General features: G+C 47.7%; 2 protein-coding genes and 2 long non-coding RNA genes across 4 annotated transcripts; 3 read left to right on the forward strand and 1 right to left on the reverse strand.

Moving 5' to 3' along the window:
• The first annotated feature begins 11,266 nt into the window (after nucleotides 1–11,266).
• On the forward strand, nucleotides 11,267–36,362 carry ASRGL1 (asparaginase and isoaspartyl peptidase 1). The gene is made up of 7 exons (XM_011232538.3): nucleotides 11,267–11,485; nucleotides 12,628–12,828; nucleotides 24,557–24,699; nucleotides 25,276–25,424; nucleotides 33,708–33,826; nucleotides 34,581–34,691; nucleotides 35,137–36,362. The coding sequence occupies exons 2-7, from the start codon at nucleotides 12,639–12,641 to the stop codon at nucleotides 35,340–35,342; spliced, it is 918 nt and encodes a 305-aa protein (XP_011230840.1). The 5' UTR covers nucleotides 11,267–11,485; nucleotides 12,628–12,638; the 3' UTR covers nucleotides 35,343–36,362.
• Nucleotides 36,363–39,662: 3,300 nt separating this feature from the next.
• Nucleotides 39,663–44,020, reverse strand: LOC117796636. Its single transcript, XR_004621188.1, has 3 exons — nucleotides 43,556–44,020; nucleotides 39,835–39,995; nucleotides 39,663–39,718 (listed from the first exon to the last, which is right to left on the reverse strand). It is a non-coding gene; the product is annotated as an uncharacterized LOC117796636 (long non-coding RNA).
• A 312-nt stretch (nucleotides 44,021–44,332) lies between these two features.
• Nucleotides 44,333–47,857, forward strand: LOC117796614 (isoaspartyl peptidase/L-asparaginase-like). Its single transcript, XM_034644825.1, has 4 exons — nucleotides 44,333–44,392; nucleotides 45,159–45,321; nucleotides 46,076–46,186; nucleotides 46,632–47,857. Exons 1-4 carry the CDS (start codon nucleotides 44,333–44,335, stop codon nucleotides 46,835–46,837), a joined length of 540 nt encoding a protein of 179 aa, XP_034500716.1. The 3' UTR covers nucleotides 46,838–47,857.
• Nucleotides 47,858–59,130: 11,273 nt separating this feature from the next.
• On the forward strand, nucleotides 59,131–60,658 carry LOC117796635. The gene is made up of 3 exons (XR_004621187.1): nucleotides 59,131–59,276; nucleotides 59,467–59,659; nucleotides 59,927–60,658. It is a non-coding gene; the product is annotated as an uncharacterized LOC117796635 (long non-coding RNA).
• Nucleotides 60,659–65,944: the final 5,286 nt, after the last annotated feature.

The following is a 65,944-nucleotide window of genomic DNA, read 5'->3' on the forward strand; positions in this document are numbered from 1 at the left end:
CTGAGAATGATCATTTTTGCTACGTAGAAAACATAAAGATAAAAAAATATGCACCTCTCTATTGTGGTCACCATATACATTATGTAGGATATTATTTTATTTCATTTTATTTTACTTTATTTATTTTACTTTATTTTATTTTTTGCTAAGTAAGAAACCTCTACAGGGACCTATGTCCCCACAGGTAATAGCGAAATTCCATAGTGTCTGAGGCACCAGGGGGAGTCCCCATTAAGACACAGCAAAAAGTCTCTCATTTCATCACTGAAGTCCTTCATTTGCCTTTGGAATGGAGATTAGCAGGGGCACCTGGGTGGCTCAGTCGTTAAGCGTCTGCCTTCCTCTCAGGGCGTGATCCGGCATTATGGGATCCAGCCCCACATCAGGCTCCTCCGCTGGGAGCCTGCTTCTTCCTCTCCCACTCCCCCTGCTTGTGTTCCCTCTCTCGCTGGCTGTCTCTATCTCTGTCAAATATAAATAAAATCTTAAAAAAAAAAAAAAGGAATGGAGATCAGCAGCAATGATCAACTGGGGGAAAGCACACACATAAGAACATCACCTTCTTCCCTATTTCTAGCCTCTCCCTAAATTGGTATTGATCTTAGCAACTTATGTTCCTGAGGAATGACGGGAAGAAATGAGTCCCTAATAATCCAAACAGCAAATACTGCATTCATGAGTAATTAACTCATTTCTCTGGCTCTCTCATCAATTTCTTTTTCTTGTTGTTAACTTGAGCCTACTTTGTTTCTCTTGTTCCTATTACCCTCCTATTGTCCCTGCTTAAACTGATGCCATTTTTCTATTTCTATAGTATGAGGCTGTCCTGTGTCTCTCTTGACACCAAGAGGCACACTGTGTGTGTGTTCCTTATCTTATCAAATACTAAATGCCCCAGAGTCTCTGTACATGCTGTTCCCTATCCTAGAACACTCTTTCCCAGATCTTCCCCTTGATATCATTGTCCACTCATCCAGGCTTTAAAGTCCATCGTCCTGTAGCCGACCTGGACCTCTGTACAGGACACTTTCCCTCATGTTTGTTTTGTGGTTCTGTACAGCAATCACTTTCTGATGTCGCTCATTCAGTTATGGGCTTATTTGTTGCCTCCCTTGTGACAAGCAAGCTCCACAGAGTCGAAATTCTGGTCGAACAGCTGAATCTGCGTCACACAGCATAGGCCCCAGNCTGGTCGAACAGCTGAATCTGCGTCACACACCATAGGCCCCAGTCATGGGGGAAGCTCATGGTTCCTGTTGAACAGTGGATGGATGGATGGATGGATGGATGGATGGATGGATGGATGGATGAATGGAACCACCCATTTATTCCTAATTACCTTGTTTGAAGCCTTGGATAAGCTCTTTCCAGAGTGTCTGTCATCCTTGCAAAACCAGGCATGGTATTATTCCTGCACATTTCAGAAATGAGGAAAAGGAAGCTTGAAATGACCAGCAGTTTCACTTGCCCAAGGACACTCCGTGTTTAGGTGCTGCATCCAAGATTTGAATCCACATCTGCTCGAGCCCAGACCTCGTCACTGTTCCTCCAAGCAGCACCTGCCTCTGCTGAGCAACCACTTGCTCTTCAGCTTTGCATCATCCTTTAAATTGGTGGGAAAAAACCCTAAACAGCTAAAAAAATTTTTTTAATTAAAAAAATAAAATATTCAGGGGCTCCTGGGTGGCACAGTGGTTAAGCGTCTGCCTTCGGCTCAGGGCGTGATCCCAGCATTGTGGGATCGAGCCCCACATCAGGCTCCTCCGCTGGGAGCGCTTCTTCCTCTCCCTTTCCCCCTGCTTGTGTTCCCTCTCTCACTGGCTGTCTCTATCTCTGTCAAATAAATAAATAAAATCTTTAAAAAATTAAATTAAATAAAAAAAATTAAAAAATAAAAATAAATTCATAGATTTATAATAGACTGAATTATGAAGTTGAGTTAATTAAATGACATATTCTTTTTTAACTATTTATTATTTATTTATTTATTTACTTACTTATTTATTTATTTATTTATCTGAGACAGAGAGAGAGCACAAGCAGGGGCAACAGCAGAGGCAGAGGGAGAAACAGTCTCCCCACTGAGCAGGGAACCTGACATGTGACTTAATCCCAGACCGTGAGATCATGACCTGAGCTGAAGGCAGATGCTTCCACCGACTGACCCACCCAGATGCCCCTAAATGGTATATTATTTACATAAACAACCTCAGTGAAAATTGTACATTGTATTCCCCAAGGTCAAGGGCCTTACTCAAATGTTATGGATGAAGGAAGCCTGCCCTCCAGAGGGCGTGTGTGGTAGTTGTCTTTACACCGATGCAGCTGTAAGATACGATATTTAATGGGGTTTTTTTTTATTTTAATGATTTTTTATTATATTATGTTAGTCACCATACAGTACATCCCCGGATTCCGATGTAAAGTTCGATGCTTCATTAGTTGCGTATAACACCCAGTGCACCATGCAATACGTGCCCTCCTTTAATGGGGTTTTTATGGAAACTGGTCAAAAGTACCTAAGACTCACAAAAGTGGTAATGAGTCCCTCCCCTCCTTCTCCCAAACACCTCAGGGTCTGTGACGCCAAAAGGACCCTTGCTCAGGACCCACATCTTAAAAGATCCCCCTACCACACACACACACACACACCCTTATTTATTTATTCATTTATTTATTTATTGTAATTTCCTTAACCCTTTTATTTTAAAATAATTATGGATTCACAGGGAGTTGCAACAAATGTGTGCAGAGATGTTCAGTGCCTCCAACAGTCACGATCTCTCAATGGTACCATGTTAAATACCTATGGTACAATATCAAAGCCCAGAAATCGTCACTGATACAAAGCACTTACTCATATTTCTGCAGTTTCACGTCCGTTCATTTGCATGTCTGTACAGTTTTATGCAACTTTATTACATGGGTAGCTTCATGGAATCACCACCATTATCAAGATGCAGAATCATTCCCTCACCAGAAGTCAGCCTCGGGCCACCCCTTTTGTAGTCACACCAGCTCTGTCACCCCCATTCCTAATCCCTGGCAAGCATTATAATTTTGTGATTTCAAGAATATTCTAGAATCTTATGTCACCATTTTATAATGTCTAATCTTTTGAAATTGGCTTTTTTCGCTCAGTAGAAGTCCTCTCTTTTGTGTATCAATAGTTAGCTCCTTTATATGACTGAGTCATAGTCCTGAAGGTACTGCAGTTTATTTAACTTTTTACCCATTGAAGGACATGTGGGTTGTTTCTGATGTTTGGCGAATTTGAATGAAACTGTTATGAACAACTGTGAATAGATTTTCACAGTTATTTAGTAAGAGTACATGGACCGTATTCAGTTCTTGGTGTGACAGGTGCATCCTCACTGATGAGGGAGACCCCACTATCTCTCTCTACCTCTCAAAAATGGGGACCTCAGTCCACCTTCTCTCACTTTTGGACCCTAAGAGGAGAGGAAAAGGAAGAGATTCAGCTGCTTGATGATGGACACACAGGTGTGCAGGAAGTTGCATCTGTCTAAATGAGCCCTGGCCCATTTGATGAAAGTGTCTCCATACTGAACAGAGCAAATGTCATGCAAGAATTGGAAATAGAGGTTTTGATGGACTGGAGCAGTAAAAGGGACGATGAGGATGCCCCGTATTGATCCTTTGAAAAGACAGTACTGATTCTAGAATGGGGGGGGAGTTGTATAGTAAAGTAAATGGAGTAGCACCTCAGCAAAAGGCTGAGTGAAGATATATGGACGCTCTACTACCCATGTTACTGCATCATTTCTATAATTTTGAAGTCATTTTCAAGTACAAAGTTAAAAAGCAAAAATGGGTTGTGCTGAACACAGCCTCTTTGTCCGGGTCCCTGATGAGGAGGATGTTGAGCCTCTTTTCACGTGTCTGTTGGCCCTCTGGATGTCTCTTGCCCATTTTTTAATTGGATTGTTTGTTTTTTGTAGTGTCCAAGAGAATATTCTCAACAACATGTTTTCCTCCTTTTTTTGTCTTTAGTAGAGTTTGTTTTTTAGAGTCGTTTTACGTTCACAACAAAACTGAGCGGAAAATGCAGAGAGTTCCCACGTATCCCCTACTCACACACAGGCGCAGCCTCCCCCACTATCAGCACTATCCGCTATCAACATCCCTCACTGGGTTACACAGGGCGAACCTCCATTATAAGGACACATCCTTATCACCCAAAGTCCATAGTTTACATTAGGTTCGTTCTTGGTGTGTTACAGACTATGCCTTTCGTGAAATCTGTGTGATAAGCACCCCCTCTTAGAGTACAGAAGAGTTTCATGCCCTTCAGGTCATCCGAGCTCTCTTTCTTCCTTCCCCTCCCCAACCCCTGACAACCATGGCTCTTTTTAATGTCCCCATAGTTTTGACTTTTCCAGAATGTCTGCTACTGAATGCAGAGATCCAGCAGAGCCCTAAGTCCCTTGGAGACACCAGAGCCACTTGATGGGAGCAGCCTGAGCTCCTGAATGACTGGATGTGGTCAGGATGTGTCATGGACAAGCCACTGGGAGCACCCTGCTCCAGGTCAAAGTGACAATTATTTAGAATGTTCAGGAAGGGGGCGCCTGGGTATCTCAGTCGGTTGAACATCTGACTCTTGGTTTCAGCTCAGATCATGATCTCAGAGTTGTGAGATGGAGCCCCGTGCTCAGTGCGGAGTCTCCTTGTCCCTCTCCCTCCTCTTCTTCCCCTATCCCTGCTCTCTATCTTCTCCTATCCCAAGCTTGCACGTGCTTGCTCTCTCTCTCACTCTCCCAAATAAATAAATAAAATCTTTAAAAAAAAAAAAGCCAAGATGCCCTTCAACAGATGACTGGATTAAGAAGATGTGGTCTATATAGACAATGGAATATTACTCAGCTATCAGAAAGAACGATTACCCAACATTTGCAGCAACATGGACGGCACTGGCGGAGATAATGCTAAGTGAAATAAGTCAAGCAGAGAAAGACAATTATGATATGGTTTCACTCACTTACGGAACATAAGAAATAGCAGGGAGATCGGTAGAGAAGGAAAGGAAGAATGAAGGGGGGGTAAACAGAAGGGGGAATGAACCATGAGAGACTATGGACTCTGGGAAACAAACTGAGGGCTTCAGAGGGGAGGGGCGTGGGGGATTGGGATAGGCCGGTGATGGGTATTAAGGAGGGCACGTATTGCATGGAGCACTGGGTGTTATAGGCAAACAATGAATCATGGAACATTACATCAAAAACTAAGGATGTACTGTATGGTGACTAACATAACATAATAAAAAATTATTATAAAAATGAATAAATAAATAAACAAATAAATAAAATCTATCTGCAAAGCCAAAAAAAAAAAGATTCTCTCTCTGCCCCTTCCCCCCTGCTCTCTCTCTCTCTCTCCCTCTCTCTTAAAAAAAAATAATAGTAATAATGAGTCTAGAACATCCAGCAAGGAGGGGGCATGTTATCCATGATATTGTCTAGGAAAACTAGCTCATGATGACCAGTAAAAGCAATTGACTTTTATTCCATTTTGTTGTCATTTTTAAATCCTCCACAAACAGGGGTGCCTGGGTGGCTCAGTCGTTAAGCATCTGCCTTCGGCTCAGGGCATGATCCTAGCGTTCTGGGATCGAGCCCCGCATCGGGCTCCCTGCTCTGTGGGGAGCCTGCTTCTTCCTCTCCCGCTCCCCCTGCTTGTGTTCCCTCTCTCGCTGGTTGTCTCTATCTCTGTGTCAAATAAATAAATAAAATCTTTTTAAAATAAATAAATAAATAATAAAATAAATCCTCTGCAAACAGGCACCCATGCATTCTCCAAACCCCGTGGGAACATTCCCCCCACCACCCTCCACCTCCAGCACATCATGGAGCATCTCCCCTGCCCTGGCCAAGTGTATTGCACTGAGATAGTCTAATAATACGCCAGTATTTTTTAATCCACTGAGATAATAAAAAATAAGTAGAAAAATGGAGAGATATATATGTATTTTGGAGGTAAAGGAAGAAGATCAGGGACTCAGAAATGACTTCTGCAACCAAATGGAATAGATTGCTACTTGGCCCTATCTCTGAGCAGAGTATTTTCCAAAAATACACAGTCCAACAACTGATAATGGTTTTCAAAGAATTACTTTTAATTGCATTTTTAACATATAGGAATATAAAGTGTGCAGCAATTTCTTTTTTGAGAGAGAGAGAGGCGGGGGAGGGGCAAAGAGAGAGGGAGAGAGAGAATCCTAAACAGGCTCCATGCCCAGCGCGGAGCCCAGTGTGGGGCTCAGTCTCACAACCCTGAGATCATACCATGAGCCAAAATCAAGAGTCGGATTCCTAGCCAACTGAGACACTCAGGGGCCCTATTTCATGCAGCAATTCTTAAAACTTGTTTTCCTCTCTCTTCAGTTTCTCTCCCCTTTTTGGTCTTTACTCAAATGTCTCTTTCTCAGTGAGAAGACTAGCATTTTTAGATTTTTCCAAGTCTCAATAGAAGACAGCTGGTTGTAGATATTTGCTTCAGTCTTAAATTTTGCAACATCACATGTCTGGAAGCCAGATTGCATAGGGGTGAGGAGTAAATGGAAAGTTAAAAAGTGAACAGTCGGTCACCCTCCAGGGTCTTGCGATAGTTGTTCCATTTGTTGGTCGACAGAACCTAAATGTGCTATTTTCTGGAAAGTGTTCTCTAGAATGACTGAGGACAATCCATGTTTACATAAAAACTAAGAGGACTGTCTGACCACACTCTGGAGAGTCCTCCCACCAGGAATGTGCATCTCCTAGACACCTCACACTCTCTCCCGCACCTCCTTCAGATCTGAGCTGAAACAATATGGCCTCAGTGAGTCCTTTCCGGTCCACCTGCTTTGTGTTGGTGTGAGCCTATCAATAGTGATAGTATCAGCTAACGATGCCTGGGGCACTCACTGGGCCCGTACCACTTGTAATGATCCCCGACAGAACAGACACGTTCTACCTGGAGCTGACGTGGTGGCTAGACCGGGCCTGTGGTTCTTGTTATAATTGCAAGAAACACCTCAGCAACACCATCAGGGAACTTCAGAAAGCAAGATTGGTTACTCGCAAGTCCAGGAGGGTACATTGCATGCTGGGGGCTGCACGGGGAGGTAGCTGATAGAGAGAGATTGAGTTCTGACCCCGGGGTTCTGCCTTTTTTGGAGTTGATTGTGGGGTGTCTAGGTTTCCTGGGTTCACTCTTTAGTGGTGAATTGGAAACGTAACAGTGGCAATTAGGGCACCAGGAGGGAAAAGCAGTGTCCCTCACATAGTCGTCTTCCTTTCTGTGGCCTTGGCCTTAGGCTGATGCTGAATTTATTGACATGCCCTGGCTTGCACTACCAAACTGGGTCCCCAAGAGATACGCACTGATAGGGGAATATTGGCAGGGATTCAAAGTCGTTGCAGATAAGCCACAGCATGTGACATACTGGGCTCGAGTACACGAAGAAGAGGTGGGAAAATGTTTCTAGAGTGCTTTCGTGTACAACAGTCCAGAAAAGGCTTCTGTAGTTATCTAAGGGAATTTTCATAAATAACATTCGCCAGATGTGGGGCTATGTCAGCCAGAGTGGTCAGAAAGTAAATAAGTAAATAGACAATACCTTCCAGGCCCTATGTCCATGGTCTAGTCTCTAAGGAAAGGCAGCACTGAGGAAAGAATGTGGTTCTCTCTGTGCAATGCCTGGTGCTTATTCTGTCTCTGGATTCAAAGCTTCAGGCTGGGTGAGATGAGCTTCCAACTGAAGGAAAGCATTGCAGCATGGCTGACTCCTGGAAGGGCAGCATGAGAAGCTTCTGTAACATCTTCCAGCTCTGTATTGACAAGGAGCTCCCCTGGATCCCAAGAGTGCAGAATCAGGTGAGAGCTAGGTGGCTGTATCAGTGCCCAAGGGCTGCTACGGCAAGTGCCACAAACCAGTCAGCTCAAACCAACAGAAAGGTATTCCCTCACGGTTCTGGAGGCTAGAAGTCCAAAATCAAGATGTTGGTAGGGCCAGGCTCTCTCTGAAGACTCTAGGGGAGTCTTGCCTCCCTTGCCTCCTCCTAGCTTCTGGATATTGCTGGTAATCCTTGGGTTTTTTGGCTTGTAGATATCACTCCCATCTCCACATGGTTTTCTCCCCTGTGTCCAAATTTCCTTCTTATAATCACATTGGTAGACCACCTGCTGTGGCCCAAGTCCCTCAGATAAACAAAGACACTGTTATCAGATAGGATATGCTGGTGGTTTAAAGATCATCTCCCAGGAGCAAGGGCAAAGGCCAGATCCTTCTTCGGGTAAGGTTAATCCTCTATGACACAGATTCATTCTGTACACAGACTCCCTACTTGGTGGAAAAGATGGCCACCAACAGCCCCAAATCGACAGTCTCTCTAATTAGCAACTGCAGTAGACAAAACTTCTTTCTTTCAGTGTCCAAACTTCAATTCTAGAGGAGTTATATAATTGGCCCTGCTTGGATCACACAGTCACTTTTCAAGCCAACTGCTGTTGCCAAACAAATGGAATACCATGATTGACCAGGTTGGGTTTTCGTGTCCATGTCTATGGCTATGGATCGAAGGTCTATAACCAGAAAAAAAGGAGATGGAAAGGTCAGGACTTGGTCAGTAAATGCCAGCTTCCCCAACGGTTGTCCCCGCTTCCAACTTAAGACCAACCAGAGAAGGCCAACTATGTCCCCCTAACCGATCATATATGATGCCCACTTCCGGTCAGCCCGCCCCCAGCTTCCCCACACCGATAACTTCCAGTCAGAGCACACCTGAAGTTCTCTCCCTTCCTGCCATTGAGTCTCTGCCAAACACAAGTAAAGGTAGCTGATTGCTTGGCTATAGCATGCTCGGAATTAAAAAGGGACCCTGGAGCAGGGGCTGGCCTTCTTCAGCTCTGGAAATCAGAGCATCAGGCCAAATCTTTTTTGCTTTTGCTTCTGTTGCCGGCCCTATCCCCAAGGGGTATGCAGTTCCTTTCAGCTTGTGACAAACCTCACTTCTCTCTCTCTCACTCTGAGGAACATAAAGTCAGAATGTGAGTGTTTGAGAGTAACTTGGTTGTGGGGTGACTGGATCTGCTGTAATTTTTAAGAAAACCTTTTATTCTTTTTTCTTTCTTTATTTCTTTCTTTTTTTAAGTAGGCTCCATGCCCAGCATGGACCTTAAACTCACAACCCTGAGATCAAGGGTTGCACGCTCCAACGACTGAGCCAGCCGGGCACCCCAAGAAAAGCTTCTATTCTTAATCTTCAATAGCAGCAACTTCCTTTTGACACAGCTCTGAAAAAAGCTTGTCTGCCTTGTGCATTCATTTCGCTTACACTGGTTTTCAAACTTTTTCACTAAGAAATTCCTAATGATGGAAAAGAGAGAGCTAGTCACTCCCCTTCCTTGGGGAAGTGGAGGCGAGGGAATAATAAATATATTAATAATGATCATAATAGCATAACAACAGCAACCCTGTATTATTCATTCACTATGCACCAAGTTAATGCTAAGGACTTGGCATACATTTTCTCATTTCATCTGCGCAACAAACTTGGTTGCCTGGACTGGTTGCTACAGAAGTTGTTCAGAGTTCTATTTTTGTATAAAGTCTGGCCATTGCCCTTCTGAATTCAGTCTCTCAGGAGGGAGTTGTTACCAGTGGAAGAGTCTGTTTTGTGTGGATGGAGTTCTCTCTTCTTGGATTTCCCAGGAAAGATTTACATGAGGATCCGCACTGGAATAAAGACCAGCAGAAGGAAAGTAGCAAGCATTGGGTCGTTTATTAAGCAAAGTACGCCCTCAAGAAGGGGGAGTGGGCAGGCCCAGAGTTGACAAGCAGTACCACGGTTAGGGGTGTCTTTTCTTTTTACGCCTGCAGAGGTAATGGGTCATAGCTAGGGTGATCTCCCACCGAGGTTGTTTCCAATCATCTAAGGGACTCCTACTGGTTGGCCCCACCAGGTTCTTGCGAGAGTTGTCTTGGCCATCTTCTTCCAGGGAGCGTGGGATGGGGGGGGTGGAAGGGGTGAAAACACAATGTAAGTACAGTACACTGAAGCCGTAAGGTTACCCTGGGGCAGAGGTTGAAGAGGAGAGTGTTAAAAGCCACAATCAGAAAGGGAGCCAAACCAGGAGACTCTCTTGACTCCGGGGAAACAAACTGAGAGTTGCGGGAAAGGGAAGTGGGTTGGGGGGATGGGGTAACTGGGTGATGGGCAGTAAGGAGGGCACATGATGTGATGAGCACTGGGTGTTACACACAACTAATGAATCATTGAACACTACAACGAAAACTAATGATGTTGGCTAATTGAATTTAAATTAAAAAAAAAAAAAAAGCCACAGTCAGGCTTCTAATGTGCCATCTATTTATCACCACCTTTGAATCCAGCTTCTAACTAAACTGCCTGCTCTATCGGAATCAGAATCAGAATTAAGATACCTTGTCAGTATCTTAAATAGGGAAGGCTGTGTGATGTTATTTGTTGGACAAAGTGGAAATTTATCTTTCACATTAACTCATCCAACCAATAAAAAGTGTAAAGCAAATTACTAATGGAAATAAAATTACAATTCAAAAGACTACTTTGCATGTTAGAATAATATATCCTTTGGTTCATGCCACTAATCTATTATCGTACAGTTGACTTACTGGATAGAAATATAAACTCCTTCTATTGGAAGGACGCTATGGCAACGGGAATGGCGGGGCGGATACAGGTGATTGGTCCAAGACATCCAGGGGGTAAGAGCCTTAAGGGAATTCTCTGGGGCGGGTTGAACAAAAATGCGTCAACAACAACAAAAAACTAAGGGCGCATGTGGTTTAAGGAATTTAGAGCTGGGCTCCTGGAAGCTCAGAGGAAGGAATACGCCTAGGGTTTCAGATCTTTAGAGCACCCCCGACACAGAACCATACCAATTATAGTTTATCTTTCTGTTCTTTACAAAAGGTTAAGGAGAGAGACGATTAAAAGGAAGAGATTTTAATTTAAGCGAATATCAAGACTGAGAAATATTTCGAGCAGAGGAAGGATATCAGTGCGTACAGCATTGCTTTTTCAATTTTCAATTACAAAACCTTGGCACATCACGCATTTCGCCAACACCAACACCCCGCCCCCAGCCTCATAAGGAGCAAAAGGGAAGTTCCCCCTTCCACTAGGAAGCTCGAGTGAGTGGAGGGCCAGCGTTGTCCCTGCGCCGGCAGCCAGCCTGCTGGGGTCGAGCCCGGAGCGGAGAAAGCCGGCAAAGGAGGGAGGTGCTGCGCGGCGGCCGTGGGTCGGGGCTTTACGGTAACTGAGCGGCGCGCCGGCCCCGCCCTCGTGCGCAAGCGCGGAGCCGTTGTCCCCCGAGCGGTTGCGAGCCCAGCGGTTTCCTGGGCAGATTCGCCCAGGCGCTGGACTGCGCAGGTTCGGAGGCCTGCCGGGCTGCTCCGCCCAGCCTAAAGCCCCGGCGTGTGCCTCCCGCGGCGTCTTCGGTAAGTCGACGGCCCCGCCGGAGCAGCGGCCGGAGACCGAGAAAGCCCCCTGCCCGGGGAGGGGGGGGACGGGGGGGGGCGCCGACGAACTGGCACTGGCCGAGAATGTCAAGGCTAAGGGATTCCAGTGGTATGTGGTGCATCTCGTTTTGGGGGACGGGGAGGGGGACCTGGACCTCTGCAACGCGGGGTGTCCGCCAGAAGTCCGTGTCTGTGGCCCAGTCTGTCCCTACACGGCCTGGACCGGACGATCCCAGGGAGCCTGGATGCTGAGTGTCGCTGGCAAGTGCATGCGCAGTTCACACCGGAGCACCTGTCCCTCGGTCTGCAGCTCTCCGGGCCTGTTGGATAGGGCCTGTCTTACCCCACCAGGAATTATCAGGAGGCCAGCGTTTCCTCCCACTGCAGTAGTGATGAGGTTGGAATTGTGGTTACCCTCAGACCCTCATACCCATTTTCCTTGGGGCCTGTCTGGCGTTCATGATTCCCAGCTGTCTCCCATCCCTAAACTCTGACAGTCCCAAAATGGCTTCTGAGATCCTGTGAGATCTGGCTTTGGAGAATGTAGTAACTTTGCTTTGAAGCTGGATGACCCCCAGCAGCCTGGTGTTCTTCCCAGAGGCTCCACCTGTGTCCCAGACCATCCCTACATGGTGCAGACTCCGGACCAATACCAGGGATCCTGGATGCCTAGTCAGTGTGGTACCTGCCTTCAGATATCCAGGACTTTCGGGCTTGGAAAAGGGACCATCCCAGGGGAAACCCAAGATCAGAAAGAGCCCAGGAGTGGGGCTCAAGCTCTGGCCCTGGAGGCAGTCCCCATCCCTCACCAGCACAGACTGGTTCTCTGGAAAACTGAGGCCGAATGGCAGCCCGTGTGGAGGGGGCGCGGGCTCTGGGTCCCACCCGAAGTCCCAAAGACGTCTGAGATGGGGATATAGAGAAACGGGGAAGGTGTGAGGCCAGGGGCACTCTGGGCATTTTGTGCAAAGTTCAAACCGAGCTGTCTCTGCCCTCTGCCCCCATCCCCCGCCCTCCCCCCCNTGGACCTAGTCTCCAGTGGAATCTCCCCCAGGAGATTACGCCCAGGGTAGTTTTCTTGGGCCTATTGGAAGTGACACTTTCATCTTCCTGATCCGTAGGATCCGTCGACATGAATCCCGTCATCGTGGTCCACGGTGGCGGAGCCGGCAGTATCTCCAAGGACCGGAAGGAGCGGGTGCGCCAGGGCATCATCAAAGCCGCCGAGGAGGGTTACAGAATCCTCAGGGACGGAGGGAGCGCAGTTGATGCTGTAGAAGGAGCTGTGACATTCCTGGAAAATCATCCTGAGTTCAACGCAGGTATATTTGCAGTGCAGTTAGTAACTGATGCCAAATCAGGTTAAGTGTATCCCCCTCCACAAATAGAATCCAAAGTGCCAATGAATCTAGTAAGCTTTCTGGTAGAATTTAATATGCTACAAAGATTTAATTTTTCTCTTTTTACCTGTTGACCAAGTTGCTTTAAGAATTTTTAAATCCATCACCTTTTTTTCTTTAACTTGCTTCTGGGAATTCACATACCAAGAGGCTTTTTTATTACATCTTTTTGTCAGGGTGTGGGGGTAGATTATATAATGTGAAGTGCACCCATTTTCAGTTTTGAAAAGTATATACACCTGTGTAACCACACCACAAGGTGTAAAACATTTCCATCGGGGCGTCTGGGTGGCTCAGCCAGTTAAGTGACTGCCTTCAGCCCAGGTCATGATCCCAGGGTCCTAGGATCGAGCCCCACATCAGGCTCCCTGCACCGAGGGGAGCCAGTGCTTCTCCCTCTCCCCCTGCCTGCTGCTCCCCCTGCTTGTGCTCGCTGTCTCTCTGTAAAATAAATAAAATCCTTTTTAAAAAAATAAAACATTTCCGGGGGCGCCTGGGTGGCACAGCGGTTGAGCGTCTGCCTTCGGCTCAGGGCGTGATCCCGGCGTTATGGGATCGAGCCCCACGTCAGGCTCCTCCACTGGGAGCCTGCTTCTTCCTCTCCCACTCCCACTGCTTGTGTTCCCTCTCTCGCTGGCTGTCTCTATCTCTGTCAAATAAATAAATAAAATCTTAAAAAAATAATAATAATAAAAATTTTTTTAAAAACCATTTCCGTCATACCCAGAAGTTCCCTCATGCTGCTTTGCAGTTAATCTGCCCTCATCCCCACTACCAGGTACCCACTGCTCTTCTTCTGATTAGTTTGCATTCTCCAGAATTCCATATAAATGGAATCATGCAGAGTATATTCTTTTGTGTTTGGCTTCTTCCTCTCAATTGATCCCTTTTTAGAGTAATCATCATAACTACGATGAGTATCTACTACGTGTCAAGCAACGGTCTGAGAAATTTGCATGATTAACTCATTTTATCTGCATTATGAGTTAGGTATAATTCTTGTGCTCATTGATTTTAAAATAGAGAACTTAAATCTAGGGATTAAAATACTTCTTGGGATGATACCACCCACCCAACATCTGTCAGAGAAAAGACTTTCAGGAAATCTGAACCAACTAGTCATGAAGTACTGAGTATTTGTTCCAGACCCTTGCTTCTGCAAAGCACTCTTTAACACTTATGCAAAATTTCATAAGTCAGCCTGACCACAGAATGACGCATAAGTGCATTGTTATGGCTATGTTGGTTGAGCCAGAATTTACTAGATGCTCCCCCTTGCCAGCAGAGGGAGTGGCCTGCTGTTTCAGTGGGAGACTCATTCAGTTACATGCCATTAGCAGTTGGGACCCTCGGGCTGACAAACACCCGCTTATTCACAAAGCACTTTGAGTTGGAACAGGTCTCTGGTCTCCGACCCCCTCTAAACCACGGACATCAGTCATCTGCATGAACCAGGGAGTATGGATTCAGAACTGGAGTGGCTGGTTGTCATCTTTGCCCTACCTTCTAAATGACTGGCTTCTACTGTCCCAGCTGTCTGCTCTGCAGCACATGAGGGAGAAGAGAGTAGAGTCATACAGGCGGTAGCTTTTTGAGTCTGGATTGTTCATTTAGCATAATGCGTCAGAGGGCCGTCCACGTTGTCACAAGTATTCATAGTCCATCCATTTCTCCTGTCCAGGAGCATTCCACTGTATGACTATGCTAAGTCTTGGTCATTTACCAACCAAAGGACATCGCCAATTTGGGGCCATTACAAATCACTGTAAACAATTGCATACAGGTTTTTGTGTGAACGTAAGTTTTGCTTTCCCTTGGATGAATAGCAAGGTGTAGGATTGCTGGTCATAGGACAAGTGTATATTTAACTTTACTTGAAACTGCCAAACTGTTTTCCCCAGCGACTCCCACTTTTCCTTCCCACCAGCAGCGTATGAAGTTTCTAGTTACTCCACATCCTCACCAGCACTTAGTGTTGTCGGTATTTTATATTTTAGCCATTCTAACGGGTGTGGTGGGATCTCATTCTAGTGTTAATTTGCCTTTCCCTAACAGCAAATGTTTGTTTTAATATCCTTTCAAATATTTTGTCGATTTCTGTATTGTGTTTTTTATTATTATTACCGAGTTTTAAGAATTCTTCATATATTCTAGATGTTGGTCTTTTATCAGATACGTGATTTGCAAATATTTTCTTTCTGTGGCTTGTCGCTTCTTTCTCTTAACAGCGTCTGTCAAAGAACAAAAGTTCTTAATTTTGGGGCACCTGGGTGGCGCAGTCATTCAGCATCTGCCTTCGACTCAGGGCGTGATCGGCGTTATGGGATCGAGCCCCACATCAGGCTCCTCCTCTGGGAACCTGCTTCTTCCTCTCCCACTCCCCCTGCTTGTATTCCCTCTCTTGCTGGCTGTCTCTATCTCTGTCAACTAAATAAATAAAATCTTTAAAAAAAAAAGTTCTTAATTTTGTAGGAGTCCAATTTTTTAATGGACTGTGCTTTTTGTATTGTGCCTTAAGAACTATCTGCCTAGGCTGGAACACCTGGGTGGCTCAGTCGGGTAAGCGTCTGCCTTCGGTTCAGGTCATGATCCCAGTGTCCTGAGATCGAGCCCCGCATCAGGCTTCCTGCTCAGTGGTTAGCCTGCTTCTCCCTCTGCTCATGCTCTCTCTTCTCTCCCCTCTCTCTCTTCTTCTCTCTCTCTCTCTCAAATGAATAAAATCTTTAAAAAAAGAAAAAAAAACCTGCCTAACACAGGGTCACACACATTTTCTCTTGTGTGTTTTCTAGAAATTTTATAGTTTCAGGTTTTGTATTTAGGTCTCTGATCCATTTTTAATAATTGTTTGTATATGGTATGAGGTATATATCCAGATTGTTTTTGCATAATTGTTCCAGCACCAGTTGTTGAAAAAGCAGTTCTTTCTTCATAGACTCACCCTTCCACCTTTGTCAAAAATCACTTGACTTTGTATGTATGGGTCTATTTCTGGACTCTGTTCCATTGGTCTATATGTGTATCCTTTCACCAATACCACACTGTCTTGATTACTGTAGTTTTATATTAAGTCTTAAAACCAGGTAGTAAGAGTTGCAACTCTCTGTGCACACGTGTGTGTTACTTCTGGCTATTCTAGTCCCCTTTGTCTTGCCCACCAGTTTGAGAATCACCTTGTCAATTGCTACCCAAAAAAATCCTGCTAGGATTTTGATTAGGACTGTATTAACTCTATAGATGAGTTTGGGCGAACTGAAATCTGAACAGTTCTGAGCCTTTCGATCCAGTACTTCTAAGGCACAGAATATACGTCCATTTGTTTAAATCTTTGATTTCTCTCATCAGTGTTTGGTAGTTTTTAGCATGCATATCTTATAAATATTTTGTTAGATTTATACTTAGTTATTTCATGCCTTTCGGTGCTATTGTAAATGCTACTTTTTACGATTAGAATTAACAACATTTGTTGCTAGTATAAAAGTACAAGTGATCTTTTTCCTACTTGCCGTCCGTAGATCTTCTTTGGTAAGGTGTCTGTTCAGGTCTTCGTCTCATTTTTTTGTTGTTGTTTTTCATTGCTTTTTTTTTCTTTGTCTCATTTTTAAATCAGATTGTTTTCTTATTATTGAGTTTTAAGAGTGCTTTGTGTATTTTGAATAACAGTCCTCTATCAGATGTGTCTCTCATGAGTACTTTTTCCCAGTCTGTGACTTGTCTTCTCATTCTCTTGACAGTGTCTTTCATATGGCAGAAATTTTTTGTTTTAATGACGTCCAGCATAACAACTTTTTCTTTCATGGATCATGCCTTTAGTGAGGTATCTAAACAGCCAATCCCAAGGTCATCTGCATTTTCTCCTATGTTATCTTCTAGGAGTTTTATAGTTTTGTATTTTACATTTAGGTCTGTGATCCATTTTGAGTTAATTTTATGAAGGGTGTATGGTCTGTGTCTAGATTTGGTTTTTTTGCCTATGGATGTCCAGTTCTTCTAGCACTGTTTTGTTGTAAAGACTTATCTTTGCTCTACTGGATTGCCTTCGTCTGAAGATTCTGAACCCAATTCCAGTTCTTGTGTAGGTTTTCCCACACCAAGCACTTTTCCTACACCAGCTGGGTGTCCTACAATTTGGCTCATTTCTGACACTATCCACCTGGAGGTGGCATCAGATTCCACAGGTGGGGGTGCCTGGGTGGCTCAGTCGCCTAAGCGTCTGCCTTCAGCTCAGGTCATGATCCCCTGGTCCTGGGATCAAGCCCCACATTGGGCTTCCTGCTTGTGGGGGGGGGTCTGCTTCTCCCTCTACCCCTCCCCCCTGCTTATGCTCGCTCGCTCTCTCAGATAAATAAAATCTTAAAAAAAAAAGATGCCACAGGTGAAAGGCTCGTTCCCACAAGACTACCGTCCACTTCAGATGCCAACTGTAAATCCAGGTTGTTACTTGTTCTTCTGACCTACTGGCTGTAAAATAATTAATTAATTAATTAACAAAATCTTTTTTTAAAAAAAGATGTTGAATTTATAGGGGTACCTGGGTGGTACAGTCAGTTGAGCATCCAAATCTTGGTTTTGGCTCAGGTCTGACCTCAGGGTCATGAGATCAAGCCCCGTTTCAGGCTCCAGCTCAGCACAGAGTCTGCTTGTGTTTCTGTCTCCCTCTCCTTCTGCCCCTCTCCCCTTGCTTGTGCTCTCTCATGTATTCAAGCCCTCTCTCTCAAATCAATAAAATAAAATCTTTAAGATTTTATTTTATTGATTTGAGACAGTGTGCGCAAGAGAGAGAGCACAAGCAGGGGGAGCAGTAGCAGAGGGAGAGGGAGAAGCAGACTCCACACCCAGCTGGGAGCCTGATGCGGGGCTCCATCCCAGGACCCTGGGATCATGACCTGAGCTGAAGACAGGCGCTTAACCGACTGAGTCACCCAGGCGCCCCTAAAATAAATCTTTTAAAAAAATGTTGAATTTATTGGCTTTAGAGTTATTTACAATATACTTTATTATTTTTTTAATGTCTGTAAGGTCTGTAGAGAGGTCCCATCTTTCATTCTTGATATTTGAATTTCTGTCTTTTTTTCTTGGTCTAGCTAGAATTTATCAAGTTTGGTCTTGAGGATTTTTTTGTTTGTTTGTTTGTTTTCAAAGAACAGTAGCTTTTGGTTTTAGGAGGGTTTTGTGGATTTTTTATTTTTATTTTTATTTTTTTACTGTTTTTCTCTTCTGAATTTCATTGATTTGTCTGTATTATTTCCTTTCTTCAACTTACTTTAGGAATAATTTACTATTATTTTTAGATCATTAATTTGAGACCAGTCTTTTCTAATACAGACATTTAATACTTTAAAATTTTCCTCTAAGCCCTGCTTGGATTGCATCCTAAAGTTTTCACATGTTGTCTTCTCATTTTCATTCTGTTCAAAACATGTTATAATTTCACTTGTGACTTCCTCGTTGAACCATGGGTTATTTAGAAGTACGATAATTTCCAAATATTTGTGGATTTGCCTAATAGCTCTCTGATTTTTATTTTAATTCTGTTACAATCAAAGGACATACTCTGTGCGATTTACATTCTTTTGAACTTTGTAAGGTTTGGGTTTTGGCCCAGAATATGGTCTCTCTTGGTAAATATCCTATTTGCATTTTAAAAGAATATGCACTCTGCTATTGTTGTATGGAAAGTTCTATAATCTCAGTAAAGTCGAGTTAGTTGATAATGTTGTTCAGATCTTCTATACCTTCATTTTCTGTCTATTTCCATTGAATCCTCAGAGAGGAGTGTTGTAGTCTTTATTTTTTTTTTAAAGATTTTATTTATTTATTCGACAGAGATAGAGACAGCCAGTGAGAGAGGGAACACAAGCAGGGGGAGTGGGAGAGGAAGAAGCAGGCTCACAGCGGAGGAGCCTGATGTGGGGCTCGATCCCATAACGCCGGGATCACGCCCTGAGCCAAAGGCAGACGCTTAACCGCTGTGCCACCCAGGCGCCCCTGTAGTCTTTAATTTTAATTGTGGATCTCTTTATTTCTCCTTTGACTTCTATCAGTTTTGCTTCATATATTTAGAAATTGTTGCTAGGTACGTAGACGGGTGTCTTCTATGTAAACTGACCCCTTTATCATTATGTAATGTCATTATTATTTAACGTTCCTTGTTCTGAAGTCTACTTTGCCCGACATTAATACAGCTGCTCCAGCTTTCATGTAATTCATTTTAGCATGGTATAACTTTTTCCGTTCTTTCTTTTTTTTTTGGATAATAATTATTGTGCTAAAACTTAAAAAATAAATTTTAATAATCTTAAGCTCACATTTAGAAAACATTCCTGTAAGCATTTTCATGTACACCTACCACCCGATAAAAATGTAGAGTATTTCCACACCACAAAGCTGTCAAACAGTAAACCCCACAATGGTAATTGTTCTGATTCCTGCTACAGGTTACTTTACTGTGGCTTTGAACTTAATATAATTGAAATTACAAATTACAAATCATTATACTAACTCTTTCCCTAAAAGTTCTGCCTATGAGTTTATCTGCACTGCATATCAGGAGTTCATTCTTCCTATTGCTCTGTAATACTCCTGTATACAAATACATCACACTATATTTACCTATTCCATCTTTGATAGGCAGTTGTTTCCATTGTGACTATTACAAATAAAACCATTATAAATATTTGTGAATTTTTTTTGGTGGACAGAGGTAATCATCTCTGATTCAGAGAGGGAACTGCTGATTTATTGTGTACGCATATACTTAGGTTTAATACTGTCAATCAATATTTCAAAGCAATTGTACTATTTTAGACTTCCATCAGAAACATTAGCAAATTCCAATTGCTGCACATTATCACCAACACTTGGCTTTGAAATTCTTCTTAATTTTATACTTTTTGGTGTGTGTTTCCTATTAGATTCTAGTTACATTTCTCTGAAGTTCTTTTTTTTTTTAATTTTTCTTTGTGTGTTGCTAATATATGTAATCTACAATTGATTTTTGCATATTGACTTTTAACAACCTTGCTAAATTAACTTATTTCTTTTTTTGTTTTGTTTTGATGTAGTGTTCCATGACCCATTGTTTGCATTTAACACCCAGTGCTCATTACAACACATGCCCTCCTTAATACCCATTACCAGTTCTCCTTTTATTTATTTATTTTTTTTGATTTTTTTTTTATTATATTATGTTAGTCACCATACAGTACATCCCCAGATTCCGATGCAAAGTTCGATGCTTCATTAGTTTGCGTATAACACCCAGTGCACCATGCAATACGTGCCCTCCTTACTACCCATCACCGGTCTATCCCAACCCCCCACCCCCCTCCCCTCTGAAGCCCTCAGTTTGTTTCTCAGAGTCCATAGTCTCTCATGCTTTATTCCCCCTTCTGATTACCCCCCCATCTTTATCCCTTTCTTCCCCTACCGATCTTCCTAGTTCTTATGTTCCATAGATGAGAGAAATCATATGATAATTGTCTTTTTCTGCTTGACTTATTTCACTTAGCGTTATCTCTTCCAGTGCTGTCCATGTTGCAGCAAATGTTGAGAACTTGTTCTTTCTGATAGCTGAGTAATATTCCATTGTATATATGGACCACAACTTCTTAATCCAGTCATCTGTTGAAGGGCCTCTCGGTTCCTTCCACGATTTAGCTATTGTGGACAATGCTGCTATGAACATTGGGGTGCATATGGCCCTTCTCTTCACTACGTCTCTATCTTTGGGGTAAATACCCAGTATTGCAATGGCTGGGTCATAGGGTAGCTCAATTTTTAACCTTTTAAGGGACCTCCACACTGTTTTCCAGAGTGGCTGCACCAACCTGCATTCCCACCAACAATGTAGGAGGGATCCCCTTTCTCCACATCCTCTCCAGCAATTGCTGTTTCCTCCCTTGTTAATTTTTGCCATTCTAACTGGCATAAGGTGGTATCTTAGTGTGGTTTTGATTTGAATTTCCCTGATGGCTAATGATTTTGAACATGTTTTCATGTGTTGTTAATGCTTTTTTCAAGTCTACACGTCATCTTGACCATTGTTACTCTGATTTTCATTTCTGATAATTTGGTTATATCCATATCCGTTAGTTCTGTGGCAGAGGCCACAGACTCATTGTCTTTTCTTTGCTGGGGGGGATTTCTCCTTCTCGTCATTCTGACGAGGAGAGGTTGCGGGGTTGTCCAGAGCCCAAATTATTGACCGGGACCCAGGCAGTGCGCCCTTGCTTTATAGGGATCTTAGGGATGTGGGCTTCTTGATTTTTCAGCCTGCCTTCTGGGGGAGGGGCCTGCCGCACCGATACTCAGGCAACCCTGTTTGGGTAGAGTCTCCGTGTCCCCTGCGAGGGGGGATGGGGATGGGCACACTGTGAGCTGGTATTTCCAGGCTTTTGTTCTCTGGCAGCTTTCCCTGGCGGTCTGCTGTGCCTCTTCTGAGTGTCTGAGCAGCAGTGGCTGAATCTCAGCCTCTGTGTCAGAACAGAGGGATCGCGGACCGTTCTCCACTAATGTTCTGGCCACTTTAACTCTGTTTCTGTTGGTGCTGCTCAACCCTGCAGCGTCCCGGGATGTGCGCCCCACACCCGGCATCCCAGCCCTCACTTCCAGGGCCGGCGCGTCTCTGTCCTTTGTGTTTCTTTTTTTTTTTTTATTTTAAAGATTTTTTATTTATTTATTTGACAGAGACAGCCAGCGAGAGAGGGAACACAGCAGGGGGAGGGAGAGGAAGAAGCAGGCTCCTAGTGGAGGAGCCTGATGTGGGGCTCGATCCCAGAGCACCAGGATCACGCCCTGAGCCGAAGGCAGACGCTTAATGACTGCGCCACCCAGGCGCCCGTGTCCTTTGTGTTTCTAACACCGCCAGCCACCAGCCGCCCCTGCGCTCCAGAGCTCCCGGTCTCAGTCTGGTTCCAGTGAGCACACCGGAGCTCCGGACCTCAGTCTAGTCACGAGCGTTCCCTGGCTCACAGTCTCAGTCTGCTCTCTCGCGGGTGCGGGTTGGAGAGTCCGCCCGCTCCCTGTGCAGGTGGCTACCGCTTCCCGGCGCCCGAACGTGGCGGCTCCCTCCCCCTTCGGTTTATCTGTGCGCGGTTTCACGGCTCCCCGCCTCGTACCTCAATACTCATCGCTGGAGATGTTCATTTGTAGAGATCCAGATGTATCTTCCTGCGTCTCAGGCTGATTCCATGGATGTTCAGGCTGGTCTGGTACCTATCCAACTGGACTCAGAGGACCGGCTGAAAAAGGGGTCCCCTACTCCTCCACCATCTTAACTCCCACCTCCTTTCTTTCATTTTTAACCTATTTGTATCTTCATATTTAAAGTGGATTTCTTTTAGGTAGCACATAGTTGTATCTTACCTTTTTATACAATCTGACTATCTCTGCTTTTTACTGGGGTGTTTACGCCATTTACATTTAATGTGATTACTATTATGGTCAGGTATAAATCTGTCATCTTGCTATTGTCTTCTATTTGTCCAATCCATTCATTGTTCTTTTTTTCCTCTTTTTCTGTCATCTTTTGGGATAATTGAGTGTTGTCTATGATTCCGTCTTACCTCTTCTGTTGGCCTAGTAGCTAGACTTCTTTTTTTAAAGGTTATTTTAGAGCTTATAGTATACATCTCTCACTTGTCACAGTTCACCTTCAAGTAATATCATACTTTATGCATAATGTCAGAACCTTGTAATGGCATACTTGTTTCCCCTTTCCTAGCCTTTGTACTATTGCTGTCATATATTTTATTTCTGTGTATGTTATAAATTGCCCAATACATTGTTATTACTTTTCCCTTAAACAATTTTATAGATGTTTATATATAATATATATGTGTATATAATATATATATACAGATACATATATATTTTTCTTTGAGAGAGAGAGATTGTGAGCAGAGGGGAGGGGCATAGGGAGAGGGAGAGAGAGAATTTTTTTTAATATTTATTTATATGAGAGAGAGAGAGTAGGGGGAGGGGAAAACGGAGAGGGAAAGGGAAAGAATCTCAAGCAAACCCTGATGAGTGTGGAGCCCCACATGGGGTTTGAACTCACGACCCTGAGATCATGACCTGAGCCAAAATCAAAAATTGGATGCTTAACTGACTGAACCACCCAGGTGCCCCTAAACAGTTATATTTTAAAGATATTGTTAAAATAAAAGGAAAAAGTATTTCTGCTTATCCATATACTAGATATTTCCAGTGCTTTTCTTTCCTTTGTGTAGCTTATGATTGGTGTTCACTGTTCTTTTCCTTCTTCCTGAGAGACTTCCTTTAACATTTCTTGTATTGCACATCTGCTATTGGCAATTTCTTTCAGCTTTTGTGTATCTGAAAAAGTCTTTGTTTTCAGTTTTTCACTAGGTATTGAACTCCAGCTTGACAGGCTTTTGTGTGTGTGTGTGTGTGTGTTTTGTTGTTGTTTTAAATATCAGGGCTTTAAAGACATTGCTCCACTATCTTCTGGATTGCATCATTTCTGACCAGAAACATACTCTCATTCTCACTTTTTCTTCTCTTCCTAGTGCATCTCTATCTGGCTGCTTTTAAGATTCTCTGTCTCATTAGCACCAAGCTGTTTGATCATGATGTCCCTGCATGTAATATTCTTTATGTTTCTTTTGCTTGGAGTTTATTGAGCTTCTCAGATCTGTGAATTTGTAGTTTTAATCAAATGGAAAAATTTTTATCCGTTTTTCCTTAAATATTTTGTTGTCCCTCTGTCTCACCACTCCTTTTCGAGATTCCAGTTACACATAGATTGGGTTGCTTGAAATTGGCCCTAAGCCCAATGATCATCTGTTAATTTGGGGTTTTTTATCCTTTTTTATTTTCATTTTGGTTAGTTTGTATTGCTATGTCTTCATGTTCATTAATCTTTTCTGCTGCAGTGTCTAACCTTGTTTTATTTCCCAGTGTGTTTTCCACTTCAGACTTTTTTTTTTTCATCTCTAGAAGTTCTACTTTGGTCTTTTTTGTTTTCTTCCATGTTCTGGTGCATATAGAATATAGTTATAACAGCTGTTTTATTAACATCCTTGTTTACTAATTCTGTCATTTATGTCATTTATGATCTGTTACTATTGAGTGAGGTTTTTTCCCTCATCGCTCTGGGTCATATTTTCTTGTTTTTTTGTGTGCTTGGAAATTTCTTACTGAATACCAAACATTGTCAATTTTGCCTTGTTAGGTACTGGACAGTTTTTAATCCTTTAAATATTCTTGAGCTTTGTTCTTATCCCATTTTACAGACGAGGAAACAGGCACAAAGAGGTTAAGCATAGCTAGCCTTACAGGCATTCTCTAGGCAAAAGGAGTTGGAGGAAGGGTGCTGGTGGTAAAGAGAGGAGCATGCACAAGGGCACAGAGCAATGAGAACTTATGGTACTTTCACAGAAACCTAATGTTTCAGGAAAATGCAGCCAAGGAGGGAGGATATAGCTGGTAAAGGAGATCAGAAGCCAGATCAGGAAGGGTTTCCTACTTTTTATTTTGTAGATCTTGGGGTGCCAAGCCAGATGTGTGTTTCCGAACATGTTTCTCTGTCAATGGCGCAGAGGATGAATTAAAGTCGGCAGCTTGAAGGAAACTTGGGAGCCATTTCTAAGTTCTTAATTCTTGCTTTTCAACTTCTCTTTGGTTTTAGGTTGTGGATCTGTCTTGAATGTAAATGGTGATGTTGAAATGGATGCCAGTATCATGAATGGAAAAGATCTGTCTGCAGGAGCTGTGTCTGCAGTCCGCTGTATAGCAAATCCCATTAAACTTGCACGGCTTGTTATGGAAAAGGTATGTGACGAAGGCATCCTTTTCGTAAGAAATTGTTACCGCTGTACTTTAGCAACTAAAAGCGGTCTAACTGTGGGGGATACTTGTGAGTATCGCTCTCTTAAAACCATATAAAAGAGCAGAAGCAATGCTACTTAAATTTCTCAAGTAAGCCGAGACTCTGACTCGGTTGTTGACGGTGGAATTGGACTGGTAATCCCTTGTCCAGTGATTACTTTTTCATGTTGTCTTCCTGTATTTTCTTCAGTCTTCTCTCAACATGTATGACATAACAGATACAAACTGAACACACTGTTTAATAGCATGTGTAAAATAAAAATGAATTATGTCCTCTAAACTTAAGATCATACATAAGTACTTTTCTAGTCATGGTCCATCACTTTAGGGGTTTTTTGAAAATGCAAGATCTCAGAGTGCCAGGCTCTGTTCAACATTCAGAAAAGCAAGCCAGTGGAATTTGCATTTTTGAGGCTTTGTACCCAGGGAGAAGTAATTACATCCACACAGTTGGATCAGTTAAAAAGATTTTAACTGTTTCCAAAAACTAACCATGTTTCTGTTTCTTTCTGGCTCAAGACAACTCACTGCTTTCTGACTGACCAAGGTGCAGCAAAATTTGCAGCAGCCATGGGGGTTCCCACGATTCCTAAAGAGCAGCTGGTGACAGAGAGAAACGTAAAACGTCTAGAAAAAGAGAAAGGCGCTCCAAAGTCAGACTGCCAACAGTAAGTGTCACCTGCGGCTCTCAGTTTGGGGACTTACTCCGGTGTGGATGTGCGACAAATATCCGATTATCCACCTTTCTTAAATAAGTCAGGAATCACTTGGTAGTTTCAGTTTTTGTACAAAAATAATTGACACTGCTTCCTGGAAAAACTGCTCTTTTGATTCTTACATTTAACCTCACTTATTACTCCTGTAATAACGACTCACGTCCGGCCAAGAGTTCCTCCTGCAGTACTAGAGTGCCTTGTGTTAGTGGATTAACTGCTGGATGCCTCTGGATCGGTTCATTATCTTAAGCAGACAAAACAGATTGTCTGTGAGCTGGTGAACCCTCTGAAGTTACTTGAGCATGCTGTCCTAGTGCAGACAAATCAGTACAGTTCTTAGAAGTTTGAATTAATCCTTTGCTCTGAATTATGATTTTCTGTGTTACAGATTCCAAAATCCCAAATAAAAGCCCCCTTATTCAAAGCAAAATTTGCAAAATAAAATTTGAATATGGCCTGGGAGTTTATAATGGAATATAATCTATTTACTCTTCATGCTCTTTAAGATTTGTCATTTTTAACCAGCAGCATACTTTAATATCACCTAGGGAGCTTTTTCAAAATTGCACGTCTGGTCCCCTTCCATAAAGAACCAAATTTAATAGATCTGAGGTGAAGAGGCCAGGCAGGTGTGTTAGGAAAAAGTTTCCCAGGTAATTCTGATGTGTCCCCAGCTTAAGAATCTGTTTTACAAACTTGGCCACGTACCAGTAGCTTTTGATAACCCTACCCAGTGTGCTATTGTACCTGTAGACCAGAGTCACAGGAATGGGGCTGCTTTATCAATGGTTCGTGGGGGTTTTAACAGGTGTTGCCACATCACTTTCCAAAAATTCTGCAACAGTGCACATCTCTACCAGCCAGTATTGCCCTTAGATGTAAGCGAGACAGGCTACGCCCTGGGTCCTGCACTTTAGAGGACCCCTATATCACAAATACACAAAGCAGTTGGCTTGCTACAGATACCTGGGGCACCTCTGTCACTCAGCAGTGGCACAGCATGACCCATAGCCCTCATCATCCATTCTTGTGATTAACACCATCCAGCCCCCAGGGAAATGCTTCTCTGCATCTCTTGCTCTCTGTCTTGGAAGCAAAGGCCACCTAAATCTAAAGATTTGTGGATTGTGCCACTGCTGATATCGGAAATGGACACTGCTTCGGAGCGGGGGGAGGAATTGAACAGCAGAAGGACTTAGGTAAGAGAAAAAACAAATTAATAACTTGTCAAATAAATTCTTACTTAACAAAGTAATTGTTTCCCAGTAGTGCCAAGTATCCATTTTCTTGTCTCCTTACGTGTTCTATGCTATGGTTCTGGCGGGATTCATGGATTAGTACAGTATCTGCAAGACTTGCACATGCGAACTGATGCGCATTACTCTTACATGCGTATATATGTCTCTCTAGACCAGCACTGTCCAACAGAAGGACAAGAGTTGCATATGCAATTTAAAATTTTCTAGTAGCCACATTAAAAAAGTGAAAAGAAACAGGTAAGGGGCGCCTGGGTAGCTCAGTCGGTTAAGCGTCTGACTCTTGATTTTGGCTCAGGTCATGACCTCAGGGTCACGAGATCAAGCCCCACATCAGGCTCCGCACTCAGTGCAGAGTCTACTTGAGATTCTCTCCCTCTGCCCCTCCCCCACCCCAACTCACACTCTCTCTCTCTCTCTAAAAAAAAAAAGTACATATGTACACACACACGAAACTAATATATTTCACTCAGTATATCCAAAATATTATCATTTCAGTATGTAATCAATATAAGAAATTATTGGAGGTATTTTACATTTTTCTTTCACATGAAATCTTCAGAATCTGACCCACATACTACACTTGCAGCACACCCCTCCCCCGGGGACTGCCCACGCTTCCAGTGGCCAGTGGTGCAGCTAGCTCTGCCTGCCATATTGGACAGTGCGGGTCTAGACAGAACCTGCATGAAGAGCCAGCTCTTTATGCTGGCTGCTAAATGGACACTGAGTGTTAGAATTACAAATGGTTTTATTTGTTAAGCTATATTAAAATTTTTAGCTTTTAAGTAATTTTAAAATGTTATATTCACTAATTATAGTTCATGTTTTGACTTTAATATTAATAGATAGTTTGGTATATTAGGAAAAAACTTAACTTTTTGAAATTATATCTGCAATTTGTTTATATTTATTCAGTTATATTTGCTCTTCATTTTTGATGAAAATATATCCTAATTTTGTACACTTTCAAGACAATTACATCTTTTTAATCCCTAGATTATTGAAAATGCATGTTAAATCAAGATTTTGATAGAAAAAGAATACACAAGCAGAGCTCACAAAAGAAAACAAAAAGCTGAGAGGTAAACGGAAGGAAAATAATCCTCCAGGACGCAATCTACACGCATTCTAAAAAACAAAACGGGCGCCTGGGTAGCACAGTCGTTAGGCGGCTGCCTTCGGCTCAGGGCGTGATCCCGGCGTTCTGGGATCGAGCCCCACATCAGGCTCCTCCGCTAGGAGCCTGCTTCTTCCTCTCCCACTCCCCCTGCTTGTGTTCCCTCTCTCGCTGGCTGTCTCTGTCAAAAAAAAAAAAAAAAAAAAACAGTAAAGTAAGCAGTCTTCTTCCAGGATGACCCAGCTAATGTTGAGAAGCAGGACATTCGAAATTCTTGGTCCAATGAAGATTTAATTACCTGTCACAACAGTGAAGATTAGTAAGAATATTATTCTTGCCACATCCTCAGTTTGGACAGTTCTGATGAAATCCCAGCGATTTCCCGTCCTTTACTACAGGAAGAGCTCATTGCTTATCTCGAAGAATCACACACCAAAGGGACACGTGCAGTCAGTAGGACTGGGGAGAACAGGCAGTTGATATCAGCGGAAAAAGAAAAAGACGATATGAAACAGGGATGTAATGTTCTTGAAAGAATAATACAGTGTGTCTGGTATTTAGCCAGGCCTAACGAGGCTTTTCATGGCACTCCATCATCAGCACTGTGTTTACAAAACACAGTGGGACATTTCAGGCTTAATAAAAATTATTTCAGAACTTGATAATACATGTAATTAAGACAAAAAAATAATGCAACTAATCACTAAGAGAATTCAGACAGATTAATTTAGTGACTAATAAGTGAGAGATGAAATCAAATACATAAAATGTTTTTAACAAAATACTCAGTTCAACTAGAAGGTACCATGGTCAGAAGACACATTGAGCAACTAACATTAATTATATGTATTGCTGTACTACCCCGAGAAGAAAAACAAGTCTAACTCACCTGCTTTTGGAAGTAGGTGTTTTGGATTTAGAGAAGAAGTGGGGAGAACTTTTCATCTTAGGCATGAACTTAAAAGACTTTCGAAGGCAATGGGGCGCCTGGGTGGCTCAGTTGGTTAAACAACCAATTCTTGATTTTGACTTAGGTCATGATCTCAGGGCTCTGAGATCGAGCCCCGCATCAGGCTCCACGCTCAGTGCGGAGTCTGCTTGAGATGCTCCCTGCCCCTCCCCCTGCCCCGCTTGCACATGCACGCTTTCTCTTTCTCTCAAATAAAGCTTTAAAAAAATAAGATAAAAAACTGTCAAAGGCAAGCCTGTGATAATGGAGTGAACATGGTTGGTAAATAAAAGATATATAAACATGAAGTTTGGCCAAGAGCCCAGAAGTATTCCATGTGACACGTAGGCTCACAGATTGAATCTGTTTCTAGGAGGTGTGCCCCCGCTGCGCGGCAGTGCTGATGTTGTGGGACACTAGAGGGTCTGATGCAAGATTCTCTAGAGAGGCCCAAAATGGAACAGGGCGCTCAGACTCCTATCTGACCTTAGAACAAATCTCAGACAGATGGTGGGAATAACCAACCCAGTGCTGTTAAAGTAATTACTTTGAATTTAGATAAAGAATTCCGTGAAACCACAGAAGATTCTCCAAGAGTAAATTATGGACTTTGACAGTGAAATTAATTTTGATTCGATGCTACCTACAGCCACTTAGTATGAACTGTTAATTTCTATTGATAAGCTTAATAAAAGCTTTAAAAAATCTTTTTGGCTCTTTCACTTTTAAAAGGATTGAAAATAAGTTTAGAGAAACAAAATCACACTGCACATGAAATGTGCAAGAAGAATAACATTTCAGGGGCACCTGGGTGGCTCAGTCTGTTAAGTGTCCAACTCTTGATTTCGGCTCAGGTCATGATTCAGGGCCATGAGATCACGCCCTGTGTGGGGTTTCGAGCTGAGCGTGGAGCCTGCTTGGGATTCTCTCTCTCTCCCCCCACCTGTGCCCCTCCCCCCACTTGGGCTCTCTTGCGTCCTCTTTCAAAAAAAAATAATAATAATATTAATAGTGTTCCAGTAAAATAAAAGGAAACTGAAAGAAGGCAACAAAAATTCTTGCCCAACTTGAAGGAGAAGATTCATGTACAAATAATCCCCAAATCAACTCCGATAGAGGCTGTCTTTCTGTCTGTTATATATCAGAGCATAGTGCCATTTGAAGAGAGACATGCACAAAATCAAACAACACCAAGTACTACTTTCAGTTTTCTTTATAATACGCCGGCAGTGAAATGTGAAAGAGCTGAAGATACTCTGCGTGGATCTAGGTGCTGCTGAAGAGATGGTATAAATGACTACAGGGAGCGATCGTGACATGTTTGATCAAATCAAAGTATGCAATAGTGTCTTCTGTTACAAAAATGTATCCCGCAATGCCCGGTAACATTTGAGCGTGGTAATGTGCACATCAGGAGTTCCTTTCCAAATCTAAGGATTGCCTTAAGAATTTTGTTGAACATTCCAGTTGCTGCTGCCTCAGCAGAGGGAAGCTTGTCCAAATTAAAATGAATTAAAAACCTGCTAAGAACTACATGGACTCAAAAAGATCTGTCTTATGTGGCAGTTTGTCAAGAGAACACATGTTGTACGGACATATGATTATAAGAGCGTGCTGCCCCCTGAAATGCATCAACCTTGTGGAGTAAACAGTAATTTAGAGGGTGTGTGTGTGTGTGTGTTTCCCACTCATCCAGCCATCAATAACTGATCAACAAAGGACCAAGATGGGCACAATAATTACGTTAAGTCATTATTGATGGTTTGCTTTCGTTCATGTAAAAACCATGGCTTTGCAATATTTTTAAAGACATATTCATCACTCTAAGAGAAAAGAACATATCTACAGCTTCTAAAAAGTAAACAGATGGTGTATGGGCTGCCATTTGTATTTGTAGTCTCGCCTCCACACTTAGCGAATGTTAGGAGTGGGCCTGCCAGCAGCCGAGTCTGGGAGTGCCTCCCCTCATCTGACATGAGGAGGGTAACGCTGTCACTTTAAGTTATATTCTCTGATTATCAACAAGTTTGAGCATTTGGCATTTGTTGGTGGGCCATTGGTTTCTATGAATTTGTCTATTTTTGTCCTATGATCATTTTTTCTCTTTCATTGTTATGTTCCTTCTTCTCAGTCTTAAGGCTGTCTTCTCTGTTTAAAAAAAAAAAAAAATCCAAATCTGTTGTTTTTAGTCTTGCTTTTACTTTGCTTATGGTATTTTTGCCATACACAAGTTTTTACTTTTTCATAATCAAATACGCAGTCTGCCTCTCTTGTCTACTTCTTGGGACTAGAAACATAGAAGGTATTCCCCACCCTGAGACATCTGTAGTCACCTAGATTTTCCTGAAGAATTTTGTTTTGTTTTATAGTCAGGCCTTGAACTCTGGAGTTGATTTTTGTGAACGCTGGAAGATAGGGTTCCTGTTTTCTTCCAAGCAGAATGCCAAATTTCTCTTGCTAGCCCCCTGAATGCCAGCCCACATCGAGCTGCAATTCGCTCTCTCCATGTGATTGCCCAACCGGCAGCTCAAGCTTGCGTCCAGAACTGAAGCCCAGATTTCCCCACCTAACGTCACGCCACACCCACCAACAAAACCAAAAAACACCAAAAAACCTATTCCTAATAGTCTCCATTTCAACGAATGGTTCCTGTACCCTTTCAGTTCTGGGAGCTAAAGCCTTAGAGCCCCCCATAATCTCTCTCACACCCAACTCCCCCGCAAAGTCTGTCAGCTCTGCCCCCAGAGTGTCCCGAGCCGAGCCTGCTTCCCCGCGTCCCAGGAGCACCCCAACAGAGGCCAGCAACTCTTCAAGCCTCCTGACCAGTTCTCTGGTTCCTCTCTTGTCTCCCTCACTCTGCACACATCTTGCAGAATGATTATTCTGCGAGAAATATTTTGTGCACGTGTGGCATACACACAGAAGTGCACGAGTCTTACGGAGCCTCTGATGGCTTTTCACCAAGCGGACCCACAAAATCAGCCCCCAGGGGGTGGGGAACTAGATCATCGCCCGACGCTCCCCACCACATTCCCTTCCCTTCCCAGCCCTCCCCTGACGGCACCCACGTACCTGGCTTCTAACACGGTGGACGACGTCGCCAGTTTTCGAACTTTATTTAAGTGGAACCGTGTGTATGTACTTTATTTGGTGCCTTCTTTCCTCGTGCTATTTCTGGGGTCCGTCCACGTGTGGCACACACAGCGCAGCAGCTCATGCTCACGGCAGGAGGGGAGTTGGTGCCAGGACGCTCTCAGGCCACCTGCTCTGCCTCTGGTGGACATTTATGTCACTTTCCGTTCTCTGTTACTACACACAGTCCTGCGAACATTTCGGTAGATGTTTTTCGGTGAGCATCGCTCCACAGTTCTGCTGGAAGAATGCAGAGAGGTAGGCGTGTGATTGCCAAGCCAGCTTTGGTAGGTCCTGCCAGATGGCTTTCCGAAGGGGTTGCGCCGGTTTACGTTTCCAGCAGTAGCGACTGAGTGTTGCAGTCCTGCACATCCTGACCCTTACCCGATACCGAGTCGTCTTCGTTTTAGGCATTCCGGTGGATGAGGGTGGTGGTAAGAATGATATTTTTAAAACTGAACTCACCTTGGGACACAGCGTCTTCCCATATCACTCAGGGCCTATACTTCAGAGGACCATATGACATAGTGTTCAGATCAGAACTTGACTTTGAGAGTGAAAGGGGAGCTGTTACATGGGGAGAAATCAGGACTGTCCTGGGTCACCAGGGTGTACGGTCACCCCGCCCGTCAGAGCCTCCATGGTCTGGCTGCTGGCCATCCCCTGACCCCCTACCCTCTCTCCCTCGCTTTATTCTCTGCAACTGCAGTGACCTGCATGACTGCCATGAGCGTCCCAGCCATGGTCCAGCTGCAGGAGCACACTCCCCAGCAAGCTGTGTGGGTTGCCCTCCCCTCCATCAGCAAGGCCCTGCATAAAGCTCTCTCCATGCTGCTGGAGTCGTCATTTTTACCGTTGTTCCATAAAACAAATTTTTACCGCTCTGTTGCCCTCTGCCCCCAAAGGCAAGCTGCACGGGAGAAGGGACGTTGTGTGTTCACTCCTGGGCCTGGCACTTACTATGTGCCTCAAATACAGTTCATTGTAGCTTCTGGGGGATGGGTATTATAGCTGTTGTTGCACAATTTCTATCAATTTTTTCTTTCCAATTTTTTTTTACTTGAAAATGTTTAATAGGGAAAACAATAACTTCATCTTTACAGCAAGCCCCGTGAAACAGGCNGTGTTCACTCCTGGGCCTGGCACTTACTATGTGCCTCAAATATAGTTCATTGTAGCTTCTGGGGGATGGGTATTATAGCTGTTGTTGCACAATTTCTTCCAATTTTTTCTTTCCAATTTTTTTTACTTGAAAATGTTTAATAGGGAAAACAATAACTTCATCTTTACAGCAAGCCCCGTGAAACAGGCCAAGTGGGGTGTGACAGGCAACGTCGGCATCACCTGGGAGGTGTGAGAAGTGCAGGGTCTTGGGTTCCACCCTGCACCCACCAACTCAGGATCGTTGGGGCGGCCCCAGGGATCCAAGGGATTTTTATGCACACATTGTTTAAGATGCACTCAATTCTTTTTATCCCTGTTTTATAGGTGGGGAAAATGAGACGCAGAAAAGAAAACTCAGTAACTAAGTCACACAGTTAGAGGACGGTGGTGTGGGGACGGGATGTGCTCTTAAAGCTGAGAGCTGAAGGAATGTCTAGCAATCTCTCTGACCTGCAGAGTGGAAAGCTAACGTGAGGCGCGAATGTCGCAATCAAAGTGCGCCCCACTTACATTAGCATCTCATGTGGGAATTTAAGTGCTGTTCAGCTCCGATGTTACTTGTGACATCAGGGTCTCTCGTCTCAGTCTGTCCCTTTTCTCTTTATTCTTGGCAGAGACTTGGGAACCGTGGGTGCCGTTGCCTTGGACTGCAAAGGAAACGTAGCCTACGCGACCTCGACGGGCGGCGTCGTTAATAAAATGGTCGGCCGGGTTGGGGACACCCCGTGCATAGGTAGGCTCCGCGGCCCGCTGCTGCCCTGCCCCTTCCGCTGCCATCCCCCCGCACCTCCTCTTCACTCCCCGCCTCTTCCGGCAGCCCCAGCATTTCAGGGAGCGCTGGGGGCGGGGGTGGGGGGAGTGCTTGGGCAGGGCACCCTTTGAGAGGGCACCTGTATCCAGCAGGCACGAGGCCTTTCCGAGGCTGGAGGCTCCGGGGATGACTTGGGGAGGCTCAGGTGGCCCCCAGCGAGCCCCGGAGAGCCTCTTCTCTCTAGCCCCAGCTTCAGGATCTGCAGACTTAGTCCCGAAGAGTTACATACACAAAGCCTTTTCCCAGGCATGGGCTCAAATTAACAAATTGAGAAAAAGCTGAATTTAGGCTGGCCGCTAGTAGATTTGAGTGGCCTGAACGCGTCACAGTGCTGGTACAAATGGAAACATTTGCGTTGACGTTAACGCAGGTCCCTCTAGTTCCCGGGCGGGGTCAGTGGCGGGCCTGGGAGTGGCTGTGTGGGCTTCGAGGAGGAGGAAGAGCCGTCCTGGAGGGGCTGCTCCGTGAGAGCTCAGGCCACCCCCCCCCCACTGATTTCAGGGTCATCACCTGGCACTTACTACACCACTTCTGCACCTCAAGGTCACGGCTGCTGACCTTTGTTCACACTTTGGCCCTCTCTGGGATTTAACATTTGTGTATCCTTAGACTTGGTACGGGTTTGAATTTCTTCACTGTGCTGCTCAGTTTGAACCAGTCCACCTTTTTTGAGCAGGATCTGGAGGTTATGCCGACAACGACATTGGCGCCATTTCCACCACGGGGCACGGGGAGAGCATCCTGAAGGTGAATCTGGCCAGACTGACTCTCTTCCACGTAGAACAAGGTACAGAGAACAAGTTCATGCTGTCTGAAGACAAGTGAATGGAAACTCTTTATGATAGGCTGTAAAGTATAGGAAACCCTTTCGCATTTGCTTTAGATGTTCCTTTCAGGTCGTTAACGCTACTTTGACTTCTTCCCACCTTCTGTCAGGATCTGGAAAGAAGTGCACTTAGAATACTGTCCGTGTTGGGCATCTCAGGGGCAGTGGAGAGACTTTGAGCCTGGGTGTGGGAGAGAAGGCAGCTCTGCTTAGGCTGATGCTAGGCTCCATCTCAGTGCAAACAGGGCCTTTTATGGTGAGGATCCTTCTTTGAAGCCTTCAAATAGAAACCATTTGCCCAAAAATCTTTGTTAACTCACTTTGGATTTTCATACTGCAACTGATTTTCCCATCAGATTCCTTTCATTACAAGGTGTGTTGTTTCTCAACCTTTCCTCATTTTCAGGAAGGACATTGGAAGAGGCAGCCGACATGGCGTTGGGTTATATGAAGTCAAAGCTGAAGGGTTTAGGCGGCGTCATCTTGGTCAGCAAAGCAGGAGACTGGGCGGTGAAGTGGACCTCCACCTCCATGCCCTGGGCGGCCGCCAAGGATGGCAAGCTGCACTCTGGAATCGATCTCGACGAGACCAGTGTCGCTGACCTGCCCTAGGGCCCTGAAGATTGTATTCTAGATGCTAGCTTGGAGGGAAAGTCCAGTTTCCTGGTGTGGAGACTTGGCTTAATCAATTAGATCTAGAAATGGAAAATTCTGCGGTCTGTCACTCGTTTTGTCGCCTTGATCAATGAGTATCTGAGTGTTTGGTTGAGGGGCGGATCTGGACGTGCTGAGAGAAACGCCCCTTTTAAGGTCAAAATAAGACCAGCGCAGATGACTAAGTCCTGAGTCTTTCTTATGAATCATCCCCAGTGTCTTAGATTAGAGAGAAGAAACAACATGATCTGAACAGGACAGCAGCCACTTCAATGCAGGGAGTGCCATCTGGGATCAGGAGACCCACAGTGGGGACAGAAGCAGCAGGCTCGCCAGGTGGAAGGGGACCAACACCTCCCAGGGCTCTCTTGGTTGCAGAGTTCATGTTAAGTCAGAAGAATGTTGGGGGAAAGAACCCATGAGAGGAGAAGCTGATTTTTCGAAGAAGGTTCAGATCTCCTCTGACTTACTAATGTAGACGTGTTTCCAGATACTTTAAAAGTCATCCCTGGAAACCCCTAGCCCCCAGTCTCCAGGTGAAGGGTCTAATGGGGACTCTGCGGAGCTCCTGCGGGTCTGAGGGTTCTCTCGGGCTCCCACGTGAGTCCGCTGGCCTAGCATTTTCCCATCAGCCTCTGCGTGCTGCAGGCCCTCCTGGTGCTTGTGCAGAGCAAGGGGGCTCATGACACCCCCGCCGCCACTGCCGTAAGCAGCACACCAATCCCATGGGGTCATCTACTGTGGTCTCCATTGGGGGCTGCGGGCCCCCATGACTGCAGGGGCCGTGTGCACAACACAGTCAGCGTGTGAGGAAAGTAATTTCCTTGGTGGAAACTCTTCCTAGTAATCTCTGTCTACACTGGAAATGGTATTTCTGCTGTGACAATTTTTTAGTCTCTCAGGTCTTACCTTCTTTCTGGAAAGAAATTGCTTAACTTTAAATTCCATGTGCCACTAATAAAATATATTTTGAAAGAATAACAGTGTGGTTAGGAGTCACTGTTGACAAAGACCAGAATGTCCACAAGCTCCCGTTGTCTGTCAGTTCAGACAGGCGTACTAACTCGAGGGCTTTCGAGAAGAGGGTGGTATGGGGATGTGTCCGTATGTCCTGCCTCGTGGAGTATATTGGCGAGTTTTTCAGAGGAATGGAGCTTTTTCTCAATGGCTTAAGGGAGAAACCAGACCACCATTTGCAAGGATCAGCAAGGCAAAGTGTTCTCGCGGTTTACCAGACAGCCACCCCCTTCCAGAGCCCAGCCCACCCCCTTCCTGGGCCGGCCTGCTGCTCTGAGCTACAGAGGAAGAAGTGGCACTTGGAGGCACAACTGAGTCTGAATCCTGACTGTCCCCACTACCTGGGTGACCCTGGGCGAGTTAACTTCTAGGAATGTTTTCATCTATAAAATGGATTACCCTAAAGATTAAAGGAGATTAAAGGAAAGCTGTTCCGTGTTTATCTTAAGGATCCCCTGGACAGATAGAGAAACTGCAGCCGGGCCCAGGAGAGAGTGGTTGTGTTTATATCCTTGAAAACCTCAAAATGTTGGGGCTACTGGGTGGCTCAGTCGGTTAAGTGTCCAACTCTTTTTTTTTTTTTTAAAGATTTTATTTATTTGACACAGAGAGATACAGCCAGCGAGAGAGGGAACACAAGCAGGGGGAGTGGGAGAGGAAGAAGCAGGCTCCCAGCAGAGGAGCCTGATGCGGGGCTCGATCCCACGACTCTGGGATCATGCCCTGAGCCGAAGGCAGACGCTTAACGACTGCGCCACCCAGGTGCCCCATAAGTCTCCAACTCTTGATTTTGGCTCAGGTCACGATCTCAGGGTCGTGAGATCGAGCCCTGCGTTGGACTCCACACTCGCAGGGAGTCTGCTTGTGATTCTCTCTCTCTCCCTCTTCCTGAGCTCGCCTGCTTTGCCTCTTTCTCTTTCAATCCCTCTATGCCTCTCTCTCTCTCCCTCTAAATTAAAAAAAAGGGGGGGGAACCCTCAAAATGCAACCACTGTCCTGTAGAAATCAGTATTTTGTTAGGGTTGTATTCGTTTGCCAGGGCTGCCAACAAAACAGCACAGACGTGGGCTTCAACAACGGGAAGTTACGTTCTCACAGCTCTGGAGGCTGGAAGTCCAAGATCAAGGGGTCAGCAGGCTCCGTGTCCCCTGAGGCCTCTCCTTGGCTGGCAGATGGCCGCCTTCTCGCTGTGTCCTCACATGGTCGTTACACACATCTGTAGCCAACCGTCCGCTTCTGATGGGGACACCAGTCAGATGGGGTGAGGGCTCACCCTCACAGCCCCATTAACTCAACAGCCTCTTCAACCTTTTCAAAGGCCTTGTCTCCAAATACAGTCACGTGCTGAAGTACTGGGGATTAGGGCTTCCACATACCGAGTTTGAGGGGACACAATTCAGCCCAAAAGGGAGACAAAGCAGAATTATGTGAGAGGTTGGGAGAGAAGAGACAAGAAGATAGCCATCACTAAGGGCATGGGGGTGGGGGCAAGGAGGAAGGCCAGCTGCCACAGCTCATTCTGTGCTTAGCAGTTCCACCATTCAAAAGGAAAGCAATTCTAGTCATCAGAGACTGCTGGAGGCCCTGGAGGCTCGGCTTGGGGGCCCCCTGACCTCTTTGGCCAGGCGGCCCAGTTAGGTTAGGGTACGTACGTCGGCCCCCTCGTACAGCCCAAGGCGTGGATTGTTGCCCTCAGACCATGGTTCAGTGGAAAGTCGCCTCCAGTAGCCTGGGAATTCCCTCAGCGGAGACTGCATGGCTCTCTGCTTGGCCAGACGCTCTGGGAAAGAGGAGAGTCGCCATGTCTGTACCACTAGAGGGCAGCAAACTGTAAACCGTCCAGCGTTGCCCGGGACCCACAGGGAGACTAACCTCTCTTGACTGCCTCGGAATCATCTACTCAGAAAATTGGGGACCAAAAGAGGGTTCCTGTTCCTGACCCTCATTTTAATCTAAACACTACAGTTTTTTATTTTTTTATTTTATTTTTTTAAAGATTTTATTTATTATTCAGAGAGAGAGAGAGACAGCCAGCGAGAGAGGGAACACAAGCAGGGGGAGTGGGAGAGGAAGAAGCAGGCTCCCAGCAGAGCAGGGAGCCCCATGCGGGGCTCGATCCCAAGACCCTGGAATCATGCCCTGAGCCAAAGGCACACGCTTAACGACTGAGCCACCCAGGTGCCCCAAAACTCTACAGTTTATTTTAGGGCAGATTTATCCCAAAAACAGTGCTAGCAAATGCCCCAAAGAGCCCATCAAAATCAACCACGTCCCTGACTCTTAAACCACGTGTCTGACTCTTAAAACAACAGAAACCTATTCCACACGTGAGGGCAGATGCCAGGGACCCCGGGGTGAGCACGCTCAGACAGCCCCAGACTCTGTCCTCCGTGGCTCCTTCCAGCCAGGAAATACACTGTGTTTGGCCTAAACGCTCTAAAACGGTGAACTGAGAAGGAGCACAAGAGGGGCCCCGAGCCAAGAGTGGGTGTCCACCCCAGCAGCTGCCACAGTCAGCACTGGGCTGGAAGGGCCTTAACCTCACAGCTGTTGCACAATAAAAAAAATTATTTTTTTCAAATGATGTCCTTCCTGGACATGTTCCTCTCTGGCATGAAAGATTACAAACCCTGAGGGCGAAGGAAGGTGGCATGGGACGTGTACTCTGGTCCTTGTCAGGGTCCCTCGCATCAGAAGTGGGTGGTGTTCGGGGAAGCTGACAGGGGACACGGCCCTTCAGCCCCAAGCCTGCTCTGTGGTCCTCGGGGCAGCCTTCACCTTTGCACAGGCCAGCACTGCATTCGGACTTCATAGCAACCGGGGAGCAAGGAGGGGCCCACAGAAGCTTGTCCAGCTCGGAGAAACCCAGGTGTCCTCTTCCTCCTCCCTGAGTGGCCCCCAAGGGAATGGGGGCCGGGCTGAAGGACAGAGGAGAAGTGGGCCGGGAAAGGGGTTGGGGGATTTGGGCCTGGACCATAGGTAGGCTTGGGGCCAGGAGTGGGTGTGGGTGCCCAGAGTGATCCCATCCAGAATGCAGGTACCATTCAGTGGGAAGTGCCTTTTTCCCATACCCCACCCCACTTCCATCCATCCACCCCAAACAACTGAGCCACAGTCATACATAGCTTAACTCCTGCAGGGAGTTAAAGATGGGGGGGCGGGGCGCCTGGGTGGCACAGCGGTTAAGCATCTGCCTTCGGGCTCAGGGCGTGATCCCGGCGTTCTGGGATCGAGCCCCACATCAGGCTCCTCCGCTAGGAGCCTGCTTCTTCCTCTCCCACTCCCCCTGCTTGTGTTCCCTCTCTCGCTGGCTGTCTCTGTCAAAAAAAAAAAAAAAAAAAACAGTAAAGTAAGCAGTCTTCTTCCAGGATGACCCAGCTAATGTTGAGAAGCAGGACATTCGAAATTCTTGGTCCAATGAAGATTTAATTACCTGTCACAACAGTGAAGATTAGTAAGAATATTATTCTTGCCACATCCTCAGTTTGGACAGTTCTGATGAAATCCCAGCGATTTCCCGTCCTTTACTACAGGAAGAGCTCATTGCTTATCTCGAAGAATCACACACCAAAGGGACACGTGCAGTCAGTAGGACTGGGGAGAACAGGCAGTTGATATCAGCGGAAAAAGAAAAAGACGATATGAAACAGGGATGTAATGTTCTTGAAAGAATAATACAGTGTGTCTGGTATTTAGCCAGGCCTAACGAGGCTTTTCATGGCACTCCATCATCAGCACTGTGTTTACAAAACACAGTGGGACATTTCAGGCTTAATAAAAATTATTTCAGAACTTGATAATACATGTAATTAAGACAAAAAAATAATGCAACTAATCACTAAGAGAATTCAGACAGATTAATTTAGTGACTAATAAGTGAGAGATGAAATCAAATACATAAAATGTTTTTAACAAAATACTCAGTTCAACTAGAAGGTACCATGGTCAGAAGACACATTGAGCAACTAACATTAATTATATGTATTGCTGTACTACCCCGAGAAGAAAAACAAGTCTAACTCACCTGCTTTTGGAAGTAGGTGTTTTGGATTTAGAGAAGAAGTGGGGAGAACTTTTCATCTTAGGCATGAACTTAAAAGACTTTCGAAGGCAATGGGGCGCCTGGGTGGCTCAGTTGGTTAAACAACCAATTCTTGATTTTGACTTAGGTCATGATCTCAGGGCTCTGAGATCGAGCCCCGCATCAGGCTCCACGCTCAGTGCGGAGTCTGCTTGAGATGCTCCCTGCCCCTCCCCCTGCCCCGCTTGCACATGCACGCTTTCTCTTTCTCTCAAATAAAGCTTTAAAAAAATAAGATAAAAAACTGTCAAAGGCAAGCCTGTGATAATGGAGTGAACATGGTTGGTAAATAAAAGATATATAAACATGAAGTTTGGCCAAGAGCCCAGAAGTATTCCATGTGACACGTAGGCTCACAGATTGAATCTGTTTCTAGGAGGTGTGCCCCCGCTGCGCGGCAGTGCTGATGTTGTGGGACACTAGAGGGTCTGATGCAAGATTCTCTAGAGAGGCCCAAAATGGAACAGGGCGCTCAGACTCCTATCTGACCTTAGAACAAATCTCAGACAGATGGTGGGAATAACCAACCCAGTGCTGTTAAAGTAATTACTTTGAATTTAGATAAAGAATTCCGTGAAACCACAGAAGATTCTCCAAGAGTAAATTACGGACTTTGACAGTGAAATTAATTTTGATTCGATGCTACCTACAGCCACTTAGTATGAACTGTTAATTTCTATTGATAAGCTTAATAAAAGCTTTAAAAAATCTTTTTGGCTCTTTCACTTTTAAAAGGATTGAAAATAAGTTTAGAGAAACAAAATCACACTGCACATGAAATGTGCAAGAAGAATAACATTTCAGGGGCACCTGGGTGGCTCAGTCTGTTAAGTGTCCAACTCTTGATTTCGGCTCAGGTCATGATTCAGGGCCATGAGATCACGCCCTGTGTGGGGTTTCGAGCTGAGCGTGGAGCCTGCTTGGGATTCTCTCTCTCTCCCCCCACCTGTGCCCCTCCCCCCACTTGGGCTCTCTTGCGTCCTCTTTCAAAAAAAAATAATAATAATATTAATAGTGTTCCAGTAAAATAAAAGGAAACTGAAAGAAGGCAACAAAAATTCTTGCCCAACTTGAAGGAGAAGATTCATGTACAAATAATCCCCAAATCAACTCCGATAGAGGCTGTCTTTCTGTCTGTTATATATCAGAGCATAGTGCCATTTGAAGAGAGACATGCACAAAATCAAACAACACCAAGTACTACTTTCAGTTTTCTTTATAATACGCCGGCAGTGAAATGTGAAAGAGCTGAAGATACTCTGCGTGGATCTAGGTGCTGCTGAAGAGATGGTATAAATGACTACAGGGAGCGATCGTGACATGTTTGATCAAATCAAAGTATGCAATAGTGTCTTCTGTTACAAAAATGTATCCCGCAATGCCCGGTAACATTTGAGCGTGGTAATGTGCACATCAGGAGTTCCTTTCCAAATCTAAGGATTGCCTTAAGAATTTTGTTGAACATTCCAGTTGCTGCTGCCTCAGCAGAGGGAAGCTTGTCCAAATTAAAATGAATTAAAAACCTGCTAAGAACTACATGGACTCAAAAAGATCTGTCTTATGTGGCAGTTTGTCAAGAGAACACATGTTGTACGGACATATGATTATAAGAGCGTGCTGCCCCCTGAAATGCATCAACCTTGTGGAGTAAACAGTAATTTAGAGGGTGTGTGTGTGTGTGTGTTTCCCACTCATCCAGCCATCAATAACTGATCAACAAAGGACCAAGATGGGCACAATAATTACGTTAAGTCATTATTGATGGTTTGCTTTCGTTCATGTAAAAACCATGGCTTTGCAATATTTTTAAAGACATATTCATCACTCTAAGAGAAAAGAACATATCTACAGCTTCTAAAAAGTAAACAGATGGTGTATGGGCTGCCATTTGTATTTGTAGTCTCGCCTCCACACTTAGCGAATGTTAGGAGTGGGCCTGCCAGCAGCCGAGTCTGGGAGTGCCTCCCCTCATCTGACATGAGGAGGGTAACGCTGTCACTTTAAGTTATATTCTCTGATTATCAACAAGTTTGAGCATTTGGCATTTGTTGGTGGGCCATTGGTTTCTATGAATTTGTCTATTTTTGTCCTATGATCATTTTTTCTCTTTCATTGTTATGTTCCTTCTTCTCAGTCTTAAGGCTGTCTTCTCTGTTTAAAAAAAAAAAAAATCCAAATCTGTTGTTTTTAGTCTTGCTTTTACTTTGCTTATGGTATTTTTGCCATACACAAGTTTTTACTTTTTCATAATCAAATACGCAGTCTGCCTCTCTTGTCTACTTCTTGGGACTAGAAACATAGAAGGTATTCCCCACCCTGAGACATCTGTAGTCACCTAGATTTTCCTGAAGAATTTTGTTTTGTTTTATAGTCAGGCCTTGAACTCTGGAGTTGATTTTTGTGAACGCTGGAAGATAGGGTTCCTGTTTTCTTCCAAGCAGAATGCCAAATTTCTCTTGCTAGCCCCCTGAATGCCAGCCCACATCGAGCTGCAATTCGCTCTCTCCATGTGATTGCCCAACCGGCAGCTCAAGCTTGCGTCCAGAACTGAAGCCCAGATTTCCCCACCTAACGTCACGCCACACCCACCAACAAAACCAAAAAACACCAAAAAACCTATTCCTAATAGTCTCCATTTCAACGAATGGTTCCTGTACCCTTTCAGTTCTGGGAGCTAAAGCCTTAGAGCCCCCCATAATCTCTCTCACACCCAACTCCCCCGCAAAGTCTGTCAGCTCTGCCCCCAGAGTGTCCCGAGCCGAGCCTGCTTCCCCGCGTCCCAGGAGCACCCCAACAGAGGCCAGCAACTCTTCAAGCCTCCTGACCAGTCTCTGGTTCCTCTCTTGTCTCCCTCACTCTGCACACATCTTGCAGAATGATTATTCTGCGAGAAATATTTTGTGCACGTGTGGCATACACACAGAAGTGCACGAGTCTTACGGAGCCTCTGATGGCTTTTCACCAAGCGGACCCACAAAATCAGCCCCCAGGGGGTGGGGAACTAGATCATCGCCCGACGCTCCCCACCACATTCCCTTCCCTTCCCAGCCCTCCCCTGACGGCACCCACGTACCTGGCTTCTAACACGGTGGACGACGTCGCCAGTTTTCGAACTTTATTTAAGTGGAACCGTGTGTATGTACTTTATTTGGTGCCTTCTTTCCTCGTGCTATTTCTGGGGTCCGTCCACGTGTGGCACACACAGCGCAGCAGCTCATGCTCACGGCAGGAGGGGAGTTGGTGCCAGGACGCTCTCAGGCCACCTGCTCTGCCTCTGGTGGACATTTATGTCACTTTCCGTTCTCTGTTACTACACACAGTCCTGCGAACATTTCGGTAGATGTTTTTCGGTGAGCATCGCTCCACAGTTCTGCTGGAAGAATGCAGAGAGGTAGGCGTGTGATTGCCAAGCCAGCTTTGGTAGGTCCTGCCAGATGGCTTTCCGAAGGGGTTGCGCCGGTTTACGTTTCCAGCAGTAGCGACTGAGTGTTGCAGTCCTGCACATCCTGACCCTTACCCGATACCGAGTCGTCTTCGTTTTAGGCATTCCGGTGGATGAGGGTGGTGGTAAGAATGATATTTTTAAAACTGAACTCACCTTGGGACACAGCGTCTTCCCATATCACTCAGGGCCTATACTTCAGAGGACCATATGACATAGTGTTCAGATCAGAACTTGACTTTGAGAGTGAAAGGGGAGCTGTTACATGGGGAGAAATCAGGACTGTCCTGGGTCACCAGGGTGTACGGTCACCCCGCCCATCAGAGCCTCCATGGTCTGGCTGCTGGCCATCCCCTGACCCCCTACCCTCTCTCCCTCGCTTTATTCTCTGCAACTGCAGTGACCTGCATGACTGCCATGAGCGTCCCAGCCATGGTCCAGCTGCAGGAGCACACTCCCCAGCAAGCTGTGTGGGTTGCCCTCCCCTCCATCAGCAAGGCCCTGCATAAAGCTCTCTCCATGCTGCTGGAGTCGTCATTTTTACCGTTGTTCCATAAAACAAATTTTTACCGCTCTGTTGCCCTCTGCCCCCAAAGGCAAGCTGCACGGGAGAAGGGACGTTGTGTGTTCACTCCTGGGCCTGGCACTTACTATGTGCCTCAAATATAGTTCATTGTAGCTTCTGGGGGATGGGTATTATAGCTGTTGTTGCACAATTTCTTCCAATTTTTTCTTTCCAATTTTTTTTACTTGAAAATGTTTAATAGGGAAAACAATAACTTCATCTTTACAGCAAGCCCCGTGAAACAGGCCTAGGGGGTGTGACAGGCAACGTCGGCATCACCTGGAAGGTGTGAGAAGTGCAGGGTCTTGGGTTCCACCCTGCTCCCACCAACTCAGGATCGTTGGGGCGGCCCCAGGGATCCAAGGGATTTTTATGCACACATTGTTTAAGATGCACTCAATTCTTTTTATCCCTGTTTTATAGGTGGGGAAAATGAGACGCAGAAAAGAAAACTCAGTAACTAAGTCACACAGTTAGAGGACGGTGGTGTGGGGACGGGATGTGCTCTTAAAGCTGAGAGCTGAAGGAATGTCTAGCAATCTCTCTGACCTGCAGAGTGGAAAGCTAACGTGAGGCGCGAATGTCGCAATCAAAGTGCGCCCCACTTACATTAGCATCTCATGTGGGAATTTAAGTGCTGTTCAGCTCCGATGTTACTTGTGACATCAGGGTCTCTCGTCTCAGTCTGTCCCTTTTCTCTTTATTCTTGGCAGAGACTTGGGAACCGTGGGTGCCGTTGCCTTGGACTGCAAAGGAAACGTAGCCTACGCGACCTCGACGGGCGGCGTCGTTAATAAAATGGTCGGCCGGGTTGGGGACACCCCGTGCATAGGTAGGCTCCGCGGCCCGCTGCTGCCCTGCCCCTTCCGCTGCCATCCCCCCGCACCTCCTCTTCACTCCCCGCCTCTTCCGGCAGCCCCAGCATTTCAGGGAGCGCTGGGGGCGGGGGTGGGGGGAGTGCTTGGGCAGGGCACCCTTTGAGAGGGCACCTGTATCCAGCAGGCACGAGGCCTTTCCGAGGCTGGAGGCTCCGGGGATGACTTGGGGAGGCTCAGGTGGCCCCCAGCGAGCCCCGGAGAGCCTCTTCTCTCTAGCCCCAGCTTCAGGATCTGCAGACTTAGTCCCGAAGAGTTACATACACAAAGCCTTTTCCCAGGCATGGGCTCAAATTAACAAATTGAGAAAAAGCTGAATTTAGGCTGGCCGCTAGTAGATTTGAGTGGCCTGAACGCGTCACAGTGCTGGTACAAATGGAAACATTTGCGTTGACGTTAACGCAGGTCCCTCTAGTTCCCGGGCGGGGTCAGTGGCGGGCCTGGGAGTGGCTGTGTGGGCTTCGAGGAGGAGGAAGAGCCGTCCTGGAGGGGCTGCTCCGTGAGAGCTCAGGCCACCCCCCCCCCACTGATTTCAGGGTCATCACCTGGCACTTACTACACCACTTCTGCACCTCAAGGTCACGGCTGCTGACCTTTGTTCACACTTTGGCCCTCTCTGGGATTTAACATTTGTGTATCCTTAGACTTGGTACGGGTTTGAATTTCTTCACTGTGCTGCTCAGTTTGAACCAGTCCACCTTTTTTGAGCAGGATCTGGAGGTTATGCCGACAACGACATTGGCGCCATTTCCACCACGGGGCACGGGGAGAGCATCCTGAAGGTGAATCTGGCCAGACTGACTCTCTTCCACGTAGAACAAGGTACAGAGAACAAGTTCATGCTGTCTGAAGACAAGTGAATGGAAACTCTTTATGATAGGCTGTAAAGTATAGGAAACCCTTTCGCATTTGCTTTAGATGTTCCTTTCAGGTCGTTAACGCTACTTTGACTTCTTCCCACCTTCTGTCAGGATCTGGAAAGAAGTGCACTTAGAATACTGTCCGTGTTGGGCATCTCAGGGGCAGTGGAGAGACTTTGAGCCTGGGTGTGGGAGAGAAGGCAGCTCTGCTTAGGCTGATGCTAGGCTCCATCTCAGTGCAAACAGGGCCTTTTATGGTGAGGATCCTTCTTTGAAGCCTTCAAATAGAAACCATTTGCCCAAAAATCTTTGTTAACTCACTTTGGATTTTCATACTGCAACTGATTTTCCCATCAGATTCCTTTCATTACAAGGTGTGTTGTTTCTCAACCTTTCCTCATTTTCAGGAAGGACATTGGAAGAGGCAGCCGACATGGCGTTGGGTTATATGAAGTCAAAGCTGAAGGGTTTAGGCGGCGTCATCTTGGTCAGCAAAGCAGGAGACTGGGCGGTGAAGTGGACCTCCACCTCCATGCCCTGGGCGGCCGCCAAGGATGGCAAGCTGCACTCTGGAATCGATCTCGACGAGACCAGTGTCGCTGACCTGCCCTAGGGCCCTGAAGATTGTATTCTAGATGCTAGCTTGGAGGGAAAGTCCAGTTTCCTGGTGTGGAGACTTGGCTTAATCAATTAGATCTAGAAATGGAAAATTCTGCGGTCTGTCACTCGTTTTGTCGCCTTGATCAATGAGTATCTGAGTGTTTGGTTGAGGGGCGGATCTGGACGTGCTGAGAGAAACGCCCCTTTTAAGGTCAAAATAAGACCAGCGCAGATGACTAAGTCCTGAGTCTTTCTTATGAATCATCCCCAGTGTCTTAGATTAGAGAGAAGAAACAACATGATCTGAACAGGACAGCAGCCACTTCAATGCAGGGAGTGCCATCTGGGATCAGGAGACCCACAGTGGGGACAGAAGCAGCAGGCTCGCCAGGTGGAAGGGGACCAACACCTCCCAGGGCTCTCTTGGTTGCAGAGTTCATGTTAAGTCAGAAGAATGTTGGGGGAAAGAACCCATGAGAGGAGAAGCTGATTTTTCGAAGAAGGTTCAGATCTCCTCTGACTTACTAATGTAGACGTGTTTCCAGATACTTTAAAAGTCATCCCTGGAAACCCCTAGCCCCCAGTCTCCAGGTGAAGGGTCTAATGGGGACTCTGCGGAGCTCCTGCGGGTCTGAGGGTTCTCTCGGGCTCCCACGTGAGTCCGCTGGCCTAGCATTTTCCCATCAGCCTCTGCGTGCTGCAGGCCCTCCTGGTGCTTGTGCAGAGCAAGGGGGCTCATGACACCCCCGCCGCCACTGCCGTAAGCAGCACACCAATCCCATGGGGTCATCTACTGTGGTCTCCATTGGGGGCTGCGGGCCCCCATGACTGCAGGGGCCGTGTGCACAACACAGTCAGCGTGTGAGGAAAGTAATTTCCTTGGTGGAAACTCTTCCTAGTAATCTCTGTCTACACTGGAAATGGTATTTCTGCTGTGACAATTTTTTAGTCTCTCAGGTCTTACCTTCTTTCTGGAAAGAAATTGCTTAACTTTAAATTCCATGTGCCACTAATAAAATATATTTTGAAAGAATAACAGTGTGGTTAGGAGTCACTGTTGACAAAGACCAGAATGTCCACAAGCTCCCGTTGTCTGTCAGTTCAGACAGGCGTACTAACTCGAGGGCTTTCGAGAAGAGGGTGGTATGGGGATGTGTCCGTATGTCCTGCCTCGTGGAGTATATTGGCGAGTTTTTCAGAGGAATGGAGCTTTTTCTCAATGGCTTAAGGGAGAAACCAGACCACCATTTGCAAGGATCAGCAAGGCAAAGTGTTCTCGCGGTTTACCAGACAGCCACCCCCTTCCAGAGCCCAGCCCACCCCCTTCCTGGGCCGGCCTGCTGCTCTGAGCTACAGAGGAAGAAGTGGCACTTGGAGGCACAACTGAGTCTGAATCCTGACTGTCCCCACTACCTGGGTGACCCTGGGCGAGTTAACTTCTAGGAATGTTTTCATCTATAAAATGGATTACCCTAAAGATTAAAGGAGATTAAAGGAAAGCTGTTCCGTGTTTATCTTAAGGATCCCCTGGACAGATAGAGAAACTGCAGCCGGGCCCAGGAGAGAGTGGTTGTGTTTATATCCTTGAAAACCTCAAAATGTTGGGGCTACTGGGTGGCTCAGTCGGTTAAGTGTCCAACTCTTTTTTTTTTTTTTAAAGATTTTATTTATTTGACACAGAGAGATACAGCCAGCGAGAGAGGGAACACAAGCAGGGGGAGTGGGAGAGGAAGAAGCAGGCTCCCAGCAGAGGAGCCTGATGCGGGGCTCGATCCCACGACTCTGGGATCATGCCCTGAGCCGAAGGCAGACGCTTAACGACTGCGCCACCCAGGTGCCCCATAAGTCTCCAACTCTTGATTTTGGCTCAGGTCACGATCTCAGGGTCGTGAGATCGAGCCCTGCGTTGGACTCCACACTCGCAGGGAGTCTGCTTGTGATTCTCTCTCTCTCCCTCTTCCTGAGCTCGCCTGCTTTGCCTCTTTCTCTTTCAATCCCTCTATGCCTCTCTCTCTCTCCCTCTAAATTAAAAAAAAGGGGGGGGAACCCTCAAAATGCAACCACTGTCCTGTAGAAATCAGTATTTTGTTAGGGTTGTATTCGTTTGCCAGGGCTGCCAACAAAACAGCACAGACGTGGGCTTCAACAACGGGAAGTTACGTTCTCACAGCTCTGGAGGCTGGAAGTCCAAGATCAAGGGGTCAGCAGGCTCCGTGTCCCCTGAGGCCTCTCCTTGGCTGGCAGATGGCCGCCTTCTCGCTGTGTCCTCACATGGTCGTTACACACATCTGTAGCCAACCGTCCGCTTCTGATGGGGACACCAGTCAGATGGGGTGAGGGCTCACCCTCACAGCCCCATTAACTCAACAGCCTCTTCAACCTTTTCAAAGGCCTTGTCTCCAAATACAGTCACGTGCTGAAGTACTGGGGATTAGGGCTTCCACATACCGAGTTTGAGGGGACACAATTCAGCCCAAAAGGGAGACAAAGCAGAATTATGTGAGAGGTTGGGAGAGAAGAGACAAGAAGATAGCCATCACTAAGGGCATGGGGGTGGGGGCAAGGAGGAAGGCCAGCTGCCACAGCTCATTCTGTGCTTAGCAGTTCCACCATTCAAAAGGAAAGCAATTCTAGTCATCAGAGACTGCTGGAGGCCCTGGAGGCTCGGCTTGGGGGCCCCCTGACCTCTTTGGCCAGGCGGCCCAGTTAGGTTAGGGTACGTACGTCGGCCCCCTCGTACAGCCCAAGGCGTGGATTGTTGCCCTCAGACCATGGTTCAGTGGAAAGTCGCCTCCAGTAGCCTGGGAATTCCCTCAGCGGAGACTGCATGGCTCTCTGCTTGGCCAGACGCTCTGGGAAAGAGGAGAGTCGCCATGTCTGTACCACTAGAGGGCAGCAAACTGTAAACCGTCCAGCGTTGCCCGGGACCCACAGGGAGACTAACCTCTCTTGACTGCCTCGGAATCATCTACTCAGAAAATTGGGGACCAAAAGAGGGTTCCTGTTCCTGACCCTCATTTTAATCTAAACACTACAGTTTTTTATTTTTTTATTTTATTTTTTTAAAGATTTTATTTATTATTCAGAGAGAGAGAGAGACAGCCAGCGAGAGAGGGAACACAAGCAGGGGGAGTGGGAGAGGAAGAAGCAGGCTCCCAGCAGAGCAGGGAGCCCCATGCGGGGCTCGATCCCAAGACCCTGGAATCATGCCCTGAGCCAAAGGCACACGCTTAACGACTGAGCCACCCAGGTGCCCCAAAACTCTACAGTTTATTTTAGGGCAGATTTATCCCAAAAACAGTGCTAGCAAATGCCCCAAAGAGCCCATCAAAATCAACCACGTCCCTGACTCTTAAACCACGTGTCTGACTCTTAAAACAACAGAAACCTATTCCACACGTGAGGGCAGATGCCAGGGACCCCGGGGTGAGCACGCTCAGACAGCCCCAGACTCTGTCCTCCGTGGCTCCTTCCAGCCAGGAAATACACTGTGTTTGGCCTAAACGCTCTAAAACGGTGAACTGAGAAGGAGCACAAGAGGGGCCCCGAGCCAAGAGTGGGTGTCCACCCCAGCAGCTGCCACAGTCAGCACTGGGCTGGAAGGGCCTTAACCTCACAGCTGTTGCACAATAAAAAAAATTATTTTTTTCAAATGATGTCCTTCCTGGACATGTTCCTCTCTGGCATGAAAGATTACAAACCCTGAGGGCGAAGGAAGGTGGCATGGGACGTGTACTCTGGTCCTTGTCAGGGTCCCTCGCATCAGAAGTGGGTGGTGTTCGGGGAAGCTGACAGGGGACACGGCCCTTCAGCCCCAAGCCTGCTCTGTGGTCCTCGGGGCAGCCTTCACCTTTGCACAGGCCAGCACTGCATTCGGACTTCATAGCAACCGGGGAGCAAGGAGGGGCCCACAGAAGCTTGTCCAGCTCGGAGAAACCCAGGTGTCCTCTTCCTCCTCCCTGAGTGGCCCCCAAGGGAATGGGGGCCGGGCTGAAGGACAGAGGAGAAGTGGGCCGGGAAAGGGGTTGGGGGATTTGGGCCTGGACCATAGGTAGGCTTGGGGCCAGGAGTGGGTGTGGGTGCCCAGAGTGATCCCATCCAGAATGCAGGTACCATTCAGTGGGAAGTGCCTTTTTCCCATACCCCACCCCACTTCCATCCATCCACCCCAAACAACTGAGCCACAGTCATACATAGCTTAACTCCTGCAGGGAGTTAAAGATGGGGGGGGCGGGGCGCCTGGGTGGCACAGCGGTTAAGCATCTGCCTTCGGGCTCAGGGCGTGATCCCGGCGTTCTGGGATCGAGCCCCACATCAGGCTCCTCCGCTGGGAGCCTGCTTCTTCCTCTCCCACTCCCCCTGCTTGTGTTCCCTCTCTCGCTGGCTGTCTCTATCTCTGTCAAATAAATAAATAAAATCTTTAAAAAAAAAAAAAAGATGGGGGGGAGGTGCCCACAGGGAGCCCTTTTGAACCATGAAAAAAGGCCCAGAGAAACTGGAGTTTCCCCGGGGCATTCATTCCCCTGAGATTAAACTGATGCTTATCTCAGCCTCTCTGTTCCCTGCACGGTCCTCATCACTTCTCCCACAGCTCCCAGCGCCTTTCAAGACCTGCGTGAGAGACCATGGACTCTGGGAAACAAACTGAGGGCTTCGGGGGCGGGGGGGGGGGAAGGGATAGGCTGGTGAGGGGTATTAAGGAGGGCACGTATTGCATGGTGCACTGGGTGTTATACGCAAGTAATAAATCATGGAACTTTAAAAAAAATTTTAAAGACCTGCGCAGGGCGTATGGGCCGTCCCAAGAACGCTACAGGTGAGAAGCAGGAAAGAACACCACGTTTTAAGAACTTTATCCTTCAAACTCTGCTTTTTCTTTTTTTAAGATTTTATTTTTTTGTCAGAAAGCGAGCACAAGCAGGGGGAGCAGCAGGCAGAGAGAGAAGCAGTCTCCCCACTGAGCAAGGAGCCCGATGCGGGACTTGATCCCAGGACCCTGGAATCAGGACCTGAGCCGAAGGCAGACACTTAACCGACTGAGCCACCCAGGCATCCCCAAACTCTGCTTTTTTTCCCAACCCACTATTAAAGTGAGGTTGGGGGGTGCCTGGGTGGCTCAGTCGTTAAACACCTGCCTTCAGCTCAGGTCCTGATCCCAGGGTCCTGGTTCCAAGCCCCTTGTCGGGCTCCCTGCTCAGCAGGAAGCCTGCTTCTCCCTCTCCCTCTCCCCCTGCTTGTGCTCCCTCTCTCGCTGTCTCTCTCTGTGTCAAATAAATAAATAAAATCTTTAAAGAAAAAAATAAAGTGAAGTTGGATTTTTAGACAGCAAGAAGGGCCAAGCATGGATGGGGTTGACAGAGGAAAGCAGACTGGGATTCTCTCATCTCTTTTTTTCTTTTCTTTTCTTTTCTTTTTTTTTTCCGATCACTGATCATCTCAGAGTTAACTGTTTTTTGCTCTGCAAATATCAGCACTTTCTGGATTCTGTGCAGAACCTGGATGGGGTTTTGGCTCTAAACTACAGCTGGCAGAAAAAAGGTCGGTTCTTCCCAACCTCTGAGGTGGGGCTGAGTGTCCACCACCCAATGCTCTGTTTCGAGCAGCCCCTAGATTGTTCCCTTCCAGGGTAATAATTTTTTAGCCAACATTTTTAAGTTAAAAATAACCTTGTAATTAACTAAAAGGGGCATATGTGCATTGTAGAAGTTGGAAAAAATAACAATTCTTAAATAAGTTATATGAAAACATAGATCCACAAAAACAAGAAAAAAATAGGGGGAAAATTTCCTATCACCCAGTGACTACTGCTATTAACACCTGTTGTATATTTTCCAAAATAAAATCATACCATCCATGCTTTTTAAAACCTTTTCTCAGTTAACAATCCACCTTTCCATGTCAATAAACTTTCACCTTATGTAATAGTCAATATCTGAATGTCTCCAGTTTTCTCAAAAAAACACCCCCGACGACAGGTATGCCCAAATCCTGTGGCCGGTCTGGATGAGTGACGGTGCCCCCTTGGCTTTTCTCCTGAGTTCAGCCCAGGTGACTTGGCGAGGCCGTGGGGACCTGGGGCCAGGCATCGGCACACCTCCGCAGGAGGCCAGGTTGCCTCCTCACACCATCAGGTGAGCATTTGGCCAGAATGCGTGGCAGGGATGCTGGGGGCCAGGCCGGCCGCTCTGAACACCAACGTGGCCGCCTCTTATGCTGCAGAAGCCTCCAGAGCCGGGTTGTGGGAACAGGACCGGGCTCAAAGTTTTGGAAAGGGGAATGTGGGTTGTGCCAGGAGCACAAGGGCACACCCAGAAGTTTGGCAAAGAGTGACTTGGTGTCAGAAGAGCAGGTGGGGGTCGAGTTCACCCTGTGTGGCCACGAGGAACAGCGGCCCCTTCCCAGGTCGCTTTCCCTTCCCAGCTGCGCTCACCCCTCAACCTTTCCCAAGGCCAGGCCTGCCAGACAATAAACAGAACTACCCCAAGTGCCTCTCGGGCAAAGGGCAGCTTTCTGAAGTATTTACCGACTAACTGGCACAGGTGGCTGCCAGTCTCACCCCAAATCCGGGAATATTTAGTCCACAAGTGGAATGAGAACAAAGGCTGGGGTTCTTTCGCCTTCAAGAACAATGTCCCACTGTCCATCCAGCGCCGATCCCTGGGGGACTGAACTCCTGAACTCTGTCCCAACGTTCCATTCAGACACCAAGTACTTAATCTTTTACCAAGTAAGAAAGGCCAAGGCGAGCTCTTCCCTTCCTCCCTTCCGTCTGTTCCCCTCCCTTCCCCTGGGCCCACTCAGCCCACAGCTCACTGTGGGCCCGCATGTTTCCCCGGTGACCTCACCCCGGATCTGGCCTTCCTGCCCCCTGCCTCCCCAATCTTCCTGGCCATCTCTGTTCATCTCATCTCTGGCTTTGGCACAGATATCACACCCTGGATGCCTCATGACTAAAAACTCTGCCGCTTCCCTCAAGCCTCTTCTTACCCTGTCCCCGTCTTGGTTAGAAATTCCAGTGTGCTTGTCAATTGCTTCCAAGCAGAAACAGTTGGGACGCGGGTGGGGCACCCTGCAGAACGGAATCTGCCCCCACGCACACCCAGCGCTCCCAGCCCGCCGTCCTCACTCAGAGGTGCTGCAGAAAGCAGGCAGCCCGCCCCCGGGAATGCCTCTCGCCTGCCTTTTCTTTACCAGAGTGCCCTACCAGGGTGTGGGCACCCGAATCGTCAGACTGGAAAGCCCCCACCGTGGTCAACTCTGCCGTGGCCTCCCTGGACTTCATTTCATTTGGGAGAAGAGGTTCCAGCCCTGCTTCCTGTTTCTAATCACTGAGGCCCCATCGCCCTACCGCCCCATCCCCAGCTGGGCCAGCCCCCCACCCCCCGACTAGGCTGTGTAAGGGGCTCAGACCAGGAAGGCGCCATTGTCCTGCCAGTGTGGGCAGAAAATTCCAGGCTCCTCTGTAACCCGGCAAACAAGGCCATCCTGCGTTCCTGGGGTCAGCCCCACGACGGGGTGCAGTCTGGCATGTGTCGGACCCACTTCGGGCCACTTGGCTGCAAACCTAGCCTCCCCAGGCTCTGAGAGCTCAGGCTCCCGGGCCACACACAGCCCAGCTTCTGAGCCCGTCTCAGAGTCAGGGCTTCCCATGGGGGCTCCCTGGGTGGCAGCTGGGCCTGTGCTCAAGTTTGAAAACAGAAGAATGAGGAACCCCTCTCCTTCTTCGAAGCCAGCCCATGAAGGCCCTTGCCCTCCTCCCAGGAGCCCCATCCCACCCACCCTCAAGGATTAGGTCACACAAGAGCCTCCAGCTGACAATCTCAGACCTAAACCCGGTGGCTGGCCGCCAAGGCCTCCCTAGGCCCACTCGTCCTGGCTGCAGGTGGGGCGGCCCCCACCCCAGGATGGGAGAGGCTCCCCAGACCTCTGCACATCAGACTCCTCCCGAAATGCCTTTCCACCCTTAAAAACATGGTTAAAGGGGAGATAATAGTAACCTCCTTCAGAGGGTTGCTGTAACGACTTACTACGTGGAAAATTCTTAGACGTGTGCCTGGCATATAGGAAGCTCTCAGGAACTGCTAATGATTACTGTCTTGCTGTTTTGCCCCCAAGCCACACCCCCCAGAGTGAAGGCTTCCTTTTCTGAGCCCCTGCCAATCTTCAGGTCACCAGCCGCCACCTCCTGAAATGCGCTTCTGTTCCACGGGCCCAAAAGTTGTCTTTGACCATTCCAGACCAGGGGCCAGGCACTGGGCCTGCAGGCCCGTCTGTTGCTGTGTGGAGCGAGGTCCCTGAGCAGAGCCCACCCCCCACCGCCCCACGGCAATGCCAATGCACAGGGGAGCCCCCGTTTCCTATTTTACATGGTTTCCAAGCACTTGGACATGAATTTTTGCTTTGGGGAGTAGGCAGAGCAGAAATCATTACTCCCGTGGTCCAATGGGCCCCTTGATGCTCAGATGCGGGTCTCCAAACCAGTAAGTGGCCCAGTGAGCCTTCAAAGCCAGCTGTCGGAGTCCAAGCCCAGCACTCTTTCCTCAGCCCTGAGCTGGTCCACAACCGGTTAAGTGCATCTCCCTCCTCCTGACAAGCTGAGACCCCAAAGGCATTAGAGGCAGCAGCCCCCCAGCCCGATGAAAAGCAGACGCCCTCCCCCCATCTTTCCTGGGCCAGCTCCCAGGAAAGAGAGAACAACTGATATGTGGCCCCTGAGGCCCGCCCCACCCCGTGAGCTCAGCTCCTGGCAGAAAGACCTCGGAGGAGAGCCTCTGGCCACAGCCAGGGCCAGACCGCAGGGCTCAGAACAAGGAGTGGCCAAGGCCAACGGTCTTGGCATGAACCCCCTCGAACCCTAACGACCTAGCCAGCCAGGTGCTATTCTCGTTTTTCAGACAGGAAACCAAGGCTTGGAGAGATGCGACTTCCCCTGCTAGCAAGTGAGGCCGCCGAGGACAGCTGGGTTACAGCCTGTGTCCCAGCCCGGCTCACAACCCCCTCCCCACCCACAGCCCACAGCCAGACGCTGGGCCCACCGGGATGGCCCCGGGCCCCATTATCAGGTCCCCTGGGTTCAGGGTCCCCTTGCTGTTGGGGGAGAGGGACCACCTCCCAGCCGAGGTGAAGGCCCTCCTGGCAGAGGATCCCGCAGGTCCGGGGCCTCCAGATGGGAGTGGGGCAGGGCAGAGGCGGGACGGGATGGGAGTGGTGATTCACTGACAAGGGGACAGGCAGCCCCTGCATCTAGGGCACTCCCAGGACTCCCCGCTGGGGGCCATTCTTCTAGCTGCCTTTCCCACCTCAATGATACGAGGGCCTGTGGGACCCAGGGCAGAGCCGGGCTCAGGCCAAGTGTGCGTGTGAGTGTGGAGTGGTATCCTTCTGAACAAGTCCAAGCTCAGAAGTCCGGTCAAAGGGATCGTTCACACTCATTCGACAAATACAACAGCCACGACCACAAAGTAAAATAACGAACTCCATCTCAGCCTGGGTCTTCTAGAAGACTCGGTGAATTGAATTGTGGATGGGTACCTTGCTTTGCTCACCTCCCCTGTCCTAACAAATCCTGTTTTCTGATGTCCAACAGTCACGGGATATACTGCATCCAGGCTCACCACCCCCACGGCCCCCACTCCAGCCTCCCCTGCAGCTTGCCCCAGACCCCACTTCACTACCTTTTGTTCTAGCGTCCTGTGAGCAAGTTGAAGCCAAATGCCCCTTTGGCACGCAAGGCTCTGTGTGGACAGGCCCCTGCTCTGAGTTCCTGAGCCTCATCTCAGCACATCGGCTTCCAACCATGCTGACATCTCGTGTGTGCCCTGCTCCCGGGGCCACCGAGCTTCATGCACCCCCCCGCCCCCCCCCGTCCCCAGTGCTCTCTCCCACTGCTCACTAGACAACGACTGCTGATCTCACAGAACTCCCCCAAGACGCCTCCTCCAACACCTGACAGTGATTACTCTGGCCCGCCCAAATCTCTCTTTCACGGAAATTGTCACCTTGTGATTAGCATCTGTCTGTCACTCTAGACCCTGTCCCCAGAACCAGTTCCAGGTTGGCACCCTGCAGAGCCTTCACCCATGAGGGCTGAATGAAAGGACAGTGACGGGGGTGCCAGCCTCTCCCAGCTCTGACCTTGCTGCTGAGAGGAAGGAGCCCCAGAGGCACCAGCCTTTCGACACAAAGGTCTTACCCTCCAGAGGAGAGAAAGAGAGAGGACTTAATTACTTCAGCCGGGATTGTATTTTAAAACTTACTCTTTTGCAGTTGCAACCACAGAGAAGAATGTTATTGCACAAAAACTTTGAGGTGACATTTACCGAATTTCCTTCCTATTTGCCAGAGTCCTGTCAATCCCTCCACAGCTCAGAATCTTCTTTCCCTTCAGAATTTTCATGTTTAGTTCTATGAACCAAGTTTTATCGGAAAAAATAATTAATAAAAGTTTAAAAGACGCCCAACTTCCCTCGTCACCAGGGACTGCAACGAGCTCTCACCTCACGCCTGTCAGAACAGCCAGTATCAAAGAGAACAAGAAACAATGAGTGTTGGAGAGGAAGTGGAGAGAAGGCGACCCTCGTGCCCTGGTGGCGGGACTTGGTGCAGCCACTGTGGGGAAACAGCATGGAGCGTCCTCAAAATAACTTAAAAATAGAGTTACCATATGTGGCCAAGCAATCCCATTTCTGGGTATGTTGGAAGAAACCGAAAACATTAACTCGAAGAGGTAGCTGGACTCCCGTGGTCGCTGCAGCGTTATTCACAATATGGAAACGACCCAAGTGTCCATCGCTGGCTGAATGGGTAGAGAAGGATTCTATACAGGCTGGAATATTGCTCGGCCAAAGAAAAGTCTGAAATCCTGCCATCTATGACAACGTGGATGGACCTTGAGGGCATTATGCCGGGTGAAATAAGTCAGACGGAGAGGCAAATAATGTAGGATCTCACTTAATATTTTTAAAAAGGGGGAGGGGGAGCTAAAAAAGCAGACTCTAAAAAAAAAAGCAGTTCATAAATAGAGAAAACAGATGAGTGCTGGCCAGAGGCAGGGGACCAGGGGTGGGTGGAATGCATGAAGGGATCCAAAGGTACAAAGTTCGAGTTGATTTTATAAAATCAATAAGTCATGGGGAAGGAGTGCACAGCATGGACTCCGGTTAATAACCCTGGATTGCATATTTGAAAGTCGCTGAGAGAGTGGATCTTCCAAGTTCTTATCACAAGAAAAAAAAAATGTCTTAACTCTGTGTGTGGACAGACGTTACCTAGACTTCTCGTGGGGACCATTTCACAATAGATACAAATACTGAATCATTAGGTCGCACCCCTGAATATAATGTTTTAGGTCAATCACACCTAAAGAATCCACATATATAAAAAAAGATAAAGAAAATCAGGGTGCCTCGTCCACCACCACCCCAGGAAAGAGGCCAAAAGAGCAGGCGCTTGGGGAGCGGTGAGAAGGGCCAGAATTAGGTTCAACCCACCAGCCACGCTGTTGAGACTCACAGGGCGCTGAGGTTCTGGGAACAGCAAGGAGGGTGCAGAGCCTCGAGGTGAGGTCCCTGCAGGCAGATGACAGACATCAGCACGGCAAGCAAGGGGGAAGGCAGCTGGGCCGGCCTCAGCAGAGGGCAGGGGTCAGCCTCCCTGGGTGGAGATCTTAGCTCCTCCACTGGCTGGCTAGGAGACCTCGGGCAACGCTCTGAGCCTCAGTATCCTCATCTTTGAAATGGGGATGGGATTAGCACCTACCTGGTGAGAGAGAGAGAACTGAGTGCTCTCTCAGTTCAGGGACCAGTTTTCCCTAAAGGGGCGAGGGGAGACCGCAGGAGGTCGCCTTTCGCCTGGGGTTGAAGGGAAGAAGGGGGGAAGCAAGCGGGGTTGTTCCAGCAGGTGGTGATGAGGGAGGACAGCTGAGTGCATTGCAGGGACGGGAGGAGTTACTGACGCTCGGCGGCGTCTGGGTGAGCCTGGGGAGCACTCATTGTCACAGAAAACACTGAACGCGTTCCCATTTAATATGTGTCTGTCGCTCCTCCGCGTGCTGCACACGTCCTCCCCACCGGTGCTCGCAGAACACCGGGAAATGGGGCTGCAGGGCAAAAGGCTCAGAGTCCCATTCATTCAGCCAACAAATACTTAGAAAGCACCTACTATGTGCTGGCCCCCCAGAGAATCGCCACTGAGCATGGAGCCTACGTTCTAGGGGGAAACAGACCATAAAGAGACGCATGCGGAAAACTAGATGCCGGACCCAGAGGGACCGAGGTCGGGGAGGCGGCGTGCACAGGGTGATGAGGGAGGCCTATCTGCAGAGGAGCTGTGTGGGTTGACGCCTCTGACAACGGTGGGAGGTGTGATCAAGAAATAAAGCTGGGTGGAGTGTCCTGGCAGAGGAAGCTCAAGAGCAAAGGTCCAACAGTGAGCGGTGCTCACGTACCCTGTGGGTAAGGAGGCCAGGGTGCCACCGGGGGCTGAGTCACAGGGGGAGTGACACAGGCTGGGACTAGAGGGTCAGTCGCTCTGGGTCGTGGGGACCAGGGGAGATTTGGAATTTCATTCTAAGTGTTGCGTGAAGCCAAGAGGAGTTTACAAGCCAAGAGAAGTGACACGATCTCTGATTGACATTTTTGAAAGGTCACTTTGGCTGCTCTGGGGAGAATGGGAACAGGCCGCTCGCAAGTGTCCCCTTGCCCAGCCCGTGCCTCTCCAACTACAGCCTCTGGGACCAAGGGATGCATGCTCTCTAGTTATCGTATTTCCTGGCATTCTGGATCGACCCAGAAAAGACCCACCAGTGGCTTCAGAGGAACATCTATTGCGGCCAAAGGTGTTTGTTTTTCACCATTTTTACAGGCCCCAGGGGTCCATGAGATTCAGAGCATGAATGCATAGACCCGACTTGGCCCCCAGGAGCCTGGGTGCGTTTACGACTAGAGCCATAAACCACAGGGGCAAAGCCCTGCTCTGCAGTTCGGCACAGCAAGGCACCTCCCCAAGCCCCCCCCCCAGCCCCCGCCCCCCAGCAGAGCATCACAGGGCCCGGGTTCAAGTCCCGTCTCTGCCCCTCACTTTTGCAACCTCTCCTAACTTACAGTATCCCTCCTGCCGGAGACCCCCTTCTCCAGAGCACGGAGGCTGGAGCAGACGTTCCCTGCGGCCCTTCCAGATCACAGAGGCAAGAACAAGCCAGAGGCAGCTGTGGAGAACCACCTGGAATCTCTTGAGCCCAGGGCCTGGGCAGCCTGCCTGGGGCTGAAGAGGCAGCCAGGACCTCACCCGGGGCTCACCTCCAGGGCAGGGGCACAGCAGCCCTGGCCCGCTGGGCTCCCCCAGGGCACAGCCTGAGTGCGATTCGCAGTGGAGAGTTTTTGAAACGTTCACCTATGTTATCTGTCTTCTTATTTTCCTTTCCTCTTTTTGCTTTTCCCCTGACTCAGCGGCCCCAGGAAGGGCTGAAACAGAGGAAGGCAGAAAGGGGAGTCTTTTTCCTGGCTTTTGAAGTTCAAAAGGCCTTCAGAGGAAACGAAAGACCTCCAGGCACTCATTGCGTGTAAAGAGCCATGCTTCCAGAGCCCCCACACAGAAAAGGATTGGCTGGGAAGTAAAGAGCAAGCATTACCAAGGGTTGGTGGCCCCTGCTGAAACCAGAGGCTTCAGCCCACGCCAGGTGCAGGCAGGAAGAGGATTTAAAAACATCAGTAAGGAACGCCTGGGTGGCTCAGTCCATGAAGCATCTGCCTTCGGCTCAGGCCATGATCCCAGGGTCCTGGGATCGAGTCTTGCATCAGGCTCCCTGCTCAGTGGGGCGTCTGCTTCTCCCAATGCCGCTCCCCCTGCTTGTGTGCTCTCTCTCTCCCCCCCATCTCTTTGTCAAATTAATAAATAAAATCTTAAAAATAAAATAAAAATAGATAGAAAAAGACGATGATGCCCGACTGCACTGTGTGAACACCGTGCTTGCGAGCCCGCCTTACCCTGCTGGAGCGGAAGTGATGTGGTGCCCAGAGGGGACAGCACAGGTTATTGTCTGGGGGACACAGACCCAGGGGCTCACCAGGCTCCTCTGGAGTGGGACACCCCTTGCCTCAGACGAAGAGCCAGAGGGAGCTCAAGGTGTCTCCCCACCTCCACCCCACCCCCCATCCCCGTGCATCTAGAACAGCTGCAGCCCAGCCGGCCACCCCACATCTGCTGACCGCGTCGGCTCATGTCCCCCAGGACGGCCGAGGGCAGGGCCGTACAACCTACCCAGGGGGTCTGAGCAGTGACCTGCCACATCTGTGGGTGGGAACAGGCCCAGGGCAGCGAAGGTGAGAGAGGACAGACACGAAAGGTAGGACGTGGGTGACTCACCACGGAACAAAGAACTTGCAGAATTAAGCAAGCTTCCTGGGAAAGGGCAAGAAGTGAATCGTATTATGTGTTCTGTCAACCCCCCAGCCCGCGGCCCAAATCCTCAGAGTTGGCCTGTAAAGTGGAGGGGAACCAGTTTCTGCCCACAGAACAGGGACTTCCATCAACTCCATTGTCCCCACCCCCTCAGAAGAGCTTGTCCCAGAGCAAAGAACCAGCTGGCTCTGCCAGGCTCCACGGGGAGCAGCCCCAGCGCCCAGGCCTGTTCCACCCTCCCACCCTCCAGGTTTCAGCTTCTCTGCCTGCCTGGGGAGCCAAGAAAGTGCTCTGATCCTTAACAGGTCACCACCTGACTCACGCCCACCCCTCCCCGAAACTCTCAGGTTCAGCCTCCAGAAACAGCTAACACCAGGTCACTTCCCCTGGGTACGACTCCCAGCTGTGGTGGCCGATGGGTACCCAGAGGGCGCGCTCTCAGCAGCCCCAGCAGCCTGTCTGCCAGCTCCCGCCCCGGTCTGGGGCTGAGGGACAACCTGCCCTGGGAAAATGACCAAGATCCCTGGAAGAAATCAGAACCACACTCGTCCTCCTGCTCCCACCTCCCCAGCCCCAAACTCTGCAGCTGGAGCAGACAGACTTCAGCCTGGGGAGTCAGCACCCCTAGGCAGCGACAGCATGTCTGAATTCAGGTGTCTCTCCTACAGGGACAGTCCCTGGAGCACGAGGCGCCATGTGGTTTGTAATGGCAAGAAAACTGGGAAAAATACCGACGTCCAGCAATAAGGTACTGGTGACTCAAATTATATGACATCCTACAAAGGGATATTCTGTAATTTGACAAAAATCAAGTATATCTGTAAGTGCCAACATTTCAAAAGATATCCAAGACATAACATGAAGTGAAAGAAGCAAGAGTCAGGGCTGTAATACACAGTGACGCCATGATGTTTGGGTTTTTCTATATTTGACACTCACCCCACCCATCCGTTCTCTACCTTTCTCTGTGCCCCCAGGAAGCTAACCTCTATGGACCACAAAAGTGAGACTCCCTCGCTGGCTGAATATCAGTTGATTAGGCCAATGGAACTTTCTAGCTACAGATCAGAGAATAGGACCAGAGAGGAACTGGGGCGTTTCTTCCCTTTGATCACTCTCTTCCTGTTCTGATGGCGGCTTGTGCTCTAAGCCCACAGCTGCAAGAACCGGGAGAGCGGGACGTGAAATCCTCCTAGTTTTGATGTTCCCACCCCACATCATATCAAACACATTAAAATATACACACTTCTCACACTACGCCTAATTTTGGCGATAAATTTTGAAGGGGCTTGTATAAATTTAATAATTCCGATCCTGAGAATACATAATGCATTTTGTTCATAGGATGTGAACTTTATTGCTTCCACATAAAGCTAGGTCATAGTTGAATCGAGTTGCAGTAAGCTAGGGGAAATAATGTTACCTAGATAAATATTCATTACTTACAATTTTGAGGGTTTCTTTTTCTATTTTGGAGCCAATAGATACATGATCACCTGGGGGACACGCTAAAAAATTCACAGGTCCTACGCATCACGGCTGGTGGCCAAAATGGCGGGAATGTCCAGAAGCTGCCAGGCCCTCCTGTGTCAATGCAGGGATCAGCCCGAGGAGACGCCAAGGCAGAAGAGAATAAACCAAACCCACAGGGGGAAATCAGCTTCCGCTCGGGGCTGCATCCAGAGCAAGCACAGAGCCAGAAGCCCGGGGTGGAAGGAGGCTGAATTCTGCAGCTTGCCCAATGCGCGGACCCAATGAGCTGATCTCATGAACCTGCGGCCTGACCAGTCCCCCTTCAGCAACCCAGCCAGATGGATAGGATCAGAATGGCCCACCCACGCCTCCAACCCATTTCCTGGGCCGTGCTGGGACTTGCAGCAAGCCGGATGCCAGCCCAGGCTGCACCCCAACTTCCTGCTCATTAGGGTACACCAAGCGCTGAGCCCCGGGGCTGAACATCCGCTCCCAGTCGATACCTCTGGCTGTATGGGATAGAGGCTGCTGCTGGCCCAAGCCTTCCCACCCACCATTGCTACCAGACTCTTAAGTGGGGCCTGCAGAGTCTTCCCAAGGGGCGTTGAACATGACCACCAACGGGCCTCCATGTGCACACACACGGGCCCTGAATGCTCGGGGCTGGGGGCGGGGGTGGGAAGGAGGACAAGCGGGCCTAGGGCCTTACAGTCCAAGTCCCCAAGGGGGACTTCTGGATCCCCCGGGACCCTCAGGCTCTGGCTGAGTCTCCTTCTCCCGCTCCTCTCATGGGCTAGAACCAGGCACCCCTCCAAGGCAGACTCCGTGGCCACTCCCCCAGCCCTGCCCCTAAAGCTCCAGGAACCCAGGGTCAGGGCTCACACAGACCCAGGCAGAGTCAACACAGTACAGTTCTGGTTGGGGGCGGGGTGGGGGAAGGCGGTACTGGCAGGAACCGGGCAAATTCACCGCCATGCCCACAGTGCTAATAACCAAGTGGCTTGTCTTCCCTCAGACAGTCTATCTTTGCACAGGGACCCGGTCACTGCCCCGCGTAGCCAGAAACAGCAGCTCCCAGCCCTCCCCCTGTGCCAAGGCAGGCTCGAGGGTTCTGGCCTGGAGATCACAGTGTGTAGGGTTTAAGGATTTGAGGAGCAGGTGTTAGAGTCTAAGAAACTCTGAGCCTTGACTAACACTTTTTACATAACTGCTGCACACAGCAAATCAAAGGGGGAGAGAAACGCACACTCCCCCCCGCCCCCGCACCGAGCAGGGCTTTCCAGGGCCAGCAGGGAAGGGTCCCACCCAGAACTGAGACAAACCCCCAGGCTCCTACCTGGAAGGTCATTGCCCCGGGAACAGCAGGGGCTAACTCTCAGTGAACTGACCAAGGGCCATGTCAGACCTTCCTAATGGCAGTAGAGAGGTCTGATGTTAGGTTCCTCAGAGACCCAGGAGCCAGCTCTTCTGTTCCCAGGACCTCAAACCGTGAAGGTGGGATGTAGAGAACAAAGTCCGAGGCTGTGGGTGATGTGCTGGGAGACCCACAGGCCCCAGTGACTCTCGCCACCAGCTCACAGAGGGACCGACCCACTAGGGGCAGCACTGGGAGCACCCAGGGGTCCAGCATGTGACTCCCACACCTGAAACCAAGTCTGAAAGATGGGCTGGTCTCAAGAGACAAGATCACTGGCTCGTGGAGTCAGACCCAGGAGGACGGTGGTATTTCATATCATGGGGGTTTCGTTTTGTTTTCCTTTAATAATGAAGAGTTTTTTATTTTCAGCTTTCAGGAGGTTTTGTTTGTTTACATCTTAGGTAAGTAGCCCTTCAAATAAACCTGTGATATTCCCAAAGCAGAGGGAAATAATCAAACTAAAGCCTCAGGCCCCCACTGTGATGCCCAGAGCTGATGGCCCCACAGGGAGTTGGACAAGGAAGAGAAGGACCTGGGTGGTTGATTGACAGATCTGGAAGGGCCCACAGAGAACAGCAAGGGGGGCAGCCTCAAAGCTGCGTCCAAGCCCATGCATTTGGTGGTAGACATGGGGCTGAGTCAAGGTGACCCCAGGGAGGGTGAGGCATCAAAGACATGTCTCTAGGTTATGTGACAAATCGGATGGTGAGATCATTTGCTGAGATATGGAATCCTGGGGAGAGATCTACCAAATTTAGGAGCAAAGATCATGAGTTTGACTTTGTACAAAGTGAGTTTGAAGGCCTTTGAAAGATACAGATGAGGATTTCTAGCAGGCATTGGATGGTCAAGGCTGCAGTTCTAAGAATGCTGAGATGGAGCTAAAAATTAGGGAGTTGTCTTAACATAGGAAGTAAATGAAACTATGAGCAGGGATAAGGTGCCCAGGGAGGGAATACAGAGGAGGGGAGGGAAAGGAAGGAAGAAGGAACATGGAGGAACAGAGGAGCCAGAAAAGGAGCCTCCAGAGAGAGATGGTGGGAACAAGAACAGGACATGCACATTCCCCTGCAACAAACCGTGGAGAATAGCATGGACACCCCTCGATGGCACAAACAGAAGTCTTTCACAAAGGCTGCATTTTTAAGATTCTTGGCCCAATGAACTGTCTTGATGACACTCATCAGGCCATTCTCTGGGCAGCCACTGGACTGTGTTGTGTCCCCAAGTAGTCACGCTATGTGTCCAGGAAGCCCTCCTTGGTTCAGTCGAGAACACATGGAGAGATCCTCACTCTACAAGTCTACAACTCAGGGGACACGAAGCTACTCCTGGATATTCTTTTTTTGTTGTTTTAAAGATTTTATTTATTCATTTGACAGAGAGAGAGACAGCCAGTGAGAGAGGGAACACAAGCAGGGGGAGTGGGAGAGGAAGAAGCAGGCTCCCAGTGGAGTAGCCTGATGCGGGGCTCGATCCCAGAACACTGGGATCACGCCCTGAGCCAAAGGCAGACGCGTAACGACTGAGCCACCCAGGCGCCCCACCTCCTGGATATTCTAAGCCCTCTTGACACAGCTTACATACAGGTGGACCTCAGAGCTCCTCTTTCTTCGTGTAACCTCACCTATCACCTCCTGGCCCAGGATCAGATCAGGAAGATGGGTGTCAGCTAAGCCACCGCAGCTCAGCATGTGATGGACACAGCGCAGTAGTTGGAACAAAAGAAAAGCTCATCCCGATGGCCTGGGCTGAGCATGGAAGCAGGTCCTCCCTGCCTTGGTCACGCATGCGTAGGCTTGGACAAGGAAACTCCAAATTGGAAGACCTTCC

The sequence above is a fragment of the Ailuropoda melanoleuca genome, chromosome 16 (assembly GCF_002007445.2).
Source record: "Ailuropoda melanoleuca isolate Jingjing chromosome 16, ASM200744v2, whole genome shotgun sequence".
NCBI lineage: Eukaryota > Metazoa > Chordata > Mammalia > Carnivora > Ursidae > Ailuropoda > Ailuropoda melanoleuca.

Bases quoted from the DNA above. Each gene is read 5' to 3' on its own strand.
- ASRGL1 (XM_011232538.3), top strand. From the start codon at position 12,639: ATGAATCCCGTCATCGTGGTCCACGGTGGCGGAGCCGGCAGTATCTCC. The intron at 12,829-24,556 runs GTATATTTGCAG...CTTTGGTTTTAG, and splicing joins TCATCCTGAGTTCAACGCAG to GTTGTGGATCTGTCTTGAAT. The intron at 25,425-33,707 runs GTAAGTGTCACC...TATTCTTGGCAG, and splicing joins CCAAAGTCAGACTGCCAACA to AGACTTGGGAACCGTGGGTG.
- LOC117796614 (XM_034644825.1), top strand. From the start codon at position 44,333: ATGACTGCCATGAGCGTCCCAGCCATGGTCCAGCTGCAGGAGCACACT. The intron at 45,322-46,075 runs GTAGGCTCCGCG...TTTTTTGAGCAG, and splicing joins TGGGGACACCCCGTGCATAG to GATCTGGAGGTTATGCCGAC. The intron at 46,187-46,631 runs GTACAGAGAACA...CCTCATTTTCAG, and splicing joins TCTCTTCCACGTAGAACAAG to GAAGGACATTGGAAGAGGCA.